General features: G+C 34.7%; 1 protein-coding gene across 1 annotated transcript; it reads left to right on the plus strand.

Annotated features, from left to right (window-relative positions):
* The first annotated feature begins 35,277 nt into the window (after positions 1-35,277).
* On the plus strand, positions 35,278-49,254 carry LOC149807475 (uncharacterized). Its single transcript, XM_089956560.1, has 9 exons — positions 35,278-36,426; positions 39,641-39,732; positions 40,348-40,563; positions 42,470-42,542; positions 43,547-43,647; positions 45,058-45,130; positions 46,321-46,424; positions 47,433-47,606; positions 49,111-49,254. Exons 1-9 carry the CDS (start codon positions 36,336-36,338, stop codon positions 49,252-49,254), a joined length of 1,068 nt encoding a protein of 355 aa, XP_089812686.1. The 5' UTR covers positions 35,278-36,335.
* The last annotated feature ends 22,835 nt before the right edge of the window (positions 49,255-72,089 follow it).

The following is a 72,089-nucleotide window of genomic DNA, read 5'->3' on the forward strand; positions in this document are numbered from 1 at the left end:
TGCAACAGTAGATCAGATTTCATCGGTTTTTTTCAAGTTTGGAGCATGACTTCCTTTGCCAGAGGGTGCATTATTTTTAATGACGATATGGCTCGCATGGACGACGGGTGCATTGAACTTGTACATAGGCATGTTTCCGACATGCGTTACCATCAGATTTCTTGCGACCAGATGCTAACTGAGAGGGACGAAGAGGCCTGTCTACCGGTCCTCCGAGGAGCAATTCATTTTGAAAATGCAAGAGTAGATCAGATTTCATCGGGTTTTATTCAAGTTTGGAGCATAACTGCCTTTCCCGGAGGGTGCATTAGTTTTAATGAAGACATGGCTCGCATGGACGATTGGTGCGTTGAACTTGTACATAAGCATGCTTCCGAGATGCCTTGCCTTCAGCTTTCTGGCTTGATTCAAACTTTGAGGGACGACAACAATAACGGACAGGCTTCTCTCTACCTATCCTCCGAGAAGCAATTGCTTTCTAAAATGGAACAGTAGATCAAATTTCATCGGTTTTTATTCAAGTCTGGTGAATAATTCCTTTGCCGAAGGGTATATTATTTTGAATGAAGTATGTCTCGCATGGACGACGGCTGCATTGAACTTATACATAAGCATGTTTCCGACATGCCTTACCTTCAGCTTTCTTGCTGGATGATGTAAATTGAGATGGACCAACCATCTTCCCATCAGCAATTCCTTTTCGAAAATGCAACAGTAGATGAGATTCCATCGCTTTTTATTCAGGTTTGGAGGACAACTTCCTTTGCTGGAGGGTGCATTATTTTTAATGAAGATCTGGCTCGCATGGACGACGGGGGCACTGCACTTGTACATAAGCATGTTTCCGAGATGCCTCGCCTTCAGCTTTCTTGCTTGATTCAAACTGTGACTGACGGAACCAATAACGGAGAGGCTTGTCTACCCATCCCCCGAGGAGCAATCCCTTTCGAAAATGCAAGAGGAGATCAGATTCCATCGCTTTTGATTCAAGTTTGGAGCATAACTTCCCTTCCCGGCGCATGCATTATTTTTAATGACGATATGGATCGCATGGACGACGGGTGCGTTGAACTTGTACATTATCATGTTTCCGAGATGCCTTTCCTTCAGTTTTCTGGCTTGATTCAAACTGGAAGGGACGGCAACAATAACGGAGAGGCTTGTTTCTACCCATCCACCGAGGAGCGATTCCTTTTGAAAATGCAACAGTAGATCAGATTTCATCGATTTTTATTCAAATTTGGAGTATAACTTCCGTTGCCGGAGAGTGCATTATTTTTAATGAAGATCTGGCTGGCATGGACGACGGGTGCATTGAACTTGTACATAAGCATGTTTCCGAGATGCCACCCTCAGCTTTCTTGCTTGATGCAAACTGTGGAGGACGGCACCAATAACGGAGAGGCTTGTGTCTACCCATCCTCTGAGGACAATTCCTTTCGAAAATGCCATAGTAGATCAGATTTCATCGGTTTTTATTCAATTTTGGAGCATAACTTCCTTTTTCGGTGTATGCATTATTTTTAATGACGATATGGCTCGCATGCACGACGGGTGCATTGAACTTGTACATAGGTATGTTTCCGACATGCGTTACCTTCAGCTTTCTTGTGTCCTGATGCTAAATGAGAGGGACGGAGATGCTTGTCTACCCATCCTCCGAGGAGCAATTCACTTGGAAAATACAAGAATATATCAGATTTCATCGGGTTTTATTCAAGTTTGGAGCATAGCTTTCTTTGCCGGAAGGTGCAAATTGTTTAACGAAGATATGGCTCGCATGGACGACGGATGCGTTGAACTTGTACATAAGCATGTTTCCGAGATGCCTTGCCTTCAGCTTTCTGGCTTTATTCAAACTGGGAAGGACGGCACCAATAACGGAGAGGCTTGTCTACCCATCCTCCGAGGAGCAATTCCTTTCGAAAATGCAACAGTAGATCACATTTCATCGGTTTTTATTCACTTTTGGAGCATAACTTACTTTGCTGGAGGGTGCGTTATTTTTAACGAAGTATGTCTCGCATGGACGACGGGTGCGTTGAATTTGTACATAAGCATGTTTCCGAGATCCCTTACCTTCAGCTTTCTTGCTAGATGATGTAAACTGAGATGGACCAACCATCTTCCCATGAGCAATTCCTTCCCGAAAATGCAATAGTGAATGAGATTTCATCGCTTTTTATTCAAGTTTGGAGGATAAATTCCTTTGCCGGAGGGTGCATTACTTTTAATGAAGATCTGGCTCGCATGGAGGACGGGTGCATTAAACTTGTACATAAGCATGTTTACAAGATGCCACCCTCAGCTTTCTTGTTTGATGCAAACTGTGACGGACGGAACCAATAACGTGGAGGCTTGTCTACCCATCCTCCGAGGAGCAATCCCTTTCGAAATGCAACACTAGATCAGATTACATCGGTTTTGATTCAAATTTGGAGCATAACTTCCTCTGCCGGAGGGTGCATTATTTTTAATGAAGATCTGGCTGGCATGGAGGACGGGTGCATTGAACTTGTACTTAAGCATGTTTCCGAGATGCCACCCTCAGCTTTCTTGCTTGATGCAAACTGTGGAGGACGGCACCAATAACGGAGAGGCTTGTGTCTAGCCATCCTCCGAGGAGCAATTCATTTGGAAAATGCAAGAGTATATCCGATTTCATCTGGTTTTGTTCAAGTTTGGAGTATAACTTTCTTTGCCGGAAGGTGCAAATTTTTTAACGAAGATATGGCTCGCATTAACGACGGGTGCGTTGAACTTGTACATAAGCATGTTTCTGAGATGATTTGCCTTCAGTTTTCCGGCTTGATTAAAACTGGGAGGGACGGCAGTAATAACGGAGAGGCTTGTCTCTACCCATCCTCCGAGGAGCAATTGCTTTCTATAATGGAACAGTTGATCAAATTCCTTCGGTTTTTATTCAAGTCTGGTGAATAACTTCCTTTGCCGAAGGGTGCATTATTTTTAATGAAGATATGTCTCGCATGGACGACGGGTGCATTGAACTTGTACATAAGCATGTTTCTGAGATGCCTTGCCTTCAGCTTTCTTGCTTGATTCAAACTGTGAGGGACGTCATCGATAACCGAGAGGCTTGTCAAGCCATTCTCGTATGTGCAATTCCTTCTCGAAAATGCAACAGTAGCTGAGATTCCATCGCTTTTTATTCAAGTTTGGAGGATACCTTCCTTTGCCGGAGGGTGCATTATTTTTAAAGAAGATATGGCTCTCATGGACGACGGGTGCATTGAACTTGTGCATAAGCATGTTTCCGAGATTCCTTACCTTCTTGCTTGATTCAAACTGTAGGGGACGGATCCAATAAATGAGAGGCTTGTATCCACCCATCCCCCGAAGAGCGATTCCTTTCAAGAATGCAACAGTAGATCAGATTTCATCGAATTTTATTCAAATTTGGAGCTTAACTTCCTTTGCCGGAGAATGCATTATTTTTAATGAAGAAGCTTGTTTCTACCCATCCTCCGTGGAGCAATTCCTTTCGAAAATGCAACAGTAGATCAGATTTCATCGCTTTTTATTCAATTTTGGAGCATAACTTCCTTTTATGGAGCGTGCATTAATTTTAATGACGATATTGCTCGCATGCACGAAGGGTGCATTGAACTTGTACATAAGCATATTTGCGAGATGCCACCCTCAGCTTTCTTGCTTGATGCAAACTGTGACGGACGGAACCAATAACGTAGAGGCTTGTGTCTACCCATCCTGCGAGGATCAATACCTTTCGAAAATGCAACAGTAGATCGGATTGCATTGGTTTTGGTTCAAGTTTGGAGCAGAACTTCCGTTGCCGTAGGGTGCATTATTTTTAATGACGATATTGCTCGCATGCACGAAGGGTGCATTGCACTTGTACATAAGCATGTTTCCGAAATGCCACCCTCAGCTTTCTTGCTTGATGCAAACTGTGGAGCCGGTACCAATAACGGAGAGGCTTGTGTCTACCCATCCTCCGAGGAGCAATTCCTTTCGAAAATGCAAGAGTAGATCAGATTCCATCGGTTTTTATTCAATTTTGGAGCATAACTTCCTTTCCCGGCGGGTGCATTATTTTTAATGACGATATGGCTCGCATGGACGAAGGGTGCATTGAACTTGTACATAGGCGATTCCTTTCAAAAATGCAACAGTAGATCAGATTTCATCGAATTTTATTCAAATTTGGAGCATAACTTCCTTTGCCGGAGAATGCAATATTTTTAATGAAGAGGCTTGTTTCTACCCATCCTCCGAGGAGCAATTCCTTTCGAAAATGGAACAGTAGATCAGATTTCGTCACTTTTATTCAGTCTTGCAGCATAACTTCCTTTTATGGAGAGTGTATTAATTTTAATGTCGATATTACTCGTATGCACGAAGGTTGCATTGAACTTGTACATAAGCATGTTTCCGAGATGCCACCCTCAGTTTTCTTGCTTGATGCAAACTGCGGCGGACGGCGCCAATAACGGAGAAGCTTGTGTCTACCCATCCTCCGAGGAGCAATTCCTTTCGAAAATGCAAGGGTAGATCAGATTACATCTGTTTTTATTCTATTTTGGAGCAAAACTTTCTTCGCCGGAGGGTGCATTATTTTTAACGAAGATATGGCTCGCATGAACGACGGGTGTGTTGAACCTGTACATAAGCATGTTTCAGAGATACATTACCTTCAGCTTTCTTGCTAGATGATGTAAATTGAGATGGACCAACCATCTTCCCATCAGCAATCCCGTCTCGAAAATGCAACAGTAGATGAGATTCCATCGCTTTTTATTCAAGTTTGGAGGATAACTTCCTTTGTGCCGGAGGGTGCATTATTTTTAATGAAGATCTGGCTCGCATGGACGACGGGTGCATTGAACTTGTACAGAAGCATGTTTCCGAGATGCCACCCTCAGCGTTCTTGCTTGATGAAACTGTGCAGGACGGCACCAATAACGGAGAGGCTTTTGTCTACCAATCCTCCGATTAGCAATTCCTTTCGAAAATGCAACAGTAGATCACATTCCATCGGTTTTTGTTCAATTTTGGAGCATAACTTCCTTTTCCGGAGAGTGCATTATTTTTAATGACGATATTGCTCGGATACACGAAGGGTGCATTGAACTTGCACATAAGGATGTTTCCGAGATGCCACCCTCAGCTTTCTTGCTTGATGCAAACTGATGACACTAATAACGGAGAGGCTTGTTTCTACCCATCCTCCGAGGAGCAATTCATTTCTATAATGGAACAGTAGATCAGATTCCATCGGTTTTTATTCATGTCTGGAGCATAACTTCCTTTGCCGAAGGGTGCATTATTTTTAATGAAGATCTAGCTCGCATGGACGACGGGTGCGTTGAACTTGTGCATTATCATGTTTCCGAGATGCCTTGCCTTCAGTATTCTGGCTTGATTCAAACTGGGAGGGACGGCAACAATAACGGAGAAGCTTGTTTCTACCCATCCACCGAGGAGCGATTCCTTCCGAAAATGCAAGAGTAGATGAGATTCCATCGGTTTTTATTCAGATTTGGAGTATAACTTCCTTTGCCGGAGGGTGCATTATTTTTTTATGAAGATCTGGCTCGCATGGACGACGGGTGCATTGAACTTGTACTTGAGCATGTTTCCGAGATGCCACCCTCAGCTTTCTTGCTTGATGCAAACTGTGGAGGACGGCACCAATAACGGAGAGGCTTGTTTCTACCCATCCTCCGAGGAGCAATTCTTTTCTATAATGGAACAGTAGATCAGATTCCATCGGTTTTTATTCTAGTCTGGAGCATAACTTCCTTTGCCGAGGGGGGCATTATTTTTAATGACGATATGGATCGCATGGACGACGGGTGCATTGAACTTGTGCATAAGGATGTTTCCGAGATTCCTTACCTTCTTGCTTGATTCAAACTGTAGGGGACGGATCCAATAAGAGAGGCTTGTATCCACCAATCCCCGAGGAGCGATTCCTTTCAAAAATGCAACAGTAGATCAGATTTCATCGAATTTTATTCAAATTTGGAGCTTAACTTCCTTTGCCGGAGAATGCATTATTTTTAATGAAGAGGCTTGTTTCTACCCATCCTCCGAGGAGCAATTCCTTTCGAAAATGCAACAGTAGATCAGATTTCATCGCTTTTTATTCAATTTTGGAGCATAACTTCCTTTTATGGAGCGTGCATTAATTTTAATGACGATATTGCTCGCATGCACGAAGGGTGCATTGAACTTGTACATAAGCATGTTTCCGAGATGCCACCCTCAGCTTTCTTGCTTGATACAAACTGTGGAGGACGGCGCCAATAACGGAGAAGCTTGTGTCTACCCATCCTCCGAGGAGCAATTCCTTTCGAAAATGCAAGAGTAGATCAGATTCCATCGGATTTATTTATTCCATTTTGGAGCATAACATTCTTTGCCGGAGGGTGCATTATTTTTAACGAAGATATGGCTCGCATGGAGGACGGGTGCGTTGAACTTGTAGATAAGCATGTTTCCGAGATACCTTACCTTCAGCTTTTTTGCTAGATGATGTAAATTGAGATGGACCAACCATCTTCCCATCAGCAATTCCTTCTCGAAAATGCAACAGTAGATGAGATTTCATCGCTTTTTATTCAAGTTTGGAGGATAACTTCCTTTGCCGGAGGGTGCATTGTTTTTAATGAAGATCTGGCTCGCATGGACGACGGGTGCATTGAACTTGTACATAAGCATGTTTCCGAGATGCCACCCTCAGCTTTCTTGCTTGATGCAAACTGTGACGGACGGAACCAATAACGTAGAGGCTTGTCTACCCATCCTCCGAGGAGCAATCCCTTTCGAAAATGCAACATTAGATCAGATTTCATTGGTTTTGATTCAAGTCTGGAGCATAACTTTCGTTGCCGGAGGGTGCATTGTTTTTAATGAAGATCTTCTTCGCATGGGCGACTGGTGCATTGAACTTGTACTTGAGCATGTTTCCGAGATGCCACCCTCAGCTTTCTTGCTTGATGCAAACTGTGGAGGACGGCACCAATAACGGAGAGGCTTGTGTCTACCCATCCTCCGAAGAGCAATTCCTTTCGAAAATGCAACAGTAGATCAGATTCCATCGGTTTTTATTCAATTTTGGAGCATAACTTCCTTTGATGGAGGGTGCATTATTTTTAATGAGGATCTGGCTCGCATTGTCGACGGATGCATTGAACTTGTACATAAGCATGTTTCCGAGATGCCTTGCCTTCAGCTTTCTTACTTGATTCAAACTGTGAGGGACGTCATCGATAACCGAGAGGCTTGTCTACCCCTCCTCCGATGAGCAATTCCTTTCGAAAATGCAAGAGTAAATCAGATTCCATCCGTTTTTATTCAAGTCTGGATAATAACTTCCTTTGCCAAAGGGTGCATTATTTTTAACGAAGATATGGCTCGCATGGACGACGGGTGTATTGAACTTGTGCATAAGCATGTTTCCGAGATTCCTTACATTCTTGGTTGATTCAAGCTGTAGGGGACGCATGCAGTGAAAGAGAGGCTTTTATCCACCCATGCCCCGAAAAGAGATTCCTTTCAAAAATGCAACAGGAGATCAGATTTCATCGAATTTTATTCAAATTTGGAGCATAACTTCCTTTGCCGGAGAATGCATTATTTTTATTTTTAATGAAGAGGCTTGTTTCTACCCAGCTTCCGAGGAGCAATTCTTTTCGAAAATGCAACAGTAGGTCAGATTCCATCGGTTTTTATTGAATTTTGGAGGATAACTTCCTTTTCCGGTGTGGTGCATTATTTTTAATGACGATATCGTTCGCATGGACGACGGGTGCATTGAACTTCTTGATAGGCATGTTTCCGACATGCGTTACCTTCAGATTTCTTCCGAATAGATCCTAACTGAGAGGGACGGAGAGGCTTACCCATCCTCCGAGGAGCAATTCATTTCGAAAATGCAAGAGTATATCAGATTTCATCGGGGTTTTTTCAAGTTTGGAGCATAACTTTCTTTGCCGGAAGGTGCAAATTTTTTAAGGAGGATATTGCTCGCATTAACGACGGGTGCGTTGAACTTGTACATAAGCATGTTTCTGAGATGCATTGCCTTCAGTTTTCTGGCTAGATTCAAACTGGGACGGGCATCAATACTAACGGAGAGGCTTGTCTCTACCCATCCTCCGAGGAGCAATTGCTTTCTATAATGGAACAGTTGATCAGGTTCCATCGGCTTTTATTCAAGTCTGGTGAATAACTTCCTTTGCCGAAGGGTGCATTATTTTTAATGAAGATCTGGCTCGCATGGACGACGGGTGCGTTGAAATTATACATAAGCATGTTTCCGAGATGCCTTGCCATCATCTTTCTGGCTTGATTGAAGCTGGGTTGGACGGCACCAATAACGGAGAGGCTTGTGTTTATCCATCCTCCGAGGAGCAATTCCTTTCGAAAATGCAAGAGGAGATCAGATTTCATCGGTTTTTATTCAAGTCTGGGGCATAGCTTCCTTTGTTGGAAGGTGCATTATTTTTAATGAAGATATGGCTCGCATGGACGACGGGTGTATTGAACTTTTAAGGGGTTTCACAGTTAGTGTCTCCCCTTGAAAACACCAGAGAGCATATCGGTGCAACTCACTTCCGGATAGTTGAATCAATTAAGATGGCATGTGTTGATCAATAAAATGTGAAAGACCGCTCACATTATGTAAGCAGGGTCGGTATCTCACTATCTTATAAAGAAATTCTATCAATATTTGATCAATTGGTTTACATCTTTTATTGTTATCAGTAACTTGTGCTACTCCCACCTTTCAAAGAAATATTATCTGCCCATTTCAGAACTTCATTATCTTTCGAGCCAAAGAAATATGATGGAATCTGTGGAATAAATGGATCTTCTAAAGTTACATATTTGATGCAAGGAAAGTTAAACAGAATTAAACTAAATTTAAGAAGGCTGTTCTAGATGAATTTGCTGGTGGCAATTAGAAGTGTTGTCTAAAGACCCCAGCAAGTTTGAGATCTATTACGTGTCAGCATAAGCAAAGAAAAATCGTGCTGAAAGTTATTGCATATACCGTCCGATATTTGATGTTTCAAAAGTCAAAATGAAAAGGGAACTACACAAAGTCATTGAGCATGTTATTTAATCTGAATATTGTACGATATTTACACCTAAATATGGATAAATATTCCGTCTGCATTAATTACACTCATTTATCGTTATGATAGCTAATGCAATCATTTCTTTGATAAGTTCCTCTGAATCCATTAAAATACTGTGTTCCATTTCTTTAAATACAATTCTGGTTTAAAATAGTCAGCATTACAAATCAGCTGACATATAGAATTCATGTTATAATTTTCTTTTCGAACTTGTGTTATAACTTTCTTTGCACGTCATACAAACGAGATATTAGCCTTGCAAAAATAACTGAAAAAGGATATATCAACATATGAAAAATGCAAATTGTTGAGATGGTTTTCGTTAAAGTTATATAGCCAAAAATGTGCAATAAATGTTTAAAATCGGAGAGCAGAGTGCAATGTTCCTACAAATGTATCTGAAATTATGGATAATGAATTTATATTATGAGGTATGGACAGTGTATTTAATTTAATTATTTAATATCATTTAAGTATGGAAAGTATATAATATTTAATTATCTGATATAATATAAGTATGGACACTGAATTTAATTATCTGATTTTAATGTCTTTAATTATTCTCCTAGTATGAAAGAAACATGTTTGGCATATATAATTGATTCATTGGTTTAGCCATAATGATCTGTTGTAGTACTGCTAAGATACCTTCCTTTGTTGACTGTTTCGCTAACCAAGTATAGAACGGTGAACTATTCGGAACTGGAAGTTTTTTGTGGGCATGCGCATTGGAGCTAAGCGAAATAATTTATGGCGCTACGATCAGTAACTCCGTTGTAACCATGAAACCCCCTATACATAAGCATGTTTCCGAGACGCCTTACCTTCAGCTTTCTTGCGTCCTGATGCTAACTGAGAGGAACCGAGAGGCTTGTCTCTACCCATCCTCTGAGGAGCAATTTCTTTCGAAAATTCAACAGTAGATCAGATTCCATCGGTTTTTATTCAAGTTTGGAGCATAACTTCCTTTGCCGGAGGTGCATTATTTTTAATGAAGATATGGCTCGCATAAACGACGGATGCATTGAACGTGTAAATAAGCATGTTTCCGAAATGCCCTACCTTCAGCTTTCTTGCTTGATTCGAACTGTGGGGGACGGCACCAATAATGGAGAGGCTTGTATCCACCCATCCTCCGAAGAGCAATTCCTTTCGAAAATGCAACAGTAGATCAGATTTCATCGGTTTATATTCATGTCTGGAGCATAACTGCCTTTGCCGGAGGGTGCATTATTTTTAAGGAAGATCATGCTCGCATGGACGGCGGGTATATTGAACTTGTACATAATCATGTTTCCGAAATGCCTTACCTTCAGATTTCTTGCGTCCAGATGCTAACTGAGAGGGATGGAGAGGCTTCTCCCTACCGATCCTCCGAGGAGCATTTCTTTTCGAAAATGCAACAGTAAATCAGATTGCATCGGTTTTTTTTCAAGTTTGGTACATAACTTCCTTTGCCGGAAGGTGCATTATTTTTAATGAAGATCATGCTCGCATTGACGGCGGGTACATTGAAGTTGTACATAATCATGTTTCCGAGATGACTTACCTTCAGCTTTCTTGCTTCATCCAAACTGTGGAGGACGGCACCAGTGACGGAGAGGCTTGTGTCTACCCATCCTCCGAGGAGCATTTCCTTTCGAAAATGCAACAGTAGATCAGATTCCATCGGTTTTGATTCAAGTTTTGAGCATAACTTCCTTTGGTGGAGGGTGCATTATTTTTAATGAAGATCTGGCTCGCACTGACGACGGGTGCTTTGAACTTATACATAGACATGTTTCCGAGATGCCTTGACTTCAGTTTTCTTGCTTGATTGAAACTGTGAGGGACGGCACCAATAACGGAGAGGCTTGTGTCTACCAATCCTTTGAGGAACAATTTCTTTCGAAAATGTAACAGTAGATCAGATTCCATCGGTTTTGATTCATTTTTTGAGCATATCTTCCTTTGCTGGAGGGTGCATTATTTTAATAAAGATCTGGCTCGCATTGATGACGGATGCATTGAACGTGTACGTAAGCATGTTTACAAGATGCCTTGCCTTCAGCTTTCTGGCTCGATTCAAACTGTGAGGTACGGCAGCAATAACGGAAAGGCTTGTTTCTACCCATCCTCCGAGGATCAATTCCTGTCGAAAATGCAACAGTAGATCAGATTCCATCGGTTTTTATTCAAGTTTGGAGCATAACTTTCTTTGCCAGAGGGTGCATTATTTTTAATGACGATATGGCTCGCATGGACGACGGGTGCATTGAACTTATACATAAGCATGTTTCCGAGAGGCCTTACCTTCAGCTTTCTTGCTTGATTCCAACTGTGAGGGACGGCTCCAATAACGGAGAGGCTTGTCATTATTGGTGTTGTCCGTCTCAGAATTAACATTATTTAACGGACCCCCTTGTTTCGAATAGTTAAAGGATTTTGTGTCTGTTTGTTTCCCGAAGAATATGGATGATTATGTTGTATTGCAATTATGAAGAATTTCATTGTTAATAATTTTGTTTTTAGGGTTTGTACACATTCCTATTCTAGTGTATAGATACTCCTCAACCGTGGCGGGTCTTAAATTTTCTTTAATATACAGTGATCCTTGTCAGGGACCAGTAGTGTGCTGTGTGTGCAAAGTGTATGTGCTATTTGTTTGTATGTTATCTTGTTTAGTTGTAAGGACTTTGTATATATGGAGCAGATTCTAAGAGTTGTCAATTATTTATTGGTTCATTTGTAACTTGGGAAGTTCGGTTGTGACGTAGTTGTCATGTGTACCGTTCTTCCCGGTTTGTAGAATGTTTTTTACCTTAATGTGTGTGCTTTGTAAGATAGAGATTGATAGAGGAATGATTGGTAGAATTAATGTTGGATATATGTATTTGCAATTGCATTCTTGCGTATATGTATGTCTGCATGAGGTACAGTGTTTCTGTGTTCGTAATGTTAATTGTTTATTGTATGTCTATTCATTGATACACAAGGATCTCGGGTATAACGTTACCTAGAAATTTGGAGTTATATAATTAAATAGTTGAAGCTTTAAATTAGAATTCAGTATTTTTTAATGTTTTCATGATTGAATTAATATATAAAGTTAATTCTTTATATATATCTCTATTAAGAATGTTAGTTGTGTAGAGTATTTTGTTATCTATTATTCCATATTTATTCTTAATTTTGTCTTTTAGAGCCTGTCTTTCTGTTGAGTATTTAGAGAATACAGTAATTAGGTCTGTTTTTGAATCTATAGATTTTCCACATAATCGACATTGTAGTAGGGTATTTGTGAAGTGTCTAATAAAGGCAACTTCGCCTGTTACCCATTTGTCATGCATGTATATTAAGTCTCCCTTGTACGGAGGCTGACCTTATACCTGCCCAGTTTTTCCGGATAACCTTCCAGTTCAAGTCAGGGTAGCGATATTCAATTTCTTGTTTATCTTGAGAGACTATTTCATTCATGATTTCATAAATATTGTTCTTCCTGTCCCATACTGTGGTATTGTATCTGTAGGTGTATAACAGTTCACTAACTCTTCTACATGACCCTGGGAGTTTTAGTATTTTAATTAATTTGTTATTTTTTATAGATATCATTATTAAAACGGCATAAGTAACCGTATATATATATATATATATATATATATATATATATATATATATATATATATATATATATATATATATATATATATATATATATATATATATATATATTTATTGCTTCTCAAGGTAACTTGGGAGAACTACCTTATTTACTAAACCTATTTAAATTGGTTTTTTTTGCGTAATACTGAGGTTGGGCAAGGCTAGCCCTCCTTTTTCTAAAATCTGCATATGTATTTTTTCTTCAAGTAGTGGATTTTATTATTCCAAATGAAGCTCATTATTTTCTTTTCAATGTTGTCAATCATGGCTTGTGTTAGTTGCACCGAATTCATAAAATAATCTAATTGACTATACATGTATGTTTCAGCATCCTGTATACGGTCAATTAAGTTGATCTTTGTGTGCGTCCATGCTTCAATCTGCTTTTCTATCTTGATTACTACCTCACGGTAGTTCTTGTGAGTGGAGTTCATTCCGTAAAATATCCCTAATGCTTTTACATGAGCTTTAATCAGGTTTGGGGAAGGCCAGGGTGGTTGCCCTCCAGTTTCCTGTTAATAAAACTGTTTTGTCATGGTTAATTTCGGAACCAGAGGATTTTCCAAATTGTTGAAATTCATACTGTAAATGTTTGACGGAATATCCATCTCTGGTAAAGTTTGTACAGTTATGTGCATGTAATATGAGGGGCCCCGAGTGGTCTAAAGCACTCTTCGTTACGGATCACTGCCATCTCACCAGTCTGCGGCGGTTCGAGTCTAAGATTCAGGCAATGTGGATATGTGAGAAAGCTTGACAATAGCTTCTCGAGGGTCGGTGGTTCTTTCTGGGGTTTTCCCGGGTTCTTCCTCCACCATTAATACTGGCCGCCATATATAGCCTATCGTGTGCTGAAAAATGGCGTTAAACCCCACAACAACAACAACAACATGTAATATGGTTTTAAAATCGTGTTTCAAATTTGGTATTTTGATTCCTTGAATATTAGTGTTTTGGTTGATATTTATGTTCAAGGATGTTATTGCTATCACATATAGCAACATAGATAATGGACAGCCTTGCCTTACCGATCTTTCTATTTTTGTATCATTTTTGAACGCTCCGTTGATAATTATTTTGGACGTAATATTAGCATACCAGGATTTAATCAAATTTATAATGTTTCTACCAAAACCAGACCTTTCTAAGGTTTTAAATATGAAGTCATGCTCTATTCGATCAAAAGCATTCTCCTGATCGAATAGAAACAGAACAGGACTCCCTTTTAATTTTTAATTTTTAAATATTCTGTTATAGTTGATATTGATAGCGTGTTACGTAAACTTTTCCTTCCTACCCCTCCACAGCTTTGATTTATATCTATTATTAAATTTAAACAGTTCCTTATCCTATTATTATTATCTTACTCAGTATCTTATAATCATTGTTTAATAAAGTTATCGGTCTCCAATTTCTGATTTCCTCCCTGTCCCCTTTCCCTTTATATAATAATGTAATTATTCCTTCCCTCATGCTTTTAGGCATTTCCCCAATTAGTAAAATGTTATCGAGTAATTCTAAAAAATCTACTCGTTCGTTCTGAAATTTAATATAGAAGTCCGATGTGATTTCATCGGATCCAGGAGACTTCCCTTTTTCAAGACTTTTTATATCTTTTATTATTTCCTCAGCTGTGATAAACATATCACATTTTTCACATTCACTTATAGATATTTGTTTGTACGTGGTTTGCTGTAAATAGTTGTTTATAATGTTAACATCGATATTTGGGGATTATTTATATTTGTGCAGTAGTTTTTAATGCATTCTAGTGTCTTCTTCTTTATTCTTGTATGTTATGTTATTAAAACGTATTGATTCAATCTTTTTAAAATTCCTCCTTTTTATTTCTAGTCTTTTATCCAGTCCTCTTCCCTTTTGTATATAAATTTGAATGTTCTCCTGCTCTAATTTTGATACCTTGGGTTAATTCTTTTTCTAATTCCCCCATTGTCTAATAACTTCCTTATCTTCATGCGTTAAAGTTCATTCTTTGTTTTAATTTCAAAGTACTTTTTAATCCATTGTTTATGTATTGTTTTAGTTTTGCTATAATATTTTGTTATTCTCCTAATCTCATTCTTTATTATTTCCCAATTTGTGGCCCAGTGGTTAGAGCGTCCGCCTCGGTTGCGGGAGGTCGTAGGTTCGATCCCCGGCCGAGTCATACCAAAGACTTACAAAAATGGTACTAACAGCTGCCTCGCTTGGCGCTCAGCATTAAGAGGTTAGGGTTAGGACTGATCGGCCTGGTGTCAGGATAATGTGACTGGGTGGGACATCATGCTACATGTCTGCGGCATGATGCCCCAGTGCTAGACATCACTATAAACTGCCACACTGCAGACATCGTAGCGATATGACTGAAAAATTGTTAAAGCTACGTTAAAAATCCAAATCACACACACATTATTTCCCAATCTCTTATTATATTTCCCACATATTTTGTTTTAAAATTATTCATATGTGTGCGTATTGTATGTGCATAGTCACCATCTAAAAGGTGAGTATTATTCAACTTCCATACGCCTGCGCCCTATTTTATTGTATTTGCAATCAGTATCTCAAGTGTAACCAATCTGTGGTCTGAAATCTTCTCATCCAAAATTGCACACTTTTTAACTATATTAATATAGCTATCTGAGATATAGAAAATGTCGAGCCTACTTCCATTGTTATTTCCATACATGCACGTATATTGCCTGACATTTTTGTGTTACAGTATCGGTATGCATCCGTTATGTTATTGGTCTTTGTAAATAATTTAATCCATTTATGAAGCCTATTATCCGACTCAGTAAGTTGTTCACTTTTGTCCAATTATGTTTGTATCCAACTGAAATCTCCTAATATACAAGGGTCTGTAACATAGTGTTGGATATAATAATTTACATTCATAATACAATTTACTTTTTTAGGGCTTACGCTTCCAGATGGTACATATATATTGAATACATTCCACTTATTCAATTTAATATGAATTAAACGGCCTTGTAATTCATTTGGGGTTTTAAGTTTAATCCCTTGGCAGAACGCCGAACAATTGTAGCCATCCCGGAAAAGATTTCGGACGGGTGGTTATTGGTAATAACAAAGGCGCCTAATTCTTCACCACATGCTCAGGCATTTAGTGCGTTTCTTGTATTAAGATTGTCATAACGTTTTGATTGTTTTATGATTTTATCTATTTTATTTGTAATTCCATTTATGTTCAGTCAAGATATGTAAGTTTAATCCCTCCATATTGACTATGGACATGTATTTTAGTTTCTTTATGTATTAATTTGTAAATTTCAAAGTGAAGGTCTTGTGACTTATAAAAGAAATTATATTTTAGACACTTTTGTTTGTTTAGTGGCCAGTCCTCTTGCTCTGTACTGTTCTATACTAATTTTTATCTTGTCTCTGGTCAGAATAACTGCGCTTTCTTGCTCGTGATCGTTTCTCTCATTTCTAGATTCTCGGATGAATTCCGTTATGTCTGATTCTGAGGAAGTCCTGGGGGTGGAGGCTTCCCTTTTCCTCTTCGTTGGAATGATAGGAGTTGATGTATCTTTCTGCATTTGCACGGGGATTCCTGAGTTTTCTGATAGTTTGGACTTGTAGATCCTTCTTGATTTATGGATTCTTCTATGACATTACGGCATTCCGGTGGTTTTTTTTTTCTTTTCCGAATTTCGGTTCCTCTATAATGTAGCATGGAACAGTGTTTTTCGCATTGATTTTTTATTCTTTTGCCTCCCTTTTTTTCTTTCTCAGAATTCTTCGTGCTCTGGCTTTTGGCCTTCTTTTCTGCCGAGTTTGCTTGGCTGGCATCTTCCCACTTTTCTGATGTATCTTGTGATGGCACTTCTGAACTCGCTTCCAGACTATCCTGGATAGGAGAGCTTATCATTTCTCCTATTTTGTCTTCTGTCGGTTCTGGCACTTGTTGTACAGCTTTGTCCGTGGCCTTATAGACTTTGGGTTTTTGACTTGTGTCTACCCATCCTCCGAGGAGCAATTCCTTTCGAATTGTGTCTTTAAATGGCACCGTGTCAATAAGTGCTGATTAAACAGAATGGTGTCTTTAAATGGCACCGTGTCAATAAGTGCTGATTAAACAGAATGGTGTCCTTAAATGACACCGTGTCAATAAGTGCTGATTTAACAGAATGGTGTCTTTAAATGGCACCATGTCAATAAGTGCTGATTTAACATAATCGTGTCTTTAAATGGCACCATGTCAGTAAGTGCTGATTTAACATAATCGTGTCTTTAAATGGCACCATGTCAATAAGTGCTGATTTAACATAATCGTGTCTTTAAATGGCACCATGTCAATAAGTGCTGATTTAACATAATCGTGTCTTTAAATGGCACCATGTCAATAAGTGCTGATTTCACATAATCTTGTCTTTAAATGGCACCATGTCAATAAGTGCTGATTTTACATAATCTTGTCTTTAAATGGCAACATGTCAATAAGTGCTGATTTCACATAATCTTGTCTTTAAATGGCAACATGTCAATAAGTGCTGATTTCACATAATCTTGTCTTTAAATGGCACCATGTCAATAAGTGCTGATTTCACATAATCTTGTCTTTAAATGGCACCATGTCAATAAGTGCTGATTTCACATAATCTTGTCTTTAAATGGCAACATGTCAATAAGTGCTGATTTCACATAATCTTGTCTTTAAATGGCAACATGTCAATAAGTGCTGATTTCACATAATCTTGTCTTTAAATGGCAACATGTCAATAAGTGCTGATTTCACATAATCTTGTCTTTAAATGGCACCATGTCAATAAGTGCTGATTTCACATAATCTTGTCTTTAAATGGCAACATGTCAATAAGTGCTGATTTCACATAATCTTGTCTTTAAATGGCAACATGTCAATAAGTGCTGATTTCACATAATCTTGTCTTTAAATGGCAACATGTCAATAAGTGCTGATTTCACATAATCTTGTCTTTAAATGACAATATGTCAATAAGTGCTGATTTCACAAAACTGGCAGGTCTAGTAATAATCATTAATGTATTTGACTTGGCCCCACTAAAATAAAATAAAGGTTCAACTTCTGGTAGTCCATAACTTTTCCCAGTATAGTCGACATCGGTGGAATTTTCGACTTCACTGTACTGCTTACATGCTAATTATTTGCGTGATACCATAAACATCTAAGCATGTCTGAGCATCCCAAATTAAGGCAGTATTTTCACATATAACTTTTAAAAAAATGTATGGGATACTATTTTTCTGATATACAAGTATACAAAGTTAAAACTCTTTTCATAAAACATTATCATAAAACAATAATTAGTTCTTGCTGAATGGTAAATTAAATACTGCATATACACAACTTTTTTCCCCTAAGATCTTGCATTCCAAAGAAGATCTGGAATAACACCAGTTAGGTATAATATCTGTTATCAGAATTGATAAAAATACCTCATGTAAGTTAAATAATGAAAAACGTAGCAAATACCTATACATTCTCTCGGAATTAAATAGTGCTCACATTGTTTTTCAAGAACCCTTACATCAGATTTGAATACAAAGATCAATTTTCCTGTTGTAAGACCATATAAAAATTTGTGTAAAAACACCCAAAGCAGACTTGCCAACCCTAACATGGTGTAACCAAATAGCAAGTACTGCTATTGTAGATTTAGAAAACATCCATTTGAAAAGTTTAAAACTTTGAATAAATTCACCAAAAGGCAACAATTATGTAGAACTAAAGTTTGTGACATCCCTTAAAAAACAATGTTGTTGACCAGTTCAATTCCGAATCCCATGCAAATCAATAGCTTCTTGTTACAACTCCACGAAATCTATTGAAATTTTTTTCATGTTGGTGGCAATCATATTTTTCATTATAAATACTACTCTGATCGAATCATTATCATTTGCCTTTTCTAGAACCTTTTTCTATAATTCTGTTGTTACTAAACACCTGATATGGATTGCGTAGACAACCATAAATTCTAGTATTTGACGTGTTTCGCGCGCCATAGTTTCTTGTAAATATACTTTTCCTTTTGCATCGCGTGACGCCTTCATTGCTCGCACGGCACGTGCATAATATATGTTAACGCGCGCGACTATATATATTACTTGCGAATCTTGACTGACACAGCCATTAGAGGGAAGCTCTTTATGTATTTAGCTGTCTGGGCGGAATCGCCAATATGTATTAGTTTGAGCCAACGAGTTGGGTGAGTTATATTTTTAATCAACGTTCTTTTCAATTATTGTTCAGTTTCGCAAAACACGTTCAATGTTGCATTATACGATTGCGTTGTTTTATCGTACTTGTAGTTTAATTCGTCAAGAGTGTATGGCTTATGTAATTTGGTAGCGAGAGATGGTACGATTCGGTTTATTAACAGGGATTAGAACATATATGCAATACTCCTGTTGGTAGGTCATCTTGTCGCTATTATAAATATTGAAGACGTATTATATAGGTATTAGAGTTTCAGCATATATTTCAATTTTTAGTATGCCATTCGTTGGTGATAGTCCTACATAAGGAATATTTCAGGTGTGTTAGTATTATTCTATTTGAAATACTCAAATATTTTAATCTATATACACACAAAGCAAACTATTTGGAAAGTTGTTTCTATTCATATTCAGCCAACTAGGTGTGGATTACTAGTTGTGGATAACTAAGTACGAGTATCTAGGTGTGGATAACTGTGTGCGGATTACTAGGTGTAGCCAGAGGCCGCAGCAATAGTGATGCAAAACCGCCAGGAAAGTGCCAACGTACATGTGCGTGAGAAGTCTGGATGGTTGAAGTGACCGAGCCGGGAAGCGGGTCAAAGGGCATATGAAATGTCGAGTAAACATTGGACATATAAGACAATTTCATTAGTGTTTGACTATAAGAAGGTTATAGTGTTTGACTAAGAGAAATGTCATTATAGTGTTTGACTAGAAGAATTTCATGATAGTGTTTGACTATAAGGTCATAGTGTTTGACTAAGAATTGCATTATAGTGTTTGAATATAATAATCCATAGTAGTGCTTAATTCTGAGACAATTTTATAATTATTGAATATTTCAAATAAGTATATCTGTTCTTCGTCAGTTTTCCATTGGATAAATATTATGTACCTTTGTATTTATTTTTATGTCGTGTTACTTTATCATTAGTGTGAGAGAATAATCTTTTTATTGTCACTTGCATAAGTGTTTGTTATTTCTTAAATACCAATTCCTTCTCAAATGGTGTTAGCTCGATTACGTTACACCAAAATACAGCCTCAATCTGACACTTATTATTTCCACAATAATGATAAATAAAAAAGAACTTGTTGACGTGACGGTTACTAAATTTGAATTAAGGTCGGGAACCCGGTAAACCTTGTGTTTCCCGAAATAAACAGTCGAGGTCAAACTATTTTCTGGAAAAAGTACGAGTTCGTCGTAAACAGATCTACATTAATTTGACATATAATAAAATTAAAAAAGATTTTAAAAGTTAGAAAGAATTAAATCAGATATAAATTAAATCAAATATGCACACCACTTCCCCATAAAGAAAAAGAAAAATTTATATGATAAAGCTTTCTTTTGACCAGACTAATTATGCATGAGGTTAAAAAGAACTCGTATAAATTACACTGTGTACATAAAATAATACATTGTTACACACGGGACAGTGCGTCTGCTATTCAATTATCTTTTCCCTTGATGTGCTTGATGTCAAGATTATATTCCTGTAACGACAAACACCACCTTCTCAACATTAGTAATCGTTGATTTTTATTTTTTCGTCTTGGCGATGAAAGTGTGAGGGTTGTGGCCACTAAACACAATAATCGAAGAAGCAGAACTAATGTAAACTTAAAAATGTTGTAGTGTAACATCAAAGCCAAACATTCCTTCTCGATTGGTGAGTAATTTCTTTGGTGCTTATTTAATGTCTTAGAAAAATAGCACACTGGATGATCAATACCATTTTCACCTTGAATAAAAACTGCTCCAACATCACCTGCATCAACAGTTTACATGCTTGGCTGAAATCTGGAGCTGTAAGAATCTGCGCGCTTTTTAAGTATGGCGTTTAACTTGTCAAAAGCCTCCTAACATTTCAGTCCAAAGGAACTTGTTTTTCTTACTCAATAAATTTGTCAGGGGTTCAGCAATTACAGAAAAATTGGAACAATTTCCGATAGTATTAAGCTATACCTAAAAATTGCATCAGTTACTTTTTATTAACAGGCACGGGAAATTCAGAGATAGCCTTGACCTTAGCATCTATTGGTTTAATTTGTCCATGTCCCACGATATGTCCTAGAAAAAACTAGCACGACATAATTCACTTTTAGAAAAGTTGTGAAGCATGCATCAGCGAGTCTGTCAAAAAATTTCCGAATTGATGCTAAAGGTTCTTTCCAGGTGTGGTTGTAGATATCATCGATGTATGCATCACAATTATCTAGACCAGAGGTAATCATATTCACGAGACGTTCAAATGTACTTGGCGACCCTTTTATCCCGAACATCATTACTTTATATTGGTAAAGTCCATTTGGAGTTACAAATGCCGAAATTTCCGTTGCTCTTTCCGTTAGTGGAATTTGCCAAATTCCTTTCAGAAGGTCAAATTTGGTGACATACTTGGCATTCCCGGTCTTATCAATACAGTCACAAGATTCTTCGTAATGGGAAGTTTTGGAACAAGTATGCATGGTGAACTCCAATCACTTTTACTGGGCTCTATAAAATCATTCTCCAACAAATATATTGAATTTCTTTTCTCAAGTATTCCTGTTTGAGAGGGTTGATCCTGTACGGGTGTTTCACAGGTTTGGAATGTAAAATTTAAACGTCATGGACAATTTGTTTTTTCTTGTAGGAACATCTGGAAAAGTGCTCATATTCAAATAATAACTGTTTAAAGTAATTTCTTTCCTGCTCTTGAAAAAGTGAAAGTTTCTGGTCCAGATCATTCATAATTTATGAATTCCGAAGATTTGTCACTCCAACATCAGTAGAATCCGATGATATTCCTTCACGTAAATCTTCACCGAGTGGGACAGGTACAACTAAATTAATTGCACGTTCAACCTGGCTATCTCTTTCAATATACTCGTGCTCCTATAATTTAAGCCCCAGGAGCACTATGATAATTTAACTCATTTTCTTAACTTTGCAAAGGCCGTAATATCTAATCTGAAGAAAAATTTGAAGAATGAACAAGAGACAGAACTCCATTATTGGCAAACTCAAAAGTTCTCTCCAATGAAGTAATGTCGAACCATAATTTCACTTTTGACTTGAACTGCTGAATGCCAAATTCAAGCATAATAGGTTGGAAAGTTCCAGACCTAAAGCTTCACCCTTGACCCGATTAGATACATTTGGGAAGGAAAAATTTAGTAAAAATCTTTATCAAAGTTTTCATATTCCTCAAAGGAATTGCCTCTGGAAACCTTGTTGACGCACACATAAGAGGTTAGTGTTAGGATTGGTCGGCCTGGTGTCAGGATAATGTGACTGGGTGGGACATCATGCTACATGTCTGCGGCATGATGAACCAGTGCTAGACCTCACTAAGTACTGCCACATTACAGACATCGTAGCGATAGGACTTTAAAAATGGTTAAAGCTACGTTAAAAATCAAAATCACATCACATCACTTAGGTAAGGGATCAACACAATCAACCATAATTGCACTTAATGGTTCGTGAAAGGCAGGAATAGGTTGTAGATGAGCCTTAGGTATTTTCAGATTGGGTTTTCCTACCATTTGACAGACCATCTTCACTTTTGATTTTTGGCCAATAGAAGTGAGTCAAGATCTTGTTATAAGTTTTATTAATCCCTAAATGACCACCCAATGGAGTTGGGTGGGTGGGTGGGTGGGTGGGTGGGCAATGCACTTTGTTCCTAAACAAGACCAAACAGTAAATAACTATTTATTGCATGTATATACTGCATACAATGGTCAAATAAAATCAATATAATTACAATCATAATTGAAAGGTTTACAAATTATGGACATGGTATATCCCCCAGTATAGCTTTCAGAGCTTTACAAATATGAACGTTTGCTCTTTGCCCATATTCAAGAATTGTCACATTTACTCACAAACACAAGCATTCTCGTCTATTGAATATAAATATAGGCATATATGCAAGTGACAAAATTGAATTTGTACTTCACAAATGTCCTGTCTGCTAGACAATGAATATCCATCTATTCAGTTATTATTTTCTATTTAGGGACGCCATCCACGGCACGACAGGCTGAGCAACCCAGCGACAAGACGTCTTCTCGCACTCGTAAGGAAGATTCAATAGCCGATACGGGTATGCGAATTCTAGATTACATTAATTTGAAAATTACTTTGAAGTAGGTCAAAATTTAAGTTATATCCTGTATACAATACCCACAAACAGTGCCGGATTACCCATTAGCTACACTACGTACGTGCTTGAAGCACCGGCCCAACAGAGGCACCAGTAAAAATTCAAAATAATTGTTGAAGGTAAAATTTAACGAATAATATATGATCACTTTGATCTGCATAAAGAAGTATTTTGATTTGGAGTGATTGCAACACTGGCACTTCCCACCTTTACAGCATTTAAATATATTTTGTAATTTTTTATTATTATTTTCACATGGGGGGATATTTTCAGTGTTTATGGCCCTTAAATGCCTTAATCAGTCACTGCCTACTTGCATACACGTGCGAGAAGGAAGGTAAGAGAGAAAAGGTTATTTTCTCGAAAGATTATTTCGGCGTTCACATTCAAAATAATGCGACTTTATTGACGTTTATCACTGTATTCACGTTTACCCTGCTTTGTTTCACTACTCATTCCCATAATATGGCATATTTTCAAATTATTTCATTTATTAAATACATTTTGTACTTTTGGAGCTTCTGGTCAGACGAATCAGCTTAAAATTTAAAATGATTGGGTTCTTTGTTTCGAAATTTCGATCTAAATATAATATATTTTGCTAGTAATATAACAGACGGACACAAGACTGGCAAGATTAAATTCAGTCTCTAACCTTTGTTCTACAAGGGAAAATGAAACCCGACCACAAGAATATTTCACAACACAGTTGCAAAACAAATGTATTCGTTTATTCCTCGCTGTTACAGAAAGAACACTTGTCACCTACAAAATTAATTTTATATAGGAAACTCTATAGTGGTTAATTCTATACTTGAGTCACCATATATTTGTATTGAATGTAATTTTATACGGAATTAAATATACATTAGACCACCAATCTGTATCCTTTAAAATATTGAATTTAAGTAAGGATGAGTTTGGTTAGCTTTGTGGCACAGAAAAATTAATTTTTTAAACTATTGTATATCTGTCGGCATCCAAGTCGATTCCTGTGTAGAATTTCAATATTCTTCTGGAAACAAGGGTGCACAAATTTTCTTTGTCGAAAATTTAATTTTTTTTAAACATAGCTTGATTGCACTTAAATTACCGTAATGTTGTGTAATCTGAGATAAAAGTTCATATAACTAGCAAAACTCAACATATGATTAATATAAACCTTGCTCATTAAAGAAATGGTATATAAATTGTATCCCCTTCGACGGGACAGCCACAGACAATACAAAATTGGTCTGTTATTACTCGTTCTATTTTTATTAGCTCAAGATACACTCGTGTGAAATTTCAGTGAAGTTTCTTTTTTTTTTCGTTGGTCATAAATTCTGCACATGTTAAAACTACATCCTTTCATAACGAATTTTTAAACAATATTTTAGGATATTCGCGATATTTCAACTTTAATTGAAAATAGCTTAATACAACTCGTATTTATTGAAAGTAATCTTAGATATTTTGCCTTTCAGAATGAATGATTAGCAAGCGCTTTACCAAATATATTTTTGAAAGGTTTGTTTACAGATGCGAGATGTTTCATGCGCGATCCACCTTCTAATTTATTAATACTGCAAGTGTTCGTCTAATTATATCAGAACCGTTATTCCACATAGATTTATAAATATTTCACTGTTGGATTTGGTAACATTAAGTGTCATTTTAAATAAAAGTCAGTTTAGACAAAGCCATTGATTTTAGAACATAATTTCCTAAACAGTTTTTATTTTCTTCTTTAAAAGTTCGTGTAAATATGAATTTTGTTTTCAAAATTAATTTCCAAACTCTGAAGAGGACATACATACACACATACACACATACATACATACATACATACATACATACAAGTACTTCCTGTATAAATCTCTAAATGTCATGGTCAAACATGTGTTCAAAATTAACATGTAAAATAATACCATTCATAGTATTCTGTTTATTTAAGCGCATAATATCATATGTCAGCCTTTATGACTTTCCTATAATAATATTTGCAAATATTTTTTTTTATATTCTGCTAGCTGTAACTGATTAGGCTCTTTTATATGAAATATTTAACAAAGTAATATAACTCAAAATTGTCACTAATTTCCTTGATTTATTTTCCTTTGGCAATAATGTGATAATTTCCTCGCTGTGTTACATAATTATTTTGAATCATTCATTTATTGAATTTATCATAAACTACCATAAGTCTTTCCAAAACAATTGTTTTCATATTACTTAATGCAAAATAAAATTTATTTACATTTAGTTGCAATGTTTCAGTTAACATTTGTATGGCTTTCGGTATGTATATTAATGTATTGGTTAAACATCCTATTATTGATATCAGGGATAGAACTAAACTCGGGTCCGGAAACCTGGAGGAATTATCATAATATAATCACCTTAATGCTCAGTCTTAAACCTAAAACTGATATCATAAACGCAAACGTGATAAAGTTTTATGTAATGATATTCACGATGACATGGCTTCAACAGACTAATTTGAATTGTGAAATAGCTATTTCAAACGTCTCGGAATTGTTTAGGAATGATAGGGTTACTCTTGGTGGCTGAGTGGCTATTTACGGTAAAAAAATTTACAAAAATAATTTTAAAAAACATCTTCCGGCATTATAAAGGTCAGATATGGACCCTCCTGACCTTGAATGCATTTGGACAGAAATATATACTAAAGAGAAGAAATTGTTAACAGCAGGAACATGCAGACCGCCAAGTTGTAATGTATCTGTTTGGGTGCATCTTGAGTTAATCCCCTAACCCTGACTATATAATTTTAATGGGAGATTTTAACGAAAACTGACAACTTCCAAATATATAAAAAATTTCGTTGTTGTGCCAGTCAAGTAATCTTCACCAACCCATCAAGTTTTAAAGAACATTCAGAGACCATGATCGATCTTATTTTGGTATCAAACCCAGACTTCGTATACTCTGCTGACGTTTTGGACCCTTTGCACGGTGGAAGCGCACGTTATCACGTACCCAAAATGGCCATGCTAAGGAAGGGAAATCTGGTCTATGACCAAGGGAATTATACTATTTTGAATTCATTAGTCGAGTCTTTCATTTCGGAGAGTGTAATCAACGAAATTAATATCAATGCCATCGTTGAGAATTTTATAAATATCATCCAGGATGCAGTAAGGAAATATGTACCACGCAAGCATGCTATTTATTCTCAAACACGACCCACCCCTAATGTATAATGAAATTAGGAAACTTATAAGCCAGAGAAAGCGATTGTATGTCCAAGCGAAACATACACAAAATCCCAGGCAATGATTTCTGCAACAGGGCGTTTCTGGATAAACTGCCTTCGACTGTGTGCCATAATTATAGCTGTAACATTTTTTAAAAAACTTTTCGTCCCCTTTAATCTTTGTAATATCTGTAGAATAAAAGTACCTCCTCATGAAAGAACCTCCTCAGGTTGTTTCATTTAGAATATCTGTGATAATCTTATTTTGGACTTATTTCATACATATACTGGATTTATTTATAACCAAGACGCAGTTTATTTTCTGATTCAAGCACAAAAATGGTACAATTTAATATCGCGACTGTATTTATTCCGATCAAATTAATTCCAAATCTCACCATTCTCATTCATTTTAGAACATACTGTGAACTTTTATTTTCCCTTTTCTTTGATCATTACCGCCTTTTGTAAGTTTCGTGGACTGCCGCTTTGTCACAGCATGTACTGAAATAATAATTTAGCTCGTACTAAAATGTTGTTTTAAAGATATTTTAAATTTGTATTATATGTATTTGTAGATCTTTTTATCTGCTTCGCATAAACGAATCCTATGCGCAGAATGCTTTATCATTTATATTTCAAGCAACTACAATAACAATTTTAAATGTAATGACATGAAGTATAAAGCAGATAATGAATCTGCAGTTATTTGCACTTCAATTTGGAAACAATAATTAGTATTGTACGATAATTTCTAATTACCAGAACTTATATAAAATGTCAAGAAGAAATGCAATATATCGCTATAATCCGTAGCGACATTCAGTTTGTTAAGAAGACAAGAACAAATCCATGTAAAATATTTATAATGCCGTGTATTTGTTGTTGTCTTCATCTCCACTGATATGTATGGCACTGATGGTATATTTTTTTATACTTCACAATGAGGCCGTTTTCACTACGAACGTATTGACTGCGTCCGTTTTGGTTTAATAACCAGCTTGGGCGTTGAATCCAGTAACACTTGTCTCCCTTGCATCATTTTCATTCCCATGTAAATACCAACAGCGGTATACTTTGTCATTTGTTTCTACAAAATAGTACTCTTTCCAATGCTTCCTTTGGGTATGTTTCGTTTAATCTGCGTTATGTTTGTGGTGAATTTGGGCATGTTTTTGGTAAATTTGGGTGTTTTCGGCGAATCATGCGGCTGCTGAATCACCTCTGTGGTTTGACTTAAGTGACGAATATTTCCTACGTGTTAATTCTGAATACCAGCGAGTATCTCACTTAGTCATGTCAACAGAAAAGCTTGTGTGTAGGTAAGTGATGTTTTATAGTAAAGCGGATAAAAGTAATTCCCAATTACAAATGATTAGCATGATCAAAAAAATTAATAAAATACAATTTCTGGGCATTGCCGATTAAGTCTCTCCTTCACAGTATTCCCATTTTAGTGGACCACATCGAATCTAGTCTTTAAATTTCAGACATGATCATTTGCTTTAAAAAAAAACAATCGAATCACTGAACCATTATAAGAGTTGCTTTTGGATAAAGAACAATACAAAATGTGATGTGATTTGGACTTTTAACGTAGCTTTAACAATAGTTCAGTCGTATCACTACGATGTCTGCAATGTGGCAGTTTATAGTGATGTCTAGCACTGGGGCATCATGCCGCAGACATGTGGCATGATGTCCCACCCAGTCACATTATCCTGACACCAGGCCTACCAGTCCTAACACTGACCTCTTAATGCTGAGCGCCAAGCGAAGCAGCTCTTAGTACCATTTTTGTAAGTCTTTGGTACGACTCGGCCCACGACCTCCCGCATCCGAGGCGGACGATCTAACCACTAGACCATCGGAGCGGTCACAAAATGATGACTCGTTATATTCACGAATGCGACATGCCGAATAGTTTTGACACACGCTCCAGATGTTACAATCCCAGTTTTAGCTGACGTGACATTACAACACTTTAACGTATTTTGAAATCATCCCACCTCGAATTGCGGCCCTACTAACATCTTGGTAAAATGAGTGGGAGAGACGAGATAGTGACTTAGATACCCGATCGTAAGACTGAAGGTCAAAGAACAAAAAGTCACAATTCTGCTTTTTACAATTATGAAACAGATGTAGGAAAAAAAGTCAGATTAAATCGTCACAATTATTTTTATTGGTGTTATGAAAAAGAATCAACAAATCACAATGATTTTTGAAGTGTTCTTACTGCACGAATTAGAACCATGATTTATTGGTCCTATTAAATCTCGTACTCGTACAATAATACCTTTTTATCTGCTAAATTCTTGTCCAAAACCACCATTTCCTGCGTACAATATAATTTGATAACGAGAGAAGAGGTTTGTTTCTATCATGTCTATCCTGTAACCTTAAATAAACAAACAAACTATGCCGTCACTTGAAAAATTCTTATCAACATCACCCCTACCTGTAAAAGAAAACCAAAACTATCGATTACTAAATTGTTGCCAAAGCTACTGCATTGTGTCATTCTTGATTATTTAATTGTTATATCAGTGTGTAACATTTTTATCAATTAGAATATTAAGCCAGCATCAGTACCATCAGTACGTCTGTAATTATGATCACTGAGGAAAAAATGAATTGAAGAATGAAGCAGATAAACATTGTTACATTTTATTAATTTATCCATCAGTTTTGTTTTTTGTTTTGAGATAACTATTAACAGTATCATGCCATAACTATTTAAACTAATTTATTCCTTTTAGATGCACACAGCAAAACGTGAGACTAATTTTAGCTCTAACTTGTTATAATTACAGAATCTCCAGAGAGGTGCTCTCAATAGAGGACAAAGGGTAATATATAAAACTGATCAATTTGTGCATTACAAATCTGCTTTTAAATTACCCTTGTATCGTTTTGGTTGTTAGTTACATGAAATGAATTAAGTAATTTGAAATAAGTGGAAGGTTAACAGATCTGTTATCATAACTAGTCAAAAGTACAAAGTTTCCATGCTCGGTAACCAGGCTCCGTCAGCACCAATAACGGCCAACGATATTTGTTGACATCTATCGATTAGGAGGAGACAACTATTTAAGCACTGTCTACAGTAAAGGTCTATAGACAAAGGAGGAGCATGGTTATTAACGACATTAGGAAGTTTAAATAGAATTATTGCAACACTGATGGAAAGAATTGGGTATTCACACGGAAACCGAAAGGCTAGTGGAAACTAATTAGAGAAATTCAAAGAAAGTCAAAAAAGAAATCATGCGAATATTTGATTGTGAATGATAAGGTTATAAGGGCAAACGTTTTTTAAACGATTTTTGTGTGTGAGCATCAACTATATAAACCTAAAATTAACCACAAATTCACAAGTTATATCTAATAGATTAACATGTCATCCACTTGACGAGATTACAATAACCGAGGATGATGTTCATACTATTTTGGTATGGATATATACGTGTAAACGTTATATGTTCCTTAGGAAGTCTTGTACATTTATAGATCTAAACTACTAGTACTTAGTGATAAAGTAAATAACAAATCAAAATTACCCAAAAGTAGGAAGGATTGACCGCCTAGAATTAGAGATAAATTGATCCCCAAAGTGCAAGGCTAGGAAATAGAGTGAGACCTGCAGCAATGGATCATATCCCTCCAAAAGACGGAATGAATCTAGGAGCGGAAGATGTACAAGGAGGACCCGGGGGGTCCAGAATAAAAAAGTACTTCCGAACAATCGTAGAAGAGACAAGAATGGTGGTGAACCACCCTGATGGCTGCCAAACCATAGACTTTGGGGGAACGGCCCCTGCACCAAGACAGAGTGAGGTGTTAATGACGTTGCACACCATGGGAGTGGACATTGGAAAGGTGGAAGCCCTGCAAAACGGAGGTATAAATATGTACGTGCTGTACCCAAAGGGAAATGTGCCACTATTGAACACAGAGGAAATTGAAATTAAAGGAATGAAGGCGACGATCTCCAAAACCGCCCCTTTCATAAGAAGTTTCGAACCCCGGGCAACAGAGGTTCAGGTCATGGGTTTACCGCTAGAAGTAGATAACCGAGAATTGACAGAAAAGATAGAGAAAAAAATGGGGATTAAAATAATAACCCATAAAATGGCCACAATATGGGGATTTGCTCCTATTAAATCAGGAAATAGACTGATTTATGTCGGCAGGGAGGATGCCAAAAAAATCCCCATATTCTTTTATGTACTTGGTTTTAAGTTAAAGACATGGTATAGAGGGAGTGAGAACGACAGATGTTGTCCAATGTGTCACCAGAAAGGACATGGACCAAGGGATTGTAAGGGAGGTACATTTCCACCTGAAACATCAACAGGAACATACGCAAGCAGAGTAGCAGCTCAGCCAAGTATGCAATCACAAGGGCAACAACAACAACCAAAGCAACAAGAGGAAGCACAAGCGAAGGCAATTCTAGAACTCATCAAGCAGGTCAGAGAGGAAAAAGATAAAGAAAGCTTCCAAAACTTGCCAGAACTGGACATTACACAAATTGAGGGGCATAAAACACTTGAGTGGGAAGGCTTCTTGAGTACCAACAAAACAAGCAGAAAACACAATTTGCAAACTGAAGGAGGAATAATAACGGAGAACAGATTCGGAAGCTTGGAAGATAGCCAGAATGATGAAGCCAACTTACCCCTCACCTCAACGCCACTTCCCAGAAGGAACAGAAAAAGGAGGAAGGAAAGTTCAATATCTCCCCAAGATCTAAGCATGACGACAAGAAGGAAAAAGACTGATATAAGACGGGAAATACCGGAAGAGTCAGACCAAGAGAGTGAAAAGGAGGAAGAAAAAGAAGAATGCACCGAATAAGAGTATGAAACTGGTACAGACATGGAAACAGAAAAAGATACAACGGAAGCCGGAAAGGAAACAACGGAAACAGAAACAGACCAATCCAACAGAACGGGAACGATCAATGCTGAACAGGAAACGATAGTTACAAATAATACAGAGAATGGAAGTACTATTAGGTCAACAGAGGGGGGTGGGGAAACCAGTGCCTCCCCGGACATTTCAAATTAAACACATAATTTAAATACATAAATACTTATAATTTATACTAAAAATAGAAGTAATGGAACAAAAAGACAACACCCTGGTAAGAGACAGGAATGGAAGGAAAGAACTTGCAAATCCTGTCTGTTAATGTAAATGGAATTGATAAGGATAAAATATATAAATTTCCAAAAGACCTAAAGTATGACGTGCTGTTTATACAGGAAACACATAATGGATTTAAGGATAATATAAAAAAAAAAAAAGGAAAGTCACTTAGATGGTATCTGATTAATTAATGATTATCAACATACAGATATCAAAGGGGGGGGGGGGTAGCAACTCTAATTAAAAACAAAAGGGGACTATCATGGGATAGAATAGAAGTAGGAGATATTTTTAAAGGCAGAATGATACACATCAAAATTGAGGAAATGAACATAATTAATATATATATGCCAGCGAATAGAGAACAGAAGAAATTTTTTTTTAGAACATTTAGATAAATATATTGGGAAATATGCAACAGAAAGTATTATTTTAGGGGGCGATATTAATTGGGTGGGAGATAACATAGAGAGGGGAAACTATCATCAAATGACATTAGGATTAAATCAGATATGGAAAATTTTATTAGGAAATATAACTTTACAGATGTTTATAGAGTACAAAACTTACTAAGGAAACATTTTACTTTTGATTATAAAATAAATAAAGGAAGCCGTTTAGAGAAGTTTTATTGCAATGATTATGATGAAAATGTACATAGAGAAGCTAATATTACTGATTTTAAAGTATCTGATCACAAACTCATAAATATGACTGTTACAATTAAAAATAGAATAAAATGGGGGCAAGGAAGGTGGATGCTGAATAACTCGATTTTAAAAGATACGGATTTTATACAAGATATTAAAAAGGAGATAGATAAATTTAAAAGTAGGGAAAATTTAAATATAGTACTAGAATGGGAAAACCTAAAAAGTAAATTTAAAGAAATAACGATAGGACACTGTAAGTTAAAAAGTAGGAAACTAAAAATGGAAAGAGAAGCGATTAGAAACCTACTGCAAAAACAGAACAATAATGATATGGAAAACCATTTAAAAAACAGGTTGGAAGAAATAAATAAAATAGAAAGTAGGGGTAGAGAAATCAGGGCAGGGAAATATAAGGGGATATACAGGAAAGCAGAGGGATTGTATAAAAGGGAAGAAAAAAGAATTGGGGGGGGGGAGATAAAACACCAGATAAAATTAAAATAAACACAACAACAACAACAACAACAACAACAACAATAACAATAACAAAAAAGAGGAAATTATGGAACATATAAAAAACTTATGCTACACTTTACGAAACACAAAATATAACAGATAGCGAAATTGACGATTATTTAAAAAACATTCCATGTGGGAAAATCAAACAGGATTTTAAAAATATTTGCGATGACTTTATTACACAAGAAGAGATATTTGAAAGCATAAATACAATGAATAAGGGAAAATCGCCAGGAGGAGATGGACTCTCTACAGAATTCTACATGACATTTTGTAGAGAGTTGTTGCCCATTCTCGAATGGTTATACAAATATATATTTTTAAAAAATAAGGAAATGTCGGAAACAATGAAGGAAGGGATAATTATTTTAATATACAAAGGGAAAGGGGAAAGGGAAGAACTTAAAAACTGGAGGCCCATCTCCCTCCTTAACACAGATTATAAACTATTGAGTAGGATTTTGAGCAATAGACTTAAAAAGGGGATAGGAGAAATAATCAATGTAAATCAAACTTGTGGGCCAAAAAATAGGGACATACAAAGCAATATTTTAAGTATAACCGCAATTATAGATTATGTACAAAATAAGGGACAGAAAGCTGCTATGGTACTTTTTGATCAGGAAAAAGCCTTTGATAGAATTGAGCACAACTATATACAGAAAGTCTTGGAAAAATTTGGTTTCGGAGAATCTTTCCGAAAATGGACAAAAATATTATATAATAACATAACTTCAAGAGTTCAAAATAACGGAGCAATGACAGAACAATTTGACATAAAAAGATCAGTGCGGCAAGGGTGCCCACTATCGATTTTTATATCTTCCTTTTACTCACTGTCTGGCCTTCAGGCCAGGATAAAGGTGTCAATATGCAGTGAGTCAGTTTTATAATTGGATGGAGGTGATTTAGCCACTTTCTTAATTGAATGGTGGTAAACGTAGTTATATAATTGTTCGAAACCGTTGTTTTTATTTTATTTGTCTATTAATTACAGCGATGTTCGATGAAGCATTTAAATCTGTAAGGTGTCTTGTTAATTCACTCACAGTCGTTAAGGTCCGTGGTCATTGAGCATTTACAAAACTTGCCAGTAAAGGTAGTCAACGTTTTGGTTAACAGTGGTCACATGAAGTTTCTTTTCATTCCCTATTCATCACATACTTAGCACATAAGGTGACTCGTTTGATCTGTGTTCGCTACCAAGCTGATCAGTTTATATATCGCCTGAAGTGTTTATCTAAGTTAAATTACTCAATCAGGCCAAAGAAAAGGTCATTTCACCATTTCACAGCCATGTAAGCTGTCAATTAGTAGTGAAATTATTGTTTTGTACCCATACAAATTAATTTCTTAAAATATTGTTATAAGAGTTAGTGATGGCGTATAAAATAGATTAAAGTGATACAATAATCTTGTATGGAGAAAACCACGCATATATATACACGATTTAGTGAATATAATAACAACATGCAATAATAATAATAGCATGCAATTATAACACTAATCATAACATGCAATAATAATAATAATAATAACAATAATAATAACATGCAATAATAATAATAATAATAATAGCAGCAAATAGTAGCAGGATACAATAATCTTGTATGGAGAAAACCACGCATTCATATACACGATTTAGTGAATAATACTACTAATAATAATAATAATAATAACATGCAATAATAATAACATGCAATAATAATAATAATAATAATAACATGCAATAATAATAACAGTAATAACATGCAATAATAATAATATGCAATAATAATAACTATAATGATAATAACATGCAATAATAATAATAATAATAATAATAATAATAATATGCAATAATAATAACAATAGCAATAATAATAACATGCAATAATAATAATAATAATAATAATAATAATAATGATAATAACATGCAATAATAATAATAATAATAATAACATGCAATAATAATAATAACATGCAATAATTAATAATAATAACATGCAATAATAATAATAATAACATGCAATAATAATAATAATAATAATAATAATAACATGCAATAATAATAATAATAATAACATGCAATAATAATAATAATAACATGCAATAACAATAATAATAATAATAACATGCAATAATAATAATAATAATAATAATAACATGCAATAATAATAATAATAATAATAATAACATGCAATAATAATAATAATAATAATAACATGCAATAATAATAATAATAATAATAATAATAATAATAATAACATGCAATAATAATAATAATAATAATAATAATAACATGCAATAACAATAATAATAATAATAACATGCAATAATAATAATAATAATAATAATAATAACATGCAATAATAATAATAATAATAATAATAACATGCAATAATAATAATAATAATAACATGCAATAATAATAATAATAATAATAATAATAATAACATGCAATAATAATAATAGCAAATCTAACTATAGGGTTCATTCATGAATAAGAGTATTAACAACTTTTCCTGAATAATTTTGTAAGCTCTGCTAGACACTATAATAAAGTACAAAACATGTTCTTTAAAATGAAATGAATGTACTAAACTAAAACGTTTTATTCAAATTGAAATAATTTGACTAAATTAAACTTGAAATAAACTGATTTAATTAAATTATGCTGAGTGATTGGGAACGAATTCTGCCATGCAGATTTGCAAAATGGATGCAACAGATATTTGAAAGTGAGAAAAATAAAAATCAATCGATATAAAATAAATATACAAGAAAATCATTGTTGGTCTAAGGATTTATACCTCTATTTTATACGCATTCTTTAATTAAAATACAGTTTGACGATTTTCCTTGCATGTATTACATCTATTTAACCTTTTTTCTTTCTAGAACTCAATACATTTTCTACCAAAAGTACGTTTTATACATCTTGATATAAAATTGATTTTTTGGGGGGAGGGGTATTTTTAAACTTCGGATTTTAATTAGATTTAGAAGTACTTGTGATTTAAGCTGTTGACTCTCAAGTCTTAAAACGATGCAAGTTTGCATTTTCTTATTCTGGCAGTATCAATCAGCAACAACTGTTGTCAAGTTTATATTTGTTTTGGCCAACTCAATATACTTGCTTTCAAATCAAATCCAGCTAAAAACAACATAGACTTTGATCTGTATCATCTAATACCCTGGCAGATCAATGTCTGTGTTTCTTTTTCCCCACTGGTTACTCACATTAAACTGCATTAACCTAGATCTGTCAGCGCGTACTGATAAGCCGTCATGTTGACAAAATGCAATGTTGCAGGCACGTGGTCTTTTGTTATTACCAAATTTGACATGATACTGTGGGGATTAAAAATAAATTGTATACCTCGTAGATGACATGTGTCTCAATGTCAGGAAATTCTTTGTTTTCTAATTGTTTATGTCTACAATTTGCCAGTTCCAGCACGTACTTTTTTGTTATACAAGTATTTGATGTCACCGCCAGGCTTTCATACTGGCGTCGCATTGATTAACGAGTATTTGTTTGTTTCCTTGAAATTTATCTTTTTCACGGCGAATTCAATGCACCCGTCGTCCATGCGAGCCAGATCTTCATTAAAAACAATGCACCCTCCGGCAAAGGAAGTTATGCTCCAGACTTGAATATAAACCGATGGGATCTGATCTACTGTTGCATTTTCGAAGAATGGGTAGGGACAAGCCTCTCCGTCCCTATCATTTAGCATCAGGACACAAAAATGAAGGTAAGGAACCTCGGATACATGCTTATGTGTAAGTTTTAATTGTTAACAAGTTTTCATTTTTCCATGAATAACTCCATCCCCTTTTTAGAGCAAGATTTATTACAATGGTTCTCTCATACGGACTAAAATCTAGACCAGTTTAAATACATGTAGCACGTAAACAACTATACATCACGTGAACTTATTTAGTGACGTGTTTGTTCACAATGGCATATTTCATATATTTCATCCAATAGAGGACTATCAGTTTTTGTTTCTAACGGGATGTGACCAGTGCACGAATTTTCTAAGATGTGACCAATGCACGAATTTTCTAAGATGTGACCAATGCACGAATGTGACCTATACATGAATTTTCTAAGATGTGACATATACTCTAAACTGATGGATTTTTCATCCTTAATGCATTATGGATTGTATTACACAAAGGTAACAAAAACATGAGTTGTCAACATAAAGGTATATTTATTTTCTCTGTGTAAATCCCACTCATTGATGTTTTCTTTTCACTCAAATACTCAAATATACTAAAAAATACACTGAAATACATAATTTTAATATTAACGGTACATTTTGTTTTAATGGTGTATTTAAACAATAATAAGTTACATTTTGTCAAATATTATTAATATATATTAATAATAATCTAACATTTGCGTTTACCCGATCGTGTGACGATGGGTATAGTTGTCAAATGAAATACAATTTTAAGCTGCAGTTGAATCCATGTTAACTGGTTTCACCTTCTAGTACATGTCGTGTTTTTCTGCATGAGAATAATTTAATATATTCTTTGTTTATCAATAATCATTTAATTGCACCCTGGCAACTAGTTTCTTAACCAAGTTTTTAAGGACCCTGGGACTACTCGGCCCATAGGAGAGTCAGACCGTTAACATTCACGGTTCTACTCAAAATAAATTTTGCCAATTATTACAATGATTACACAACTTTCACCATAATACAGAGTTACGTGTAGAAATGATTTCCCTGCGAATGTTTTACTAATCAGTACAAAATAATAAAAAAACATTATACGAAATGTATTCATTGAAACGACTACCTCTTATTTCAGTTAACTATATAAGCATGTTATTTAGTGTATCATGGACAGATGACCAAAATATTGTTACGTCAACTACTTTCATAACCATGTGTTTGAAGGATTCCGGGACTAATCGACCCATATTCTCAGTTTTACTAAAACTACTTTTTGTTAATTATTACAATAATTTCACAACTTCCACCAGAATACGGAGTCACATATAGACTATATAGAATACGGAGTTACACATATAAAATACGGAATCACGTGTAGAATACGGAGTCACATATAGAATATATAAAATACGCAGTCACATATAGAATACGGAGTCACATATAGAATATATAGAATACGCAGTCACATATAGAATACGGAGACACAAACAGAAATTAAGAATTCACTGAAAATACTTTACTAATCATTCAATGAAAGGTATTCATTCAGATGACTACCTCTTATTCCAGTTACCTGTATAAGCATGTTATTTAGTGTATCATGGACAGATGACCAAAATATTGTTAAGTCAATTTATTTTCTTAGACATGTACTCAGAACTAAGAACATATGCTTAATTAATATTTTTTTATTTTATTGCATTTATTTCTGTAATTTTAATGTTATAATATCACTTGATCAAAAGAAAGAAGAAAATTCAATCAAAACGTAAGATGTCAATAATGTTCAACCCAATTAAAGATTTTGTGAATTTCAGTTATTTGTATGAACTAATGAGTTTATTTTCACACAACCAAAAAGAAAAAAGACGTGAAGCCTAATGGAAAAAGTTTTATCTTACTTTTACTATTTACAGACGTAAAGCATCATGTCTAGTCCAAGTCACGTGCTTGTAATTATTAGCATACTATATGCAAATCATGTCAACAGTCAATAACATCGAAAGTGGAGGCTTAAAGTGTTTACATTCGTCAATTAATGGACACAAACTGGTCTAAGTATATGCAAATCATGTCAACTGTCAATAACATCGAAAGTGGGGGATTAAAGTGTTTGCATTTATCAATTAACGGTTACAAACTAGTCTACGTATATGAATATACCAACAAGTATAATTCATGTGTGTATTTGAGAAAAAAGACGTACCGCATACTAATTGATGAGACGTCACCTCCTACAGAAAAATTTCACTTGTATGCACGGGCTTGAGGATGTGAAGATACATATTTAGTACCGTATATGGTAAAATAAATCATAACATGGAAACAAAATGTGCTTGCTACGAGTGAATAACGGTTATATTGCATCTAGCGAGTGAAGAACTTATTTTCAACCATCTATATCACCTCAGAAAACATCCCACACTTGCCTTCAACTCTCCAGACAACCGTAAGGTGCTACATTAACAGCTTGTTGCATAGATGTCAACATTTGTAACCTTATTACCACGCATCATGGTGTGGTATTACATTATCAGTTGCTAGTGAAGTGGTTTCAGCTGTATCCTGTAATGTGGGAATAATACAAATATACCGATTCTTTTATTTATTTATATATAAAACAGTTTTTAAAGTGATACAAGTAATAGAATGTAACTATAAAAACTCAATATGCGGTAGACTGCCTTTAAAATAGTACTTGTTGTCCTACCTCAGATAGAATCACCTGTATATTGATGTGCAATAATACAAGCGCCGATATTTGATTTAAAAGCTCATCCCATAAATGCCAATTGATTTCCTCTATCATAGACATCAGAGATAACTTCAAAACAAGCTAACCATGATCCAGCTATGCCCACCTGAGTGAGACGTCAGGGACGTGTTGGCTGTGTCCAGTTCATGTTGAAACAAACTAGCTTTGTCTGCAGTTAATAACAATTGGCATTGTTTATTTTCTCTCAGTGTAAATCCTAGTTGCTGACAACAAGTCACCCCATGCAAATTTAATTTTCATGTTTGATCCCAAGGATATCGAGCTAAGCAGGTAGTACTGTATATGGTAAAGAGATTATATTAGCTGCTGCTGAGCACACTAAAATATGAAGATACTTTTTACCTCACACATGCTTACATGTACTGCAGGGGTTACATTTGTGAAATAACTGTACCTTTACAGACTGTAAAGTCAGACAACATAAATATAACACTTCAGAGAGCTATGCGATGTTGGAATCTTACAAGTCAGTACTTAACATTACTTGTATTTTTCCAGGTTACTATAATGGATATGGAATGGATTACACCTCCCGGCCGTGGAGACCCAGGGATGGCAAATATCAACATCTAAGAACACATTCTGGCCATGTAAGTCAGAATATTTACTATGTGATATTTCTTTAACCATCAGGATTTAAACAAGGTATCAACATATATTATAAAGAACATGTGAACATTTTTTAAATAATTTCCATTAATCTTGTTTTGTATTTTCATGTTACTGTTACTTATGGTTAAGATAGTTTCCATGTTACATGCATGTTAATGCACAATGCTTCAGTATAAGAGTGTGTCTCCTCTTTTGCTGTTTTGCACAATTTCTTTTCACTGTAAATTGTATACACAGTGACACCACTACCGACCACAAACCTCTTTCCATAACAGGTAGCACAAACAAACCTCGAAGACATAACCAAATATACCTTCTCACACCCTGAGGCCTCACATTATAAGGCCATTCATAGTTAATCTCCCCGACCTTTCCCTCTCAGAATGTAATGTTGGTGAATTAAAATCAATGGCTGTCTCAATAAATACATATATTTTTAAATAATGGCATTGGGTTATCAAGTTTTGAGGGTTGTCATGGAGTGAAAATTGATCCCGTCAAACAATACATTAGTTCAAATTCATGCAGAAATCCCAGTTCTAGCTGTTTTTGTTGAGACCATCTCAGTTGATAAATTATTTTCTCCTTTTTAGTTGAATGGGGCTTTCCCTGGATATTATGAGATGGCTCTTCATGATTACTCTAGACAGGCTTACTATAATGGGTATACAAGTTCCCGACCGCAGCAGAACTCAAGCTCAAAGAGAGGGTACTATAAAAAGGAAGGAAGGAATTCAAAGGAAGGAAAGAAGAAAGGAGAAAAGAAGGATAAGAACATAGACGAGGATAAGCTATATAATGATGAATTTGTAAGTTTACTTTGTACAGTATTACTTTGTTTATACAGTGAGATCTGTAAGCAAATAAGCATATGTTGAAAACTGCACACTAGCTTTTAGGTACTTTTGGTGCAAAGTGCATATATCCTGTGTGAAGCAAAATGTAAATCTTATGACTAATATTTATTAGCTAATTCATATTCTAGAACTGATTAAGTCATAAGTTCAAGTATTTGTCTGTTGGTAAAATTATTTGTCTGATACCATGCTCCAAATCTTCATTTTCCTTGCTGATGTCTTATGTTTTCTTTTTACCATCATTAGTATCGCAATATTTTGATCAATACAATTTCATTCCCATCTTTGTTTTGGGGGTGGGTGGGTACTTTTTAGACAATGTTACTTTTATCATGTCAAAGAAATGGAAATAGTAGCTAAATTCCTTTTGCAAAGATGCACTGTGGCTGCTTTTGAGACCATATATTTGTAATAATTGTCACTACCCCTCCTAAGAGGATGGTCATATCAAGATGGGGTTGTCATTGAAAGACTTCTTAATGGTCCTGAATGAAAATGGTGCTTATTTAATATCCAGTATGACTAATGTAATAGTCAGCTTGAAAAATAAAATCTGGAACAGTAAGTACATCAACATCGGGTTTGCACCAGAAGACTTTTAATATCAAAATCAAAATGGTAGAAAATCTTCCTGCTGCTTCTCCTGATGGTCATATCAACACGTGGTTTTCAGTTAAAAATTTCTAACAACAGTAGCCATCTTGTACCACACCGATGGCAAGGTGGTGAGAGTGTCTGCCTTGGATGTGGGAGATCGCGGGTTTGAACCCTGGTCCAAGTCATACCAAAGTCTTATAAAAATGGTACTAACAGTTGCCTTGCTAAGCACTCAGCATAATAAGGTTAGTGTTAGGACTGACTGACCTTGTCTCAGGGTAACGTGACTGGGTGGGACATGATTCAACATGTCTGGAATGATGGCCAAGTGCTAGACATCACTATAAATTGCCACATGGCAGACATCATAGCTATGTTAAAATTAAAATCACACACACACAGTAGCCATCTTATTCTCGATGCTCCTGCTGAATAAAAAGTCCAATCAGAATTATTTTTTAACCAGAAGACTTCTCAAGACATTTTTTGTGTGTGGTGAAATAAAATCTGCGAACCTGATATCCAATTTGGCACCCAATGCAGCATTCTTGAAAATCTTCTCTTCCTAGATGGAAAGTCATATAAACATTGCATTTTTATCAGAAGACATGATATCATAGTTGCTAGTGAATAAAATTCGTGCCATTCTGACATCCAGTATGACCACCATGGCAGCCATCTTGAAAATCTTACTATTGCTACTCCTTCTGAATGGAAAGTCCATCCAACACGGTTTTAAAATTGAAAACTAATTATGATATCTAGTTAGTTCTAACGGGGTCAATCTGACCTTGTATTGCTGTCACAATGTACATAATGCAGATCTTACCAATTTGAATGAAGTGTTTAAAACAAAAGTCTTCTAACGTTGTCTACCTTGTCGTAAAAGAAAATTACATGTCCAACCTGACTACCACAGTGGCTAATTTGATCAAGAATATCAAGAAATGGTTTCAACACCCGGCAGTTAAAGACAATAAATTTTCTTGTCTTGAATTCTAGGAAACTCCTTTTGATAGTAAAAAGAGGGTCAGTTCCATCTAGAGGCTCTTGATTTGACTTCAGTCAGAAAAGCTTGTTTAACATGATATAGCATAAACAATCATAGGTAGACACTTGTATACATATATAGATGACCTATTTAGATTTTGATGTAATTTTAGCTATAATTGTGATTTTCATAGTATTTCAACAATTTTATTTAAATACTAATTTTGATACAACATCATGCTTGTACTCAGTAAAATCTTTTTTTCCCCAGCCTCCCCTGAATGGAAATTCTGACCAGCAAGATGCCAAAGGCAGCAAACAAGTGAATGGTAAAGGTGTCTGGGGTAAGCTGTCATAATATTACCATACATGTTTACAAATTGCTTGAGGAAATTTCAATATTGTATTTATCCTTATTCAATATTGTATTTATCCATATTAACAAGTACCTATATTACTCCCTCATAATGCGTCTTGGTATAATTCAGGTATGTTCAGGAATCCAATTTCATTATTTATTAGTAATATTATGTATTAAATATTAATCTAAGGTGAACTCCCCTGTTTGGCAGTCTACTTTTATCACTCCTATCACAGCATTGTAATGTAGGTTTTCCGTGGTTCAGTCAATTTGTGTGATTAAAAATAGATTTTTAACAGAAATGCTCATTAAAGGTAACTGCTGAAACATTTGTATCTAAATGTTTCAAAACGTTTTAATTGATCACGTAATGAGATAACGAGAAGAAAAGACCTAAAACATTTGACATTCATTTTGCATATTTATACAAGGATATCAATATTTGCTTGTGATAATAATCAATAGTGGCTTGTGATTAAAAAGGAAACATAGACTTGAGTGTCTCACAGTTCATGTATGTTCATTGCTTTTTTGTTTTCGTTGGTTTTTGAGTGCACTTTGAACACTTTATATTAGTAAGAAAAAAGGAACAATGTACGTTTGCCAAGGACACACCGAGGCAGCTGACATGGACTGGCCTGACTCAGTAGTGATCTTGTTTAATGTGCTGTTTGCCAACCCTATTAGCCATCAGTATTCTCGAATACTTTGAATTCTGCATTTTTAAAATCTTGAAAAAAGGTGTTTAGGGTTTAAGTTTCAATAGAGTGGTCTTGGTTGCTGGATGTGGAGTAACTAGGTTTGGTGGTTCTATTATTGCAATTCTTTGTGTTTCTATTTTTGCATTTTGTATTTTCTAAATTTGCCAAAACGGTTACACATTGATTAGCAGTGAAAGCATACAATGGAAGCTTTCATGTTTGGATTATAGAAAGAAAGGTTCAATTTTTTAAACTCATTATCCATTTCAATTTCTCATTCTTTCAGACAATCCTCCATTGTGGAAGGGCAAAGAAGAATTGAAGACTGGTCACTCCAGTATTAAAAGTCGTGGTGGATTGCACACTTATAGATCGCTTGTTCCCAAGGTAAATACACTTGTAGCTAATGAATATTTATAACACTGCTATCTTATCAGTTCTTGTTAACAGTTTTTTAGCCAATAGGTACTTAATAAGGAAATACAAAGAGTAATAATCAACATGATTTTGCAGATAAATTGATTTAAATCAGCACACATAAATCAAAATGTATTCTTCATTTGCATGCCATTAACTAGGGTGAAAGTTTTGGGACGGCTATATAAATATTCTAAGAACCCCAAATTTGTCAGTTATGTTTAACGACATCATTTTTTTCATGGATATCATCATTGTGGTGGTGCTGTTTAATATCCTCCAGTTTGTAAATATTAGGACAGCCACAGAGGTTAGTTAGGGCATTAATAATGAGTGGTGCATATAGATGCAATTATCACTATTAACGTAATTAAGTGTTTAAATTTTAAAGGACCTAAAGGACAGTCAGTTGAATATGAAAGTGAACAAAAAGAACTGTTTCCACAATTGAGGACATGTTCTGTAATTCATGCTGTTATCAGTAAAAGTCTAAGAAAGAATGGTAAGGTAATTTGATGATCTAGGTACATACATAGTGTAATATCTAATTTTGGGGCTTGGTGATCACATGTTTCTTGCTGAAAAAAGTTATGATGATATTGGATCAGATCTGCTGCCATCATTTAATGTACAGCCAGATATGGGCTATGACAACATCTAATGTACAGCCAGATGTGGGCTATGACACTCATTTAATGTACAGCCAGATGTGGGCTATGATTTGATGCAAACTATTTTGGACCCTGATCACTGCGTTTATGCACATTTTTTTCATGCATTATATCAGGTGAATAGGGTTATTCATTTGACAGTGCACAGTTTGGCATGCATAATATCGGGTAAATAGGGTTATTCATTTGACAGTGTGCAGTTTGGCATGCATTATATCAGGTAAATAGGGTTATTCATTTGACAGTGTGCAGTTTGGCATGCATTGTATCAGGTAAATAGGGTTATTCATTTGACAGTGCACAGTTATATTGTAATTGTGCTTCAGCTTCAGAAAAAGTGCTGGCATTGTTGGGACATTGCCTCTGCGATGTCATCTTAGATGTGTTCATTTGCAAACAATGAAAAGAACCTCTGATGCGGGGCATTTTTCGGGCAATGATATGCTATTAAATGGTGGCCATGATATTTGACAGGAAAACCAAAGGGGGAACATCAATAACCCCAGTGGAAACTACTGGCAAGCTTTCTCACATACCCATGTTGGTAGACCCTGTGACTCGAACACACATAGAGGTGAGATATTGGTTACCTATAAAGGTTATTTCATTTTTTGTGTGGACACAAATCTAGTATTTCAATAATTGTTTTAATAGCAATTTGATGCAACATCATCATGCATGTGCTCAGTATAAACTTTTTTTCCCCCAGCCTCCACTGAATGGAAATTCTGACCAGCAAGATACCAAAGGCAGCAAACAAGTGAATGGTAAAGGTGTCTCAGGTAAGCTGTCATAATATTACCATACATGTTTACAAATTTATTGAGAAAATTTCAGTATTGTATTTATCCATATCAACAAGTATCTATAATTCAGGTATGTTCAGGAATCCAATTTCATTATTTATTGGTAATATTATGTATTAAATATAAATCTATGGTGACCTCACCTGTTTGGCAGTCTACTTTTATAACTCCTATCACAGCATTATAATGTAGGGGTGCCGTATTTCAGTCATTTTGTGTGATTAAAAAATTGTGGTATTTCTGTTAAGGTTAAACACTATTTGTGACATGGAGAGATTTGTCCTTGTGCCTATTGCATGCTTTCTGTGTTCTGTTGCAAAGAATAATTTGTAGATGTCTAGCTGTTTCAAGGGACACAACTCATTTTATACTAACAAGAAATGATTACTCAGGGTGGTTTCCTCCCCTGAAATTGATTTTCATTGTGTGTAGTGCTTCAAATAGATTCATTTTAATAGAAAATGCTCATTAAAGGTAATTGCTGATTTTTTTTTATCTAAATGTTTCAAAAAGTTTTAATCGAATCTGTAATGAGATAAAGAGAAGAAAAGACCTAAAACATTTTGTATATTTATATAAGGATATTAATATTTGCTTGTGATCATAATGGATAGTTGCTTGTGATAAAAAAGGACACATAGGTTCACAGTTCACATAGTGGCTCACAGTTCGTTTATGTTCATTGTTTTGTTTTGTTTTTTGTTGTTGATCGGTTTTTAAGTTCACTTTGATTACTTTTTTGGTTATATAATGGTGAGAAAAAGAGCAATGCACCTTTCTTAAAGAGACACTGAGGCAGCTGACGTGGACTGATCTAACTCAGTCATGATCTTCTTTAATGTACTATTTGCCAACCCTATAAGCCACCAGTAATCTCAAATACTGCATTTTTGAAAATCTTGAAAAAGATGTTAAGGCCAAAGTTTCAATAGAGGGGTCTTGGTTGCTGGGTGTACAGTAATTAGGTTGGTTGATTTTATTATTGCAATTCTTTATGTACTCTATTTCTGCATTTTCTATTTTCTGAATTTGCCAAAAAGGTTACACATTGATTAGCAGTGAAAGCATTAGTTACATATAAAAATGGCAGCTTTCGTGTTTGGATTTTAGAAAGGAAAATTCAGTTTTTTTGAACTGATATTTTAATCCATTTCTCATTGTTTCAGATAATCCTCCATTGGGGAAAGGCACAGAGGATTTGAAGACTGGTCACTCCAGTATTAAAAGCCATGGTGGACTGCACATTTATAGATCACATGTTTACAACAAGGTAAAATAAATACACGTGTAACTAATGAATATTCATAATACTGCTGTCTTATCAGTTCTTGTAACCAGTGTCTCATGTGTTTCGACTCTCATAAACAGTAACAAAGAACAAGTGAAAACAGCAAGCTTTGTAAAATTTAACAAATAATTGTTCTCCATGGAAAAACAATGGAAAAAGAACTTAATCTTAAAAAGAAACAAGAATCCGCCGTAGTTGGATATATCGTTTTATGTTAATGACATAGTGTACCTTTAATGGCTCAAAACAGTATTTACATTAGTCCATCTGTGTCAGTTCTCTTGATGTATTTTAACACATTAACCCCTGGAGATTCTTTTGTTGTTTTCACCTAAAATTCGAGTAGGAAACACATTTTGAAAGCTATTTCTGAATAAATCCTAATAAATCAGCTTCCAGGTGATGTTCCAATAACATAATGCCTAATTGTGTGAAAAACGTCGTTTTACATTGGCTACTTGGCTCGCACGTGAGCAGAATGATAAAAGTTGGATTTTTATTTTTTAATTTTTTATTTATTTTGATTAACGGACCCATTATTTTAGTACTGAGACCACTCTTTATTCCATATGCCTTTCTTACCCAACTTTTTGCAAAGGTTCATCTCTCTGTTTGAAGTTCATACCAGTCTGCCTTAGATCTGAGACAAAAAAGTATAGAATCCGGACACAAAATCAGATTCCGACCCCCGGCGAATTTTGGGGGAAAATAAATCGGGTTCAAAACATGAGGTTTTCCCTCTGTATTTTGTAGTGCAACTAGAACTTCCAGATTATTTGGTGTCATTGTAGAGCTACATCTGTCTACCTTTCCATATTACCACCCACTTTAGTCTATCATAGATGACCTCGATGCTACAAAGGTCGGCAGTAGGCTACAACCTCCTGCCACGTAAACTCATCACCAGGGGTTAATGTGTTAAGAATATTTAGGTGAAAAGCCATACAAATTAACATATCAAATTACTAAAATGTATTTTTCTTTCTTCAGTCAACTCATGGTCCTCGCAATCCACCCATGGACATTCTTAAAACTCAGTTTGTCATGACCCCAAAAACATTAGGCGACAAGCAAAGTCAGTTCTTTAAAATACTGCAAAAGGAGAATGCCAACAAAGTGGAGGATGGTGAGAAAACACCCACTGAGAAACACGAAAACATACCAGTAAGTGTTACTTACATTTTTATGTCCCAAGAATGTACAGAAGTAAAATATTAGTGTTAAAGTTGACAACTGTCCATGTACTAGTGAATGACTGTTTAAGTATTGGTTTTTTTTAGGTTGATTTTCATTGCAAATCTATAGCAATACTTGTAGCATCTTGAAAACAACTTAATCTTATCAACTTGCAGCCATCCAGTCAAACGTATGCTGGTATTATAGATCACTGACCAGTAATACCACAGGGAAAGATGGCACCTTCTTGAGCTGGTTACCATGTCAAATCTTCATTATTGAAGTATAAATAACTTGTATCAGGTGAACTATTGACATAATTTTAAGATTTTACATTAATATTTTAACTTGTATATTTTGTATGTTTATTTAGAAAGGTTTATCTCACTACAAATTTGTGCAGCTTTTATTTTTTTAGAGTTTGAGAAATTTTAATTGGCACTAAATAGATAATACGCGAGCCAATGTACACGAGCCAATGTAACTACACACACATGCATTTATTCTTAATAAGTATATATATGGTTATATTGTTGGGATCAGATCAGTTTTCAAATCCATGACCATGCTGTTTGGTCACTTGGAGTATGTAGATGTACCCCAGGGCCAGGGTTAGTTGCATAAGTGAATCTCCTTTGTTTTGTGACTAGTTAGTGCTTATTTGGTTATAGGGTGGGAATCTTGATAGTTTCAAAGTAGGTCAAATGCATCTAAATAGAATTGGAAATTCGCAAGTTGCATGCAAATATGCCTTCTTTATGCCCTGTAAGTGCATATGTGGTTACAGAGTGGGATTTTTAGTTTCAGACTTATGACCCAGGGGGCTTTGTATTGGGGTTTAAGGATTGCCCCTGCGATTAGGATATGTTGGATATGTAAATTTTTGCATTTTTTATGCCAAGTAAGCACATACATGTATATCATTACAAGATGAGGATATCATTGTGTCTGTTGTCTGTCTTATGAGCCAGGGATAATGTCTGGAGGGGTTGGGAAACACTTAGTGGCATGTTGTAGAGGTAACAGTCTGTCATGTGAGAGAAGCAACTGGGAGTTTTTAAAAAATTAAAATTACACTACCCTCAAGCCGTCTCTTGCAAGTTCATAATATCAGAACATGACACAATCTACAGCATCGATATTGTTGGCTCTAATGGTATAGGAAGATTTTAAGGACATTTGATAAACTGTATTACAATAGCCCTGTTTCTTTTAATGTGCAGGGATAATAAAAATGTTTGGTTAAAAACGGCTTCATATTTCATTTGTCATGTGTTACTGATATAAGAATAGTTTTTAGGACATTTCAGACATGTGGAAAGATGAACTGATAACAATATCTCCATGTTTCTTTTAATGTGCATGGACTGTAATAATTTTTCAGGCAAAATAAGTGTACATAAACAAAATCTGACCTTATTTTGACATATAATTATCACTTGCATATCCATGTGTAGTTACCACTTCCCATCATAATTCTTTTTTACTCTAGGAAAACAAGCCAGGAGAAAATCAACTTGTGAATGGAATTGATAACTTAGAGATAGAGGAAGCAAATGATTCACGTGTTTTATTCAGTTCCTTAGAAGCTGAGCTACGTCGGTTAAGAGATGAGATGAGCAGATATATGAAATAACAGATGACATAAAAGAGTTTCAGAATCATTCAAAACAGGTCAGTGATGGACAGCATATTCTGTGTGTCCATGAAGCAGCTTTTATTATATTATTTTGTGCTTGATGATCTTGGTTTTGAGCAGAACTAATTCAGTCAGTGGGTTGTCGGTGAGAATCCTTTCTAAACCATCCCAGATCGGCTCCATCCCAGATCGGATTCTTTTGCCAAATAGTCTAGAATGTGATATTGAACTGTTAAACATCAGTTTATCAATGAATCGTTGTCCCTATCCATGTGGTTACTTAATTTCTAGATGCTGTACGTAAGAAACCTGTCATTTTGGGTTGGAAAAGGTCAGGTTTACAATCACTCCAATAGGAATATATTTCTGAAACCCTGGAAAGTCCTTGATCTTCACTTGAGTGGAATCATAACAAATCCTGCAATGTAAACTTATTTTTTGTTTTGCTTGATATTCTCTGCTGATACTTTTTTAACTGGCTCATACCCATTCTGTTTCAACATATCATACAAACTAAAGATAACTAGATATTCCTTTTATGGATAATTCATCTCCCTTCTCTCTGCACATTCTCCTTCTTCCCTTTTACTCTGTAAACTGCCAACATTATGACCAAAACACATTCCATCCAACAGCACTGGACTGATGTTGACATGAGCTGGGCATGTCATACTGGATCAGTTTATAGTACTGTTGGGTGTATTGTCATATACTTAAAAATAGTCATTCTGAAAGAAAAGAAACCAGATCTACCATAACAATGTGCCTGCTGGCCAGGGTATATGTGTGTTCTACTGATTTCTCCTAACAAACTGCACGGACCCAAATCTGCATGCACATTATGCAATGACAGATTTGTCTGTACAGTTTGCAGTCGGACTCAGACTTTGAAGCTAGTATGTATGGTACTGTTAATAGTACTGTTTTGTTGACTCTTAACAAGAAAGACGCAGATGAAACCAGACTGATACGTATTGACTGGTTTGTAAGGAGGATACAAATTTAATCTGAATTTAAAGTGAAAAATTTCCAGTTGCCGAGATTCTGAAGGTCTTGAACCAACAAACCATGATCATATGTAGAAGACCACATGTACATATTAAAAGATAAATATTTCCAGCCGACATGGTAATATTTCTTCTAAGAATGTTAATTAAACATTACTTGACCCAGCACATTAAGGGGTTGAGGTGCTCGTTCTTAGCCAAATCTATGCCCTCCATTAAATTTCCCCCAAAAAATCATTTTTATAATCATTCCTCTCCACCCCGTCCCACATAGGTTTATGGGATTTTATCAATGATGATACCTGTCTGTGTCTTTCCATTTTAGCATGTATTTGGTGGACAACCCTGCTGGTTTTAGATCAAAAATATTGTTGCTGCCCGTAATGTAATTGGTTCTCGTCAGAATTCAAAAATAGAATTGTTGTACAGGTAAACCAATGATTTTCTGGCAACAGATGGTCAGGGACCCCTCAGGGACAAAATTACAAGAGGGCACTTGAAATTCCTGATATCACCAAATTAGTTTACTGGTTTACTCACTTGGATTATTTACACTGGAGTTGTTGGTAGTGATACTTGAAATTTGTGTGATTCTTAGCTTATTTTACTTACATTTCACCCTATCTATGAATTCTAAGAAAGATACAAGTGTCAGTGATGGTGTCAAGAGTTAACACCGGTCAGTATTGATACAATAATGCAGAACTGTTGGAAACACTGGACCGTAGTGTTTCCTTGTGATCCATGTGGTCTTGGTTCATCAACTTTTTATGATATTTAAAAGCAGAGGGACAAAATATTGAAATTCTATTCAGACCGTGATTCCAAGAAGCGAATGAACATTGAAAAACTATGAAAGATGGTGAGAGTACTGAGCATGACCGAGTGATGATGGAATGGTTTTGACAATGTTCGAGTGACGAAGTGGACTTGTAGGACAGGAACGTAATGGACTAGGCTCTGTTGTTTCATAAAGAACTTAAAGTAGAACATGAGTATGACTATAGCGAAGGATGGCTTGAAAGGTTCAAGATGCATCATTTAATTTTCATGCATAATGTGTGTGGAGAATAATGGTCTGCAGAGCATGAATGAGCTGCTAAGTATGTAGACAAATCTCAGAAGCCTGTAGTTCATGAGCACCTCAGTCCTGAGCAGGTGTATAATGCAGATAAAGCTGCATTATATTGGCAATGCGTGACCTTGGTTGGTCCGGCAAAACTGTTAATCCAGCAAGGCTTTGGAACCAAGGGTGTCGGGAAATTGGTGGTTTACCTGTATCTGCAATAATAAATTTGGTTTCCATACTGCAGATTGAGTTGGGTTCAAAAGGTCAAAGATAAAGGTATTTGTAACAGGTACAGCAAGTTGTAAAATCAATTACATTTTTATGGCTATTTTACCCCATTGAAAACTGATCGTGTTCCTCAGGTCTTTTAGTTCTCAAAGCATGCATTTGTCACAAAAATAATAAACAAAAACATGTTATTTTGCAGGCGCAGCAACAACGTAATGGTCTCATACGCACACTTCCCAAGACATGGAATCAAATGCCACTGTATCAGGCATATATGCAGGAACTCGATGAAACTTTATCGTCTGATTCTGATTCCGATGATTCATTGTGATTAACCTTCACTGGCTTGGAGAGCCTGTTATTTGCTCATGTGTAAGTTACCCCCTTGCTTCAGATCTCAGATGAAGATAACAAAATAGTCACGTACAGACTATTTTGAACCTACAGATCAGGATCAGTCATCTTGTGATAATCAGCTTTCAGATGTTGGATTAGAAAGAAGAGCAGACTGTTTCCAAATTGTCTGCATCCTGATTTGTGGTAAAAGTGAACAGTTCCAGGAAGACAGATCCATGTGTGAAGCAAGCAATAAAAAAGAGAAATCATACTTTTTGTAAAAATTGAGTGTGATCAGGTGTTAAGCCTGTCATTTAACATCTTGAGAGTGGCCGATTTTTGTAGCAAATGTGGTGTAGAGTGAGAACTTTTTATCAGTGTACAGAATTTGGTACATTGCTTGTATTTGGTATGTAAGATATTTTTTATTGCTATAATGGGAAAAAGTTTGTGAAATGTGTTGATTCATAATATTTCAGATAACTGAAATTAAGAGTAATGTTTTTAAATATAAATATCTTATTTATTGTGAATTCAGAGCTTTAGTTATTTGCAATGTCAACAAGAGTATATGTCTGAGAAATAATCAGGATTTGATTTGTTACATGTTATGAATGAAATTGTCACAGTTGTCATCTTATACTTTAGCTATGGATTGTATACTTGCATAGCCCTGATGAATAGAAAACCATTCTATTTTTATTTTTTTGTGGGGGGGGGGGGCACGTAATTATCTTAACGGACATTTTTGGTGAACATTTTGAAGTTGACTGTATTTTCACACCACTTTGCTGTGAGAGCTCATTTTCATACCAGTTTCATTAGTAATGCAGTGAATATTTAATACGTTTAGTTTTTATTTTGGTCTGTGCTTTTCATTCACTAGGTCATGAGTTATTACATTGTCATTGGATATAAAATCTAAAGCTCACATTAACTGTTAAAATTAATTTGCACATACAAGAAACATTCAAAGTTTGAACCTGGCAACCTCTATCAGATATTTTATTTAATTTCAGTTTACCCTGATCTCAACCCATCCTAAAAGTCTTGACTTGGGGCTTCTTCACCGATATAGGAATTATCATTCTAAATTACGTTTACTTGATCAAATCTTAACTCCTTAATGTTGTCTGGCATATTTGTCAAATATTACCTTCCAGGTGACATGTTACATTCTGAGTGACAAAACTTCAACCAAAGCTTTAGATAAGAAATGAATATATTGCGAGTTTTATTACTGGTTTAAAAACTAACTTCATTTATGTAAAAATAAATTAAAATATATTCATGAAGTGTAAAGTGGCAACAGAATAGTCAGCATGTAACCATGATCCTTCCCATGTACAATACCAGACAGTCTTAATCCTCAAGATGCCTTTCATGCTATTTAGAATGTGTCAAGCGCCTTAGTGACCTAATTAAGGGTGCATTGTATCATGTGGCTTAGTGACTTAATTCAGCATACGTTCTATCGTATGTCATTCTTAGAATGAATGTTTACACAGTGGTCAAAATCTATTGATTCAAACATGCACAAAATATCCAGAACTAGTTCTGATAGTATAATCAGTTTGATTCAGTGTTGCGTCATAAAACATTTTGTTTATAGCAGGTGCTTTAAGCTAACAGCTGCGGACTAAGTGCTTAAAATTAAATTGTTTTGCACAGAATATATGCGTTATCAAATTGGTGTAAAATGTTCAAACACACCTCATATCGAGAGTTCTGTTGAAGATGGTAGATAAATCAACTAAAACATTTTCTCACAATATTTACAAATCCCGTCTTATTCCTTTTTTTGAAATTGCTTTTTTCCATTATCAGTTTCATTATTTGATAATACATTATTTCTTTAGCACTAGGCCAATTTTTGTGGCTACCTCCTTGGTAGAAACTTGACATATGAATCACTTTTGCTTCCATGAGCATACCTCAGTGTTAAGTTTTTCTAATATTGATTGTTGGAGTTAAGTAAATGCAAACAATCTTTGAAGCTCAAGGCAGTCTTAACATGTGAGGACATGGTAAGGTTCTTGTCTTGCAGTGTTTTCCTGAGGCGATAGATGATTCAAATTTGTTGTTTTACGTGCAATTATGAACTTGGTTTATCACTAACATAACGAATGTACTTTATTGCCAAATGAGAAAATAAACTTTCAATGGCTTTAAAACAAAAATAAATCGTACACAGATGTAACGTAATCGAGCTAACACTCTTTGAGACGGAATTGGTATTTAAGAAATAATAAACACTTATGCAAGTGACAATTAAAAGATATATTATTCTCTCACACTAAAGATGAATTAATGACATCAAAATAAATACAAAGGTACATAATATGGATCCAATGGAAAACTATGATGAACAGATATACTTATTTGAAATATTCAATAATTATAAAATTGTTTCAGATAATTAAACACTACGATGCATTCTTAGATTCAAACACTATAATGAAATTCCTCTTAGTCAAACACTAATGAAATTCTTATTTTCAAACACTATGACCTTCTTATAGTCAAACACTATAATGAAATTCTTGTAGTCAAACACTATAATGAAATTCCGCTTAGCCAAACACTATGACCTTCTTATAGTCAAACACTCTTAACTGAAGCATTATACATTAACATGCATGTAGCATGGAAACATATCTTAAGCATAAGTAACAGTAACTTGAAAAAACAAAACCAGATTAATGGAAATTATTTTAAAAAATGTTCACATGTTCTTTATAATATATGTCCATACTTTGTGTAAATCCTGATGGTTAAAGAAATATCACAGAGGAAATATTCTGACTTACCTGGCCAAAATGTTGTTTTGGGTGTTGATCCGGCCGGGAGGTGTAATACATGCCATATCCATTATAGTAACCTTGAAAAATACAAGTACTGTTAAGTACTGACTTGTAAGATTCCAACATCGCATAGCTCTCTGAAGTGTTATATTTATGTTGTCTGACTTTACAGTCTATAAAAGTCCAGTTATTTCACATTATATCCTTGAGACCAAACATTAAAATTAAATTTGAATGGGGTGACTTATCAGCAAGTAGGATTTACACTGAGAGAAAATAAACAATGCCAATTGTTATTAACTGCAGACAAAACTAGTTTGTTTCAAACAAACCTGCATATTGATAACTTGCATTTGTGTTAACACTGTAATAAATCCATGCTGCATCCAGTGTGTATTGGCCTCTTTGCACAATCAACATGAACTGGACAGCGCCAACAAGTCAGTGGCGTCTCACTCAGGTGGGCGTAGCCGGAACATGGGTAGCTTGCTTTAAAGTTATCTCTGATGTCTATGATAGAGGAAATCAATTGGTATTTATGGGATGAATTTTAAATCAAATATCAGCGCTTGTATTATTGCACATCAATATTCAGGTGATTCTATCTGAGGTAGGACAACAAGTACTATTTTAAAGGCAGTCTACCGCTTATTGAGTTTTTATAATTAAATTCTATTTTATCACTTTAAAAACTGTTTCATGTATAAATAAAAAAGAATCAAGATATTTGAATTATCCCCATATTACAGGATACAGCTGAAACCACTTCACTAGCAACTGATAATGTAATACCACACCATGATGCGTGGTAATCAGGTTACAAATGTTGACGTCTATGCAACAAGTTGTTAATTTAGCACCTTACGGTTGTCTGGAGAGTTGAAGGCAAGTGTGGGATGTTTTCTGAGGTGATCTAGATGGTTGAAAATAAGTTCTTCACTCGCTAGATGCAATATAACCGTTATTCACTCGTAGCAAGCACATTTTGTTTCCATGTTATGATTTATTTTACCATATACGGTACTAAAAATGAATCTTCACATCCTCGAGCCCGTGCATATAAGTGAAATTTTTCTGTGGGTGACCTCTCATCAATTAGTATGCGGTATGTCTTTATACTCAAATATACACATTAATTATATACTCGTTGGTATATTCATATACGTAGACCAGTTTGTGTCCATTAATTGATGAATGTAAGCACTTTAAACCTCCACTTTCGATGATGTTGACTGTTGACATGATTTGCATATAGTATGCTAATAATTACGAGCACGTGACTTGGACTAGACACGATGCTTTACGTCTGTAAATAGTATAAGTAAGATAAAACTGTTTCCATTAAGCTTCACTTCTTTTTTCTTTTTTGGGGTTTGAAAACATACATCCATTAGTTGATACAAATAGCTGAAATTCACAAAATCTTTAATTGGGTTGAACATTATTGACATCTTACGCACGTTTTGATTGAATGTTCTTCTTTCTTTTGATCAAGTGATATTATAACATTAAAATTACAGAAATAAATGCAATAAAATAAAAAAATATTAATTAAGCATATGTTCTTAGTTCTGAGTACATGTCTAAGAAAATAAATTGACTTAACAATATTTTGGTCATCTGTCCATGATACACTAAATAACATGCTTCATGATACACTAAATAACATGCTTCATGATACACTAAATAACATGCTTCATGATACACTAAATAACATGCTTATATAGGTAACTGGAATAAGAGGTAGTCATCTGAATGAATACCTTTCATTGAATGATTAGTAAAGTATTTTCAGTGAAATCTTAATTTCTGTTTGTGTCTCCGTATTCTATATGTGACTGCGTATTCTATATATTCTATATGCGACTCCGTATTCTATATGTGACTCCGTATTCTGGTGGAAGTTGTGAAATTATTGTAATAAGTAGCAAAAAGTAGTTTTAGTGAAACCGAGACTATGGGTCGATTAGTCCCCGAATCCTTCAAAACACATGGTTATGAAGGTAGTTGACGTAACAATATTTTGGTCATCTGTCCATGATACACTAAATAACATGCCTGTATAGTTAACTGAAATAAGAGGTAGTCGTTTCAATGAATACCTTTCGTAAAGTTTTTGTATTTTGTACTGATTAGTAAAACATTCGCAGTGAAATCATTATTTATACACGTAACTCTGTATTCTGGTGAAAGTTGTGTAATTTTAGAGTATAGGTCACATCTTAGAAAATTTGTGTATTGGTCACATAAAAGAAAACTCGTGTATTGGTCACTTCTTAGAAAATTCGTGTATTGGCCAAATCTCGTTAGAAACAAAAACTGATAGTCCTCTCTTGGATGAAATAGATGAAATATCCCATTATGAACAAACACGTCACTAAATAAGTCACTAAATAAGTATCACGTGATGTATAGTTGTTGCTACATGTATTTAAACTGGTCTGGATTTTAGTCCGTATAAGAGAACAATTGTAATAAATCTTGCTCTAAAAGAGGGATGGTGTTATTCATGGGGAAATGAAAACTTGTTAACAATTAAAGCTTATACATAAGCATGTATCCGAGATGCCTTACCTTCAGTTTTGTGTCCTGATCCTGAATGAGGGGGACGGAAAGATTTGTCCCTACCCATTCTTCGAAAATGCAACAGTAGATCAGATCCCATCGGTTTTTATTCAAGTTTGGAGCATAACTTCCTTTTCCGGAGGGTGCATTGTTTTTAATGAAGATTTCTTTTTTGGGGCACCAGACAGATGCCCCCCATCCTAATTTAATAACTTATTTTATATGTTTTTGTCCCCCCCCCCCTTCGTTGTAATGTATTATTTCATCGTTTTTTTTTTTGTAACGTGAATTAGGATTTTGGGTATTTGTATCATCCCTAGTGTATCTATAGAGGTGTATCTCCGAGAGTGATTTCAATTATCCTCTCGGGTTACTTCCCCTATTATTTTGGTGACCTTGCTAGGGTCTTCTAAATCCCATGTTTGTTATGTTTGTGCTATATGTTATGTATGCTATAAATGTGTATTTGTTGGGATAGCATTTGCATCAAATTCTTGTCGTGTATTAGTTTTCCTATTATATCCGTGTTTATAATACAACGGAAATTTTTATTAATTTTGAATTTGGAAGATTGGTAATATTCCCCTTAATGTTTTGAATCTTAGTGATTCTTATGCAGTGTATTAAAATCACCTTTCTATTTATGAGATGAGACTGAGCTCCAGGAGGGGTTCACACTTTTTTTATTTTTTGTGTCTCCCCCCATGGAGCAGGTCTATCTTTTAAGTATAATTGATCCGAAAGTTCATCACAATAGTGATAGTTGATAATGATTTGTTTATGAAGAGGAAAAAAAAATTAAAAATTTAAAAATCTTCAAATTTTAAAATTTAAAGATTTCATAAAAAGTTGTTAGTTTAGGAGGATAGATATTCAATATATATTTTTAAGTTGTTAGTTCAGGAGGATAGATATTCAATATATATTTTTAAGTTTTCTACTGTCTCAAGAGGTTTCTTTTCCAGACTCTTCCATGGGCCTGTTCACTTCGCGTAGCGCCGTGTGACGTAGCCCCATGACGTCATTATCCGTACTTTCCCTCTTGAGTTATTATTGCTTAAAATTGATTGGCCCACCGATTTTAATCGTATTTACTATATAACTTGAAATTTTGTACAGTATTTGTTTATTGAAATTACCATCTAGGTATAATAGACATTGAGGTTTAAAAATACCATTTAAATTGATTTCATCTATTATGATTTTCCTAGTATCGGAAGTTTCCCTACAATTTAAAATCACATGCCTTTTTGTATATGGGCCTATTTTTCACAGCGGACATTTTGGCGGTACTCTGACCATATGCCGTCTCGCTGCAGCCTCTCCTGTCAACCACGCATCATGCATGTATTTGAAAGCGAGGCTTTGTATTTTTAGAGAACCTAATTGGGATCAGTACCCCCACGCTCTTTTCCAATTAACATATAGATTTTCCCTTTCTACTTTGCATTGTATATTTTTGGTAATGTCGTTTCTAATCCATTTATACGAGTTATGAGAGTTTTTCGTCCAGGTCCCAAAATTCTTTTTTATCCCGATTTCAATAGTAAGTTCTTAATACTTTTAAATTTCTTAGGCGTTTCTAATAATTTCATGAATTTATTATTTTTATATATCCCAACCCTGTTCCGTAAAACGAAACCAAACCAATATATATAAATCCCTTCCCACGGTAATTTAGGGTCGTCATTTAGTCGTTTGAACCTATTTAAAATATTTGTAATTTTTAAAATTACCCCTATCCCCCCAATTGTTTTGATTTATATAGAGTTTCTTTTATAGCATAATGTAATTTAAAATCCCATATATATTTAATTATTAGTTCATCTATATTATTAAGTATTATATTATGTTTGTGGATTTCATTATATAATTAAGGTTTACGTACATATGTTTTAGCCACTTGGGCTCGTTCCATTAGACATAACGGCGTAAGTGCCCAGATATCAACATTCCGCTTTATCTCGCTTTCCATTTTTTTTACAGTTATCTTTCTCTTCGTTTTTCCCAAAGCATACCGCTAGTGCTTTAACGGTATCTTTAAATACATGGGCTGGTATGGTTGAGCGCCTACCACGCCAGTTGCCTATCTCTAATATCTGTTTTATCCTGATTTATTTTCGATCCCGATGCCTGTCCAGATTGTTCGTATTCCTTTATTAAGTGCTCAAAGGATTTCGGATCATCTAGAAAGTTTGTGCAATCATCTGCATGTTGTAGCATTTTCACTTCTTCTTTAATATTTGGAACTTTTATACCTTTAATTTCTTTGTTTAGTTTTATGCTAATACTTAGCATTTCGATTGCTATTACGTATAATAACATAGATAGTGGGCACCCTTGCCGCACTGATCTTTTTATGTCAAATTTCTCTGTCACTGCTCCGTTATTTTGTACTCTAGATGTTATATTCGTATATAGTATTTTGGTCCATTTTCGGAAGGTTTCTCCGAATCCAAGTTTTTCTAGGACTTTCTGTATATAGTTGTGTCAATTCTATCAAAGGTTTTTCCTGATCAAAAAGTACCATGGCAGCTTTCTGTCCCTTGTTCTGTAAATATCTATTATTGTACTTATGTTTAAAATATTACTTTGTATATCCCTATTTTTTGGTCCACAAGTTTGGTTTATATTAATTATGTCCCCTATTCCCTTTTTTAGCCTATTACATAAAATCCTACTCAATATTTTATAATATGTAATAAGGAGGGAGATGGGCCTCCAGTTTTTTAAATCCTCTGTCCCCTTTTCCTTTATATATCAAAATTATAATTCCTTCTTTCATTGTGTCTGACATTTCGTTATTTTTTAAAAGAATATTATTGTACAACCATTCGAGAATTGGCAACAACTCTCCACAAAAATTCATAAAGAATTCTGCAGAGAGCCCATCTCCTCCCGGCGATTTTCCCTTATTCATGTTCTTTATACTTTCCAAAATTTCATCCTGTGTAATAAAATCATCGCAAAGTTTTTTTTAAATCGTTAATTTTGTCACAGGGAATTTATTCTAGATACTCATCTATTTTATTCCCTGCTACATTTTGCGATTTGTAAAGTTTAGCATAGTAATCTTGAATATGTTCCATAATTTCCCCTTTTTCTGTTAATGTTGTTGTTGTTGTGTCTATTTTTATTTTATCTAAGGTTTTATCTCCCCCCATCCTTCTCTCCTCTTTTATACAAACCCTCTGCTTTTTTGTATATCACCGTGAATTTTCCTGCCCTAATTTCCCTACCCCTACTTTCTATTTTATGTATCTCTTCCAATCTGTTTTTTAATTTGGTTTCTAGATCACTAGTATTTGGTTTTTGTAGTTGGTGTCCAATTGCTTCCCTTTCCATTATTAGTTTTTTATAGCTATTTCTTTAAATTTAATTTTTAGTTTTTCCCATTCTATCATTATATCTATATTTTCACTACTTTTAAAATTTTCTATCTCCTGTTTGATATCTTGTATAAAATTTACATCTTTTAGAATCGAATTGTTCAACATCCATCTTCCTTGCCCCCATTTAACCCTGCTTTTAATTTTTATAGTCATGTTTATAAGTTTATGGTCAGATATTTTAAAATCGGTTATGTTTGTTTCCTTGTGCATGTTTACCTTATAGTTGTTACAATAAAATTTATCTAGACGACTTCCTTTATTTATTTTATAGTCATAGGTAAACTGTTTTCTTAATAAATTTTGTATTCTATATACATCTGTCAATTTATATTTTTTAATAAAAAAATCCATTTCTGTTTTTATTCTAATGTCATTGGGTGCCAAATTTCCCTCTCTATCTGTATTTTCACCCACCCAATTAAAATTACCCCCTATAATAACATTCCCTGTAGCATATTTTTCCATATATTTAGTTCAGCGTTCTAAAAAGACTCTTTTGTTCTCTATTCGCTGGCATATATATGTTAATTAAGTGTATTTCTTCAATTATAATATGTAACATCCTACCTTTAAAAAACCCGTCTTCTTCTACTCTATCCCACACTAATCCCCGTTTATTTTTGATTAATGTCGCTAACCCCCCCCACCCCCTTTATAACTGTATGTTCATAATTACTTGTTAGTAAGATTCCGTCCAAGTGACTTTCAAATGTGACTTTCATATCATTTTTAAAACCATTGTCTCTTGTATAAAGATAACATCATATATTAAGTCTTTTGGAAATTTAAAAATTTTTTCCCTATTAATACCATTTACATTTATAGACTTGAGCTGCAAGTTTTCTCCTTCCATTCCTGTCTCTTACCAGGGTGTTGCTTTTTTGATTATTTTAAGTTTATAGATTGTTAATATATGGTAAATTATATACTTAGTAGTGAATTTTCGGGTGGGGTGGGGCGGCACTGGTTTCCCCACCCCCCTCTGATGAAATTATAGTGCTTGCACTTTCGGCTGCACTGGTAACTGTCGTTTGTATTGTGCTGGTTTCCGTATCGCATGTTTGGATGGATTCTGTTGTCTCTTTGTTTCCTGTGTCGTCCTCCATTTCAGCGTCATATTCCGTTTCCGATTCCGTTAGTCCTTTTCCTTCCCCCTCACTGTGGCTTTCTGGGTCTGTTTCTTCCCGAGTCTGTTTCTTTATTTTTCCTCTCTCGTTTATTTTGTTTCCTTCTCGACGTTGACCTTTCTTGTGGTGAGATTACATCTGTCTTCCTTTTTCTCCTCCCCCTCTTGGGCATGGGTGTTGACGTTAAGGGAGTTACTGTCTGAGAGCTATCCTCCTGTTGGGTGGGTTCGATCTCCAAGATATCGTACCGATTTTTTGTAGGTACGTCTTCGTCTCTCTGTACTTCAGCTCTGCTTGTTTTATTTGGGCTCGGGTATCCCTCCCATTCTAGGGTCCTGTGTCCCTCAATCTTTGTTATATCCAGTTCTGGGAGGTTTTGTATTGCGTCTTCTCTCCCCTCCCTGACCTGTTTTATTAGGTTTAGGATCTCATCTGCTTGTTGTTGTTGTTGTTGTTTTTTGTCTCTCTTGCGTGGTTACTTGTCCCGCTGTTTTGCTGGCATATGTAGGCCCTTGTTGTCTTGTAGACTCATTTCCCCCTGGACAATCACTGGGTCCATGGCCCTTCTGGTGGCACAGGGGGCAAATTCTGTCCTGTTCACTCCCCCTGTACCAGGTTTTAAGTCTGAAGCCTAATACATAACAGAAGATGGGTATCTTCCTGGCGTCCTCTCTGCTCACGTAGATGAGTCGGTTGCCAGACTTTATAGGGGCAAATCCCCATACAGTTGCCATCTTATGCGTTCTAATTGTCACTCCCATCTTCTTCCTTAGCTTCTCAATCAGCTCCTGGCTGCTTACTTCCACTGACAGGCCCATCACATCTACCTCTGTCATTCGGGGTTCTATTGTCCTGATGAAGGGCGCGGTTCTGTCACCATCCCTTTTACAGTAATTTCTTCTTCTTCCAACAAAGCTTCATCTCCTTTAGGGTATAGAACGTACTTATTTAACCCTCCATTCTGTAACGCTTCTATCTTTCCGATGTCAATTCCCGCAGTATGCAGGCCCATCAACAATTCGCTTTGTCTGGGTGCATTTGTTGCCCCCTCGAAATCTATCGTCTGGCACCCAGCCGGGTGGTTTACGATCATCCTGTTTTCTTCCATGGTAGTGTGGAAGTATTGCTTGATCTTGGATCGTACTGGGGCGGTTTGTTTCTCTTCCTGATTCATTTCCATTTTCCTTTGAGTGCAAACAACCTAAAGTGGGTCGCACACTACTGATTCTGCAATGCGTTAATTTCAATTCAGTTTTTGAGGTTTTAGAGCCAGACAATCCTCTCTAAATTTATATTAATTCTATAGGAAAACCTTTTGAAACTATGATTTAAAGGTGTAAACGTGCAAAATCACTGTTTGCTACCGTCTATATATGATAAATACTACTCACTGTTCTGCTGCACATTAATCCCAGCCGGGATTACTCTTATGCAGCAGGGCGGAATAAGTGAAGGTGTTACATTTACTATATGATAAATTACAAAAACAAAGATATTAGTATGAAAAACCCTTGCTACCTGCTTAATGAAGACCTGGTTCGCATGGACGACGGATGCATTGAATTCGCCGTGAAGAGACAACTTTCAAGAAAACAAATACCCGTTAATTAATGCGACGCCAGTATGAAAGCCTGGCGGTGACATCAAATACTAATATAACAAAAAAGTACGTGCTGGAACTGGCAAATTGTAGACATAAACAATTAGAAAACAAAGAATTTCCTGACATTGAGACATATGTCATCTACGACGTATCAAATTTATTTTTTAATCCCCACATAATCGTGCCAAATTTGGTAATAATAGACCACATGCCTGCGACATTGCATTTTGTCAACATGACAGCTTGTCAGTACGCGCTGGCAGATCTAGGTTAATGCAGTTTAATTTGAGTAATCAATGGGGAAAAGGCAACACAGACCTTGATCTGCCAGGTATTAGATGATACAGATCAAAGTCCATGTTGTTTTTAGCTGGATTTGATTTGAAAGCAAGTATAATGAGTTGGCCAAAACAAATATAAACTTGACAAACAGCTGATTGATACTGCCAGAATAAGAAAATGCACTCCCCAAGAAAATCAAAATTTTATATCAAGATGCTAAAAATGTACTTTTGGTAGAACATGTATTGAGTTGTAGAAAGAAAAAAGGTTAAATAGATGTAATACATGCAAGGAAAATTGTCAAACTGTATTTTAATCAAAGAATGCATACAAAATAGAGACATAAATCTTTAGACCAACAATGATTTTCTTGTATTTTTATTTTATATCGATTTATTTTTATTTTTCTCACTTTCAAATATCTGTTGCATCCATTTTGAAAATCTGCATGGCAGAATCCATTCACAATCACTCAGCATATTTTAAATAAATCAGTTTATTTCAAGTTTAATTTAGTCTAAATATTTCAATTTGAATAAAACATTTTAGTTTAGTACATTCATTTCACTTTAAAGAACATGTTTTGTACTTTATTATACTGTCTAGCAGAGCTTACAAAATTATTCAGGAAAAGTTGTAAATACCCTTATTGATAAATGAACCCTATAGTTAGATTTGCTATTATTATTATTATTATTACTATTATTGCATGTTATTATTACTATTATTATTTATTATTATTAATTATTATTGTTGTTGTTATTATTATTGCTATTATTATTATTATTATTATTGCATATTATTATTGCATGTTGTTATTATTATCATGCATGTCATTATCATTATTGAATGTTATTATTACTATTGTTATTATTTATTATTATTATTTATTATTGTTGTTGTTATTATTATTATTGTTATTATTATTATTATTATTATTATTATTATTATTGCATGTCATTATTATTATTGTATGTTATTATTATTATTGCATGTTATTATTATTATCATGCATGTTATTATCATTATTGCATGTTATTATTATTGTTGTTGTTATTATTAGTAGTAGTAGTATTATTATTGTTATTATTATTATTTTTGCATGTCATCATTATTATTGTATGTTATTATTATTATTATTATTGTATGTTATTCGTATTATTATTATTATTAATTATTATTATTATTATTATTATTATTATTATTATTATTATTATTATTCACTAAATCGTGTATATGTATGCTAGATTTTCTCCATACAAGATTATTGTATCCTGTTCACTTTAATCTATTCTATACGCCATCACTAACTCTTAAAAAATATTTTAACAAATTACTTTTTATGGGTACAAAACAATAATTTCACTACTAACTGACAGCTTACATGGCTGTGAAATGGTGAACTGACCTTTTCTTTGGCCTGATTGAGTAATTAGACTTAGATAAACACTTCAGGCGATATATAAACTGACAAGCTTGGTAGCGAACACAGATCAAACGAGTCAGCTTATGTGCTAAGTATGTGATGAATAGGGAATGAAAAGAAACTTCATGTGACCACTGTTAACCAAAACGTTGACTACCTTTACTGGCAAGTTTTGTAAATGCTCAATGACCACGGACCTTAACGACTGTGAGTGAATTAACACGACACCTTATAGATTTAAATGCTTCATCGAACATCGCTGTAATTAATAGACAAATAAAATGAAAAGAACGGTTTCGAACAATTATATAACTACGTTTACCACCATTCAATTAAGAAAGTGGCTAAATCACCTCCATCCAATTATAAAACTGACTCACTGCATATTGACACCTTTATCCTGGCCTGAAGGCCAGACAGTGAGTAAAAGGAAGATAAAAAAAAATGTTAACACATAAATCCACATACGATTCTACGATCTAAAAATGACTTCCTCAATTTAACTGGTATGCATAGCTCATCACTCGAGCATATCAAATGTACAGCTTTAAGCAGGAAGAAACACATTTTTGGTTAGAAAACACATGGTCTGTGTGCATATATATATATATATATATATATATATATATATATATATATATATATATATATATATATATATATATATGTATATATATATGTATATATATATGTATATATATATGTATATATATATGTATATATATATGTATATATATATATGTATATATATATATGTATATATATATATGTATATATATATATGTATATATATGTGTGTATATATATGTGTGTATATATATGTGTGTATATATATGTGTGTATATATATGTGTGTATATATATGTGTGTATATATATGTGTGTATATATATGTGTGTATATATATGTGTGTATATATATGTGTGTATATATATGTGTGTATATATATGTGTGTATATATATGTGTGTATATATATGTGTGTATATATATGTGTGTATATATATGTGTGTATATATATGTGTGTATATATATGTGTGTATATATATGTGTATATATATATGTGTATATATATATGTGTATATATATGTGTATATATATGTGTATATATATGTGTATATATATGTGTATATATATGTGTATATATATGTGTATATATATGTGTATTTGTTTTTTTTATTTAGATTTGTTTCCTTATAATCTATAAGATTACAAATTTAAGCCTAAAATGTTTCTTATATTTAAACATTTTAACGTCGTTTTCTTCGGCAATCCAGGGGAACCTTCACAGTATTTAACTCTGTTGCCATATTTCCAATTTATTTAATACAAGTGGACCAGGAGATACACAAAAGAAAAGATATATATAAATTTAAGAAAAAGAATGTTGCGTATATTTTTTTTGCACGAGCAATCTACTTCTATATTGAAACAGTGGGTCTATGAATGTTACTTTAGTTCAGATACAAGCTGATCCCATGGAGTGGCAATGCTCTTCGCAAATAATAGAGATTTAAAGTTTCGTGGCGCTTCAGTGAAATATAACTGCACTTGATATGGAAGCTGAGAATTAACGCATATAAATATTCTTACTTTGAACGTAATAGAAGTCAGTTATCATGGAGTACGAAATCCTACCACTGTTAGCTGTGCAGACTGGAACTTAGTTCAAAATCGTGATATGGATGTTTATATTAACAGAACAATAAATAATCCGAAGGCAAGGAGACAGACTAATAGATCTCAAATAAGACCTGATTCTCTGTGATCCGTGCAGATTGTATAACTCCGAGATTAAACAGTATACGTGGATTAAAAAAAAATCGGCTTAAAATTACACGTGAATATTTTTTTGAGAAACGATGAGAGGTTGACTTTTATTGGTATGAAGAATACAAAAATATTTCCCAGCTATAGATCTGAGCAGTCCCTGATGATATTCGCCTTTCTGCTTATAGAATTTAACAAGAACCAGATTGCTGGAAATTGAATAACTCGTTACTAAAATACAAAATATAGAAAAAGTAAATAAGAAAATAGAATAAATGTTACTGCATACTACTACAACTAATATTGCTGCTTCTACTACTGGGACCATTATTATCATCATTATTAATGCACTTGAATATTTAGCAAAATAATAAAATATAAATATATTGCTCTTGCGGTGAAATTGAGAATGCAAAACACTTTCTTCTAGACTGATCCAAATCGTAATATCTTAGAGATCAAATCCTATGCAGACTCACTTTTGCTCTTACGATTGAAACATTATTATTTAGTAACATTATGTTAACTGTAGATAATAATACACAAATAGTTTTGAGTGCGCAAAATCATATCAGAATGATAAGAGATTTAAATAAATGACTGAACTTACAACCTTTTGAATCGCAATTGATTGGTTCTTATTCATTGTTATGCTTTGTATGTACGTTTATGCGTTGTTGCTTTTTTTGTTGGTAAAACCGTTTGTGCCGGCATCGAGATCACAGATGTTATATTTTCTTTCTTGTTACTGTTGAGGAGACAGTGCTAATAAGCTTATGATTTCTAGTGAATCACCCAAATGATAATGTTTGTAACTGCACTCGAAACGTTTCTCAAATATGGTTTAAACTAAAATCATAAAATACATGTATATGTGGTTTTTTCTCCAAATTTGTGATCCCCTAAAATTAGTGTTCTCATGCTTACTGTAATCGATAACTATCATTACTCTTCAAGAAATAACTACAAAGTTGCTGATTTTAGTGTGTATATGTAAAAACATTAATTTCACTACTAATTGACTACTATTACTACTAATAATAATAATAAGAAAAGAAAGAAGAACAACAATAACAACAACAGGACAAAGGGAGAATAATATGCATGATCAATTATTTTTCGAAATTTTTTAACTAGAATTACGCGCCTACTACTTCTAATACTAATAATAATAATTATAATAATAATGCTACTAATGATGATGATAATAATAATAATAAGATGAACCAGAAGACAAAAGGAGAATATATTGGATGATCAATTCTTCGAAATTATTTAATTAGAATTACGCGCCCTCACATTACAACATTCGTATTATAGAAGAAAGGGAAGAAAAAAAATCGTTGAAACAAATTGAACACCTGGAAAACTATTTTTTTTAAAACAACTTTTAATATATCAAGTGGATGTAATTGAAAATTTTAACATTCGGCTTGAAGAAAAAAGAAAAATTAAAAGTGATGATTGCACGATTAAAAAAGAAATGGATAGAAGAAAGAAAGTATTCTTATAGCTAAAAAGAAGAAGAAAAAAATACATTATACGAAGAAGACAATAACAAAAGGGAAAGATGAATAAGGGCAAATAATCAATGATCGGTTGAAATTTTGAATAAGGTGGAAAACTTTATATGCTACATTATTTAGTTTAAACCATATTTATAGCAATGTATTTCATGTGTGCGTGGCAATTGGCATTACTAGATAATATAATACCCAGATGTTTGTGTTGAGAAACTTCTTGTATGTTGTTTTGATCATGCATAATATAGGATGGTGGTTCAGCTTCTGTTTTCGTGTTATCAGCATTCATTTAGTCGTGTCTGGGTTAAATGTAGCTAACCAATGTATGGACAATTCATGGATCTTTTCAATATGAGTGTTTAAGATTTCACTGTGATCTGGTTATCAGCTCCTGTATATAATGATATATCGTCAGCAAATTGTCTGATTGATGATTCTATCTTTTCAACAATATCATTGATGAAAATGACAAATGACAGTGTTTCCCAAAATAAACCCTGAACATCGGAGGATTTATAATTTATAATAACTCGTTTTCTTGACAATAAATATCTTTTAAACTATAATAACAGATTTCCATGAATGCCAGTACTTCTTTATGTTGAGAGCATGCCTTTGTGCCAGACTGTCAAAAGCCTTGAAAATATCGAAAACGGGCCTAATCTCCTTAACTTGGTCTAGCGCAGAACAAATTGTATTGCATATGTCTGTTAACTGATTTGTTGTCGAATCACCAGGTGAAAAAATCTGACTCTTTACGTGAAATTATATCGTCTTGAACAATTGTTGAAGTATTTTTATAAACACTTTTCAAAAACTTGAGATAAAGTACATAGTAATAGGACCATAGTTTGACAACGCTTTTAGACCTTTTCTTAAGTGATAAAGTACATAGAAAAGATATAGGACGATAGTTTGACACAACGGTTTAGACCCTTTCTTATGCGATAAAGTACATAGAAAAGATATAGGACGACAGTTGGACACAACTGTTTTAGAACCTTTCTATTGTACAAGCACTACATTTGCTAGTTTCCAGTCATCTGGAAACGCTGAAGTTTGCTAGAAGATATTGAATAAGGTGCATAGTGTATATTTAATTGACTGTCCAATAACCTGTAGCAATTTAGGGTGCCGTATGTTAGGGTCACGTGCGTTCGATGTATTTATACATACCAGCAGATAAAAAGGTATTGTACGAGATTTAATAAGACCAATAAATCATGGTTCTAATTCGTGCAGTAAGAACACTTCAAAAATCATATTGTGATTTGTTGATTCTTTTTCATAACACCAATAAAAAATAATTGTGACCATTTAATCTGACTTTTTATACTACATCCGTTTCATAACTGTAAAAATCAGAATTGTGACTTTTTGTCCTTTGACCTTCAGTCTTACAATCGGGTATCTAAGTCACTATCTCGTCTCTCCTACTCATTGTACCAAGATGTTAGTAGGGCCGTAATTCGAGGTGGGATGATTTTAAAATACGTTAAAGTGTTGTAATGTCACGTCAGCTAAAACTGCATCATTCTCAGGTTTAAGGTGCTATGTGCGCTATATCTGAAAGACCATAAATAACTGCTGATTGTAACATCTGGAGCATGTGTCAAAACTATTCGGCATGTCGCATTCGTGAATATAACGTGTCATCATTTTGTGACCGCTCCGGTGGCCTAGTGGTTAGATCGTCCGCCTCGGATGCGGGAGGTCGTGGGCCGAGTCAAAGACTTACAAGAATGGTACTAAGAGCTGCTTCGCTTGGCGCCCAGCATTAAGAGGTTAGTGTTAGGACTGGTCGGCCTGGTGTCAAGATAATATGACTGTGGGACATCATGCTACATGTCTGCGGCATGAGGCCCCACTGCTAGACATCACTATAAACTGCCACATTGCAGACATCGTAGTGATATGACTGAACTATTGTTAAAGCTACGTTAAAAGTCCAAATCACATCACATCACATTTTGTTTTGATCTTTATCCAAAAGCAACTCTTATAATGGTTTAGTGATTCAATTGCTTTTTTTTTTTTTTAAAGCAAATGGTCATGTCTGAAATTTAAGGACTAGATTCGATGTGGTCCACTACAATGGGAATACTGTGAAGGAGAGACTTAATCGTCATTGCCCAGAAATTGTACTTTATTAATTTTTTGATCATGCTAATCGTTTGTAATTTAGAATTACTTTTATCCGCTTTACTATAAAACATCACTTACCTACACACAAGCTTTTCTGTTGACATGACTACATGTGATACTCGCTGGTATTCAGAATTAACACGTAGGAAATATTCGTCACTTAAGTCAAACCATAGAGGTGATTCAGCAGCCGCATGATTTGCCGAAAACCCCCCAAATTTACCCAAAACATGCCCAAATTCACCACAAACATAACGCATATTAAACGAAACATACCCAAAGGAAGCAATGGAAAGAGTACTATTTTGTAGAAACAAATGACAAAGTATGCCGCTGTTAGTATTTACATGAGAATGAAAATGAAGCAAGGGAGACAAGTGTTACTGGATTCAACGCACAAGCTGGTTATTAAATCAAAACGGACGCAGTCAATACGTTCGTAGTGAAAACTGCCTCATTGTGAAGTAAAACAAAAATATATCATCATTGCCATACATATCAGTGGAAATGAAGACAATAACAAATACACGGCATTATAAATATTTTACATGGATTTGTTCTTGTCTTCCTAGCAAATTGATTGTCGCTACGGATTATAGCGATATATTGCATTTCTTCTTGACATTTTATATAAGTTCTGGTAATTAGAAATCATCGTACAATACTAATCGTTGTTTCCAAATTGAAGCGCAAATAACTGCAGATTCATTATCTACTTTATACTTCATGTCATTACATTTAAAATTGTTATTGTCGTTGCTTGAAATTTAAATGATAAAACACTCTGCGCATAGCATTCGTTTATGCGAAGCAGATAAAAATATCTACAGATACATCTAATACAAATTTAAAATAATATCTTTAAAACACAACATATTTTAGTACGAGCCAAATTATTATTTCAGTACATGCTGTGACAAAGCGGCAGTCCACGAAAATTACAAAAGTCGGTAATGATCAAATAAAAGGGAAAATAAAAGTTCACAGTATGTTCTAAAATGAATGAGAATGGTGATATTATTTTGTAATTAATTTGATCGTAATCAATAAAGTCGCGATATTAAATTGTGCCATTTTTGTGCTTGAATCAGAAAATAAACTGCATCTTGGTTATAAATAAATCCAGTATAATATGTATGAAATAAGTCCAAGATAAGATTATCACAGATATTCTAAATGAAACACAACCTGAGGAGGTTCTTTCATCAGAAGGTAATTTTATTCCACAGATATTACATAAAAATTAAAGGCGATGAAAAGATTTTTAAAAAATGTTACAGCTATAATTATGGCATACAGTCGAAGGCAGTTTATCCAGAAACGTCCTGTTGCAGAAATCTTTGCCTGGGATTTGGTGTATGTTTCGCTTGAACATACTATCGCTTTCTCTGCCTTATAAGTTTCCTAATTTCATTATACATTAGGGGTGGGTCGTGTTTGAGAATAATAACATGCTTGCGTGGTACATATTTCCTTACTGCATCCTGGATGATATTTATAAAATTCTCAACGATGACATTGATATTAATTTCGTTGATTACACTCTCCGAAATGAGAGA

Source organism: Sinohyriopsis cumingii, chromosome 1 (genome assembly GCF_028554795.1).
Source record: "Sinohyriopsis cumingii isolate HCF-2022 chromosome 1, ASM2855479v2, whole genome shotgun sequence".
Taxonomy (NCBI): Eukaryota; Metazoa; Mollusca; class Bivalvia; order Unionida; family Unionidae; genus Sinohyriopsis; species Sinohyriopsis cumingii.

What these genes read in the sequence shown, in the direction of transcription:
- LOC149807475 (XM_089956560.1), top strand. Translation starts at nt 36,336, where the DNA reads ATGGGATCTGATCTACTGTTGCATTTTCGAAGAATGGGTAGGGACAAG. An exon ending in TAAGAACACATTCTGGCCAT is followed by an intron (nt 39,733 to 40,347) that starts GTAAGTCAGAAT and finishes TCTCCTTTTTAG; the next exon opens with TTGAATGGGGCTTTCCCTGG. An exon ending in GAATGGTAAAGGTGTCTGGG is followed by an intron (nt 42,543 to 43,546) that starts GTAAGCTGTCAT and finishes TCATTCTTTCAG; the next exon opens with ACAATCCTCCATTGTGGAAG.